Below are 72,089 nucleotides of genomic sequence, written 5' to 3'. Positions count from 1 at the left end.
TTTTGGGATGTTGGTATCCTTATTATGATTTTAGGCAGCCTTTATGCTAATGGCTGGGGCTGTAGTCCTGTCTTGCTATTTGTTGGGCATAGGATGTCCAGCACTGTACGTTGCTGCTCCTTGAATGACACTGGGTCTTGGTGTTGAGATGGAGATATCTGGGAGATTTTCACCATTTGATATTGCATGGAGCTGGGAGGTCTTTTGTGGATTTGTGTCCTGAGGTTGGTTCTCCTACCTGAGAGACACAGCCCTGATGCCTGGCTGGAGCACCAAGAGCCTCTAATCCTAACGGCTCAAAATAAAAGGGAGAAAAATTAGAAAGGAAAGAAAGAATGGAAGGAAGGAATGGAGGAAGGAAGGAAGGAAGAAAGGAAGAAATGAAGGAAGGAAGAATGCAAGAAAGGAAGGAAGGAAGGAAGAGAGGAAGAAAGGGAGGAAGGAAGGGAGGAAGAAAGGATGGAAGGAAGGGAGGAAAGTAGGGAGGAAGGACGGGAGGAAATAAGGGAAGAAAGGAAGGAAGGGAGGCAGAAAGGAAGGAAGAAATGAAAGAAGGAGGAAAGCAAGAAAGGAAGGAAGGAAGAGAGGAAGAAAGGGGGGAATGAAGGGAGGAAGGAAGGGAGGAAGGAAGGAAGGAAGGGAGGAAGGAAGGGAGGAAGGAAGGGAGAAAGACAGGAAGACGACAAAATGAAGTAGGAAAAAATACAGTTAGTAAAATAAAAAATAATTATTAAGAAGAAAAATATTTAAAAAATACAGGTCAATCAGAACCCTAGGGCAAATGGTGAAAGCAAAGCTATACAGACAAAATGTCACATAGCAGCACACACATACGTACTCACAAAAAGTAAAAAAGGGGAAAATAGTAATATATCTTGCTCCCCAAATCCACTTCCTCAACTTGGGATATTTCACTGTCTATTCAGGTTTTCCACAGAATGCAGAGCACTTCAAGTTGATTGTGGAGCTTTAATCCACTGCTTCTGAGTCCGCTGAGAGAGACCTCCCCCTCTCTTCTTTGTTTGCACAGCTCCTGGTTTTCAGCTTTGGGCTTGGCCCCATCTCTGCGCATAAGTCGTCAGAGGGCATCTGCTCTTTGCTCAGACAGGACGGGGTTAAAGGAGCAGCTGATTCAGGGGCTCTGGCTCACTCAGGCCGAGGGGAGGGAAGGGCATGGATACGGGGCGAGACTGCAGTGTCAGAGTCTGGCGTGATGCTGCACCAGCCAGAGGCATGCCGTGCGTTCTCCTGGGGAAGCTGTCCTTGGATCCCCGGACTCCAGCAGTGGCGGGCTGCACAGGCTCCCAGGAAGGGAGGTGTGGAGAGTGACCTGTTCTCGCACACAGGCTTTTTGGTGGCAGCAGCAGCAACCCTAGCATCCCACACCCGTCTCTGGTGTTTGCGCCGACAGCCGCAGCTCACACCCGTTTCTGGAGTTCCTTTATGTGGTGCGCTTAAGCCCCTCTCCTCGCGCACCAGAAAACAAAGAGGCAAGAAAAAGTCTCCTCTCTCTTTGGCAGCTCCACGCCCGTGTCTGGAGCTCCTTTAAGCGGCATGCTTATGCCCCTCTTCTTGTGCCCCGGGAAGCAAAGAGGGAAGAAAAGGTCTCTTGCCTCTTCGGCAGCTCCAGACTTCTCCTGGACTCCCTCCAGGCTAGCCGTGGTGCACTAACCCCTTCAGGCTGTTTTCACTCTGCCAACCCCAGTCCTCTCCCTGCGATCCGACCGAAGACTGAGCCTGAGCTCCCAGCCCCCTCCCTCCCCAGTGGGTGAGCAGACAAGCCTCTCGGGCTGGTGAGTGCTGGTCGGCACTGAACCTCTGTGTGGGAATCTCTCCGCTTTGCCCTCCACACACTGTTGCTGCACTCTCCTTCATGGCTCTGAAGCTTTCCCCCTCCACCACCCACAGTCTCTGCCCACGAAGGGGCTTCTAGTGTGTGCAAACCTTTCCTCCTTCACAGTTCCCTCTCACTGGTGTAGGTCCCGTCCCTATTCTTTTGTCTCTGTTTATTCTTTTTTCTTTTGCTCTACCCAGGTATGTGGGGTGTTTCTTGCCTTTTTGGAGGTCCAAGGTCTTCTGCCAGCATTCAGTAGATGTTCTATAGGAGCAGTTCCACGTGTAGGTGTATTTCTGATGTATCTGTGAGGCAGAAGGTGATCTCTGCATCTTACTCTTCCTCCTTCTTCTCTAGTCCCCCAGGACCATATAATTCTAAGGAATGAGAAATAAGCTCTATTTTCCAGGATTCTGATTGAAATAATATTATTTTTCTGCTTCATATAGAGTATTTACATTGGTGGAATTTGTTGAATCAGCATTAAGATACAGAAAGTTTTTATCTTTACAATCATTTTTGTTCCATGATCCTGACTCAGATAAGATAAAAAAATATGAGTTAAAATATCTTTCACTGAAAGAATTCTCAGAGATATTAAACATCATCTTAGTTTTTACTGTTTTCTCACAGGAAAGCCTAAAGAGATAACAAAGAATGATGATCGCGATTTCCATGAGGCATATCTTTATTTCCCTATACTTATGGTGGAGGAACCACACAAAATAGAGATGTCTCCTTAAAGGAATTTGTATTAGGTTCTTCTTGTCTCAAAGTATATTTTTAACTGTGAGCACTAATTCAGAGCCTATTTATTTTCTCCACCCAGTGAAATTATCTAATTAAGCCATCTCCTTAATAATGAGTAGTATTATTTTTCCCTCAAGGATCAGTATAAAGAACCCTGGACTTCCAAGTTCAGATGTTTCTTAATAAAGTCTCTTAGAAATGGTAGAAGGGGGATGTGATGGGAATAGCTTTTGCTTTTTTTTTTAGCCTGTGATTGAGACTAGTCATTTGCTCTGTGTATCTTTGTCTTCAATTCAGTTATGTGGAAGCCAACAATAAGACTTTAAGTCCAAGCTACATTGTCCAATCCAAGTTTACCACAGAGTTTTGGGACACTTACTTTAATCACCCTTTTATTAATTTGTGCATATTTTCTTCATTATATAGAACCTGTAAGTAAGAAGTATTAAAGATACTCCAAACTCCAAGAGAATCATTAGATTTTTGTAAGTAGCTATTTCCTTTTCCTCAAATCCTAATATAAAATTCCTGAAGTTACCAGATTCTTGATAATCTTTTGGATCTTAAAAGAGGAAAGACTTTCAGTGAGTGAAATCTATATTCAGATTCATAATCATTGAATATATACTGAGTTCTTGTTGCTATATAAAAGAGATCCATATAATGCTAGGGAAGGAAGAAACCTAAAAGCCTATACAGTGCTACCTGATCATCTCACAGATGGGAAGAAGCTTTCATATATTTGATTGAAACTTCAGCCATGGGCAATCTCCTTGTGAGCATGATGACAGATTAAATGTCCTCGCTATTGCATCAGTTAGCTATAAAAGAATGATAAGAAACACCTGGATATCTAGCCAGGAAAGCCAAATGCTTGGAAAAACATTTTCCTTCCCACTGCCAACTTCATAGCAAAGCATGCAATCAACTGAAACTTAAAATGGATGAAAACTTAGATCATGTTTAAATCTGAAATAGAGTATCTTTACCTAAGAATAGATTCACAGAGGAGTTATTTGTATGATACTTTAAGTTGCTTGAGAGGATGAAATATACAATCTATGGCAGGCTTCAGAAATTAAGAAAAATAGTGGGAATATTCATGAAGTACCAAAAGAAAGAAATATATACCACTGTTACTATTTAATTCTGTAAAACATGTAAGAAACAAAGGAATTCTGAAGGAAGAATAAAAAAGAAGTGATAAAGACAGGCAGTGGAGAGGGTTGTGATAATATAGATAATATTGAGAGTGGTAGCTGGTAAGGATAGTGTAGTGTTATGTTGGGGATTAATATAGCAATTGTAGAATCAAGTGTTAACAGAGTCATTTATGGGAGGGTAGCAAAAAGAGTTTAATAGGAGGTGACTCAACCCTAGAGTCTCTACGGGTACATATGAGTTTAGAACCCATCATGTTTCAAAAAGAAAGCCTTATAAACATTACATTCAATCATTTCTGTAAACTAATTGCTATTGCTTTTGGACTATATCTTAGATAGAATCTTGTTATAGGGGTTGGTGTTAAATGAAAGTGTCAAATTGCTGTATACAGTATGATATAAATTAATGATATAGAAGATGATCTGTACAATGTCTAGTTGAAGATTTGTTGTTTTATGGCAAGACGTACTATTGCTCCACATTTGAAATTGAGTTCCTTTCAGAAATTCTTGTTTCTTAAATAAGTAATGTGAAAAAGTATCAGTGCCACTTTGATAATGTATGAAATGCCTGTTTCCATTCTTCAAATGGCACATAAAAAATAAAAGTAAACAATGAACTATTTCTGACATGTTTGACTTAATTTTTGACCCTTGGATTCAAATTACCAAAGGAAAATTATTTTAAACTAGTACTTAGCCTCCTTGTAGGGGAAAAAGAAATATATTTGACTGCCATTGATGCTCTATTTCTTTGGACTATGGTCAACATAAACAAAAATCCAAAGTCATTCTGTTGTAAATACATATGGACATAAACCTCTAAAGCCCTTTATCTTCCCAATGTGTGTTTTAAAAAGGACAATAGTTAACATTTACTCTTGTATATATGAGTTTTAACTGGGTTGTTTGTTTTTTTTTACACTTAACTTTTAGAAAAAGCTTGTAATATAGAAATTAAAATAATGCTAACATTACTTTTGAGGAGGCAGATTTAAAATAGCTTGTCAAGATCATAGACTCAGGATTTGCTTTCTGTTCTATCTAAAAGTAAGCTCCATATTCCTCCTTTGCATTCTTAATGAGTTTAAAAATAATGATGCACAGATGTAAGCACTGGGAAAATTTTATAGTGTATATCTCAAACTCATTTGAACTATATCTCTATCTCATTTATGTTTGTTAATGAGTTAATTAAGCATTTACCATGATCCTGCTCACCTTTTTATATAGATAGGTTAATTTTGGATTCTTATTATTTATTCTGAGGTCATAGTCAACATATTTAACAATATGTACAGCTGTACAAACCAATCTCTCAGAGTGGAAGCCAGCTTCACACAGTCATTAAGGGTCTGTCACTATTTACAGGGTGAATGTCAGCCATGAATTTATGTTCTATTAGTGGCTGTTAGACAATGGAGAGGCCAACACATGGTGACTTATATTTCAAGAATGTCTGCATCCAGGTAAACCTTCTTTTCCCCCTCAATGTTAGTGAGTGTCTAATTTTTTTCACAAAAAATATGAAGTGCTTGTAAGAAAAATAAATTAAACGAGATCAGTGAATGTGGCCCTTGATGACAAGACTTTTCAACTTGAGGTCAGTATTCCCATACATAATCTTGTTTTTCCTATCTCTCCTGAAATGGTCTTACTTTTTAATTATAGTGTGTACTTTTCACAATAACTAGAAGGCAGGTAGACATAACTGTAGATTATATTATGAAAGGAGGAAGACAGTCTTAACATTTATGTAAATTTTGTGTATGCTTGCATCTTTGAATTGACTTTAAACATCACATTCCCTGTTTTCTTTATACCAGCAGGCATCATGAAGCTGATTTATTTTCTTAAGATTCTGCAAATCAACCTGGTCTCCATCTTCACATGTTACTCGGATTACAGTAAGACTCCAAGGAGGTTGCACATATTTGGTGATTGACAATAAGATGAAGTGGAATTACCAGTTAGAGAAACATGTGACAAAGAAGGAATAAGGAGATTGGTGATGCCAGAGAAAAAAGCAAAGGGGAAATTGCAGAAGAGGGCACAGGTTAATAGAGACCAACACATATAACAAAATAGGTAATTGTGTTGTAGCAAAAAAAAAAAAAGCACTAAATTTTTTGTATGGGGTCCAAGTGTGGTCCTTTGTTCCTTTTTAGCCGTGTGTCTTTGAGTAAGTAACTTAACACCACAGATTCTCCATTCAATCATATGTAAAATGGAGATGACACTTAACTCACAGGGGTTTTATAAGGGTTGGATGAAATAACATGTAGGAAATATCAAACAGTTCTTAGTGCATAGTGACAACAAATTCTAGTTGAATAATATGGTCTCAGACACCCTCACTGGATTATTTCTTCCTAGTGTTACATTTTATATGATTTCCAAGTGCAAACTGAATCACAAAACGTAACCAGTGCTTTTGACTTTTTTTATTTTTTTGGTCTCTGGTAAATGAAAATGCTTAAGTTTTCTCTTCTTCATGTTGTCAAAATAATTGCCTAGATGATTGAATACATTGTAGACATTCCCAATTTCTTTTCTTTTCAAGTTTCTTTTTATTTTGTTTTCTTTCTTTCTGTAAGTAAATGTCCTACTCCTTTATGAATAACAAGTTGTCTCTCTCTTTTGATGGAAGCTGTCATCTGGTTTTGTCACTCTGCTAAAAGCAGATGTTAAAGAGTATCCCAAATGATTATGCCTTTTAAAAAAGATAAAATAAAATTCACTGGGCCTGAAATGCTCTTATGATATGTGTTTCCAAAGAGGTTAACATAAGTTTAAATTTGTTAATTATATTCATGTTCAGCGAATCTGGAGACAAACTACTGCTTTTGACCTTCAAGTTTAGCTGCTATGCCTTATTGATTGTGCAAAATTTGAATTAACTTGAAAGCCTTAGGTTGGTCTTTGAAGTTTTTGATAGATTCTGATTCTACAATTTAGGGCAGCGGTTCTCAAAATAGGCTAGCTATCAGAATCCCCTTAGTAGTTTCTTAAACTATTTTGCTAGAGACATGTCCCTGGTGATTTTTATCCATTGCGCTTGGGGGAAAACTCAGGCATATATATTTTTAATAAGTAATTTTTATACAGTTAGGCTGGTGTTAGCAATCAATGATGGATTTAAAAAACAAAGGGAGGGACGAGGGAATAAAAATCAGAATAACAATCCATTTTTTTTTCACTTATAAATAACAGAAATTTATTTCTCATTGTTCTGGAGGCTGGAAGTCCAAGACTAGGGTGCCAGCATGAGGCCTTCTTCCATGTGAGGACACTGTTCCACATTTCCATCTTCTGGTTTTATTTTCACATGGCTGAAGGGAAAGCCAATGAATTTTATTAACACAAACTTTTGTGTGTACTGGACCCTGTGGAACATTTATTGGACAGGAAAAAATAGTATGTTTAAGATGACAAAATAAACCTGACAAGGCTAGAGATATATTCACAGCAATCCAAATCTCTTCCTATTTTATGACAGTCATGTTCTACCAACTCTAAAGAAAAAATAAATAGATCTAGAACACTTTTCTAACCCTAACTACTCACACAATAAATTTACTTTTATTCCTTGATGTGCTTATAAGGCAAATACCTTACACTCTTGAAAGTTAAGAAAACTTGGGTTAATAAGATTGAAGAGTAAAGTGGTGCTGGTGCATTGTCCTCTCAGAAATATTGGATAATATTCTCAATAAAACTAGGAGACACCAGAAGAGATGCCTACAGTTGGCTCTCAACAAGCCTTGCACAGCTCTCTGTTATAAATGACTTATCCTGTGAGCTAAAATTAACAGCTCCTTCTTTGGAACAAAAGATACAAGTAGTGAGCTTGTCATTGAACATTTTTCTGAATATCATTGGCTAACAGAATAGCAGGGGAAGAAGTGCTGAATGAGGAAACATGCAGACATGCCATATTTGTGGGAAGTGGTCTGTAGTTGAGGCAAGGTGAAGGAGAAAAATTACCTTCCATTGGCTGGGGAGAAGTAGAGGCTAAAATAGATCACACACATAATATACAACCCTGTGCCTCAAGGAGCTTCACTCAGAACTAGGGAAAATTATTCAGAACTTGATATATTGTTCCTTCCCCCAACACAATATTCCTGAAAATATCTTGATGGCAAGTATCTCACTTCAGTCATAGATTAAAAAACGTTGAGAAGGATATCATACCAGGATCTATAAGGATACTATATAAGTTAAAAATGAAAGCCATTCCACTGAGGGATCACTAACACTGTAATTATTTTCTGCAGAGATATATTGGATCTGGAAGAGGTATTGGCCAAAAGAGGACTCTGTTTCTTGCCTCTAAAGAATATGACTGGTTTCTGGGAACTTTTCTAAGAATGCCATAGAAAATTTCAATATCTCCATAACCATACTTGACAGCAGTAAAAGCAGAAGCAGAAATAGAAGAAATATGACCTCTATCTAATTTCTGTCTTCAAGCAATGATATCCAAGTTCATTTGGCTGGCCAAATCTAAATTTCACCCAAGACCCAAGGTGAAATTGAAACTAGAAAACATAATTTTGAAAACAAAAATTATAAATAAATAATTAAAGCATAATGTACAGCTAAATGAATTACTATATAAAGTAAACTTTAATTTATTTATCACCCAGAAACTTTATTTTTTGAAAATATGAAAATATGCTTGTTCCTACATTGAGAGAAATACAAGTTAAATGCTATGGCATTTTTGCATATCAGATTGCCAAAAAAGTTTGAATAACCTTCTATTATTGGCAAAGATATGGCTAAACAGGTGATCAAAATTACAGGCAGGAGTGTAAAATAGTACAAGTCATAAGGGAAATATTGCAATATCTATTAAAACTAAATATGCACATATTCATTGACACAGAATTTCACTTCTAGGAACTTATACTACATAAATACAAATATCTATTATTATATTCATTTTGGTACTGTTTCAATAACAAAATATTGAAACAAAATATTAAATAATAATCTAAAAATTCTGGATAAAGATTTTTTTTAGCATATTGTTAAAATGGAATAGCCATTAAAAAGAATGACTCAGACCTATATGTAATGATATGGAGTGACCTCCAAAATATATTAAGTACAAAAATCAAGGTGTAAACTGTGCTCTAATTACGGTGCATATGCAACACACATACAAGTGTTCATGCATGGAACATATATACAGTTCTATATATAAGGAATACTTTCTCTAAAAGAATATTCATGAAACTAGAGGGGCAATTGTCTCCAGGATAGAAATACGGTGGGTGGAGAAAGAAGTTGGGACAGAGATTTTATCATATACTTTTTCACACCATTTGAATTTTGATTCATGAACATGTATAACCTATTCAAAATTGATTTTTAAATGTTACTTAAAAACTAAAATTTTTGTTTACTATATACTTATTTAAAGTTCTGAGTATTTTTTTAAAAGTCTAGCTTATTGAGGTAAAATATACATACATTATAAAATCCACACTTTCTGGATTTTCAATGAGTTTTGACAAATAGAGATGTATAAGTATTATCATAATCAAAATGCAAAAACTATTTCTAATACCCATATACTTTCAAGAAAAAATAAATTTATATGTACATTTACAAGATGGTGAGAGAAGGACAGTCACTAATTATAAGTCATTAAGCATTCAATCATTGTGAATACTCTATTAGTTTCATTTTTGTGGGTGCAAAGATGACTTTTATTGTGTTTTAAACTTTCTGAGTTATTCTCTGTACTAGCCTGGTATGAAGGCAAGTAACAAATTGGGAGATGGTTAAAAGATATTAATGCATAGGAAGTCCCAAATGTTATGCTTTAATGTACTAATGCTTCTACAAATATTAACCTTATTCCAAAAAGAAGTACGTTTCAGATGATGAAAGAAACCTGGTCATGGGAAGTGAAATGACTGTTAATTGCATTTCAATTAGTTTAGCTAAATTTTCAGTAATATTATACATCTTTTCAAAGTTGTCTCTGTTTTACCCCATTAGCTCAAGTATACATAATTAGTTTCTGCATTAGTGTACATTAGTCACTTCTTCCCCTCCCCCTCCCCCCAGGCTCTCACTCTATTTCTCTTTCCTACACATGCTTTATTCCAGCCCCTGGATATGGCCTGAAATGTAAACTATTTTTTTCAGGGCTAGAGTACTAGTCATGGAATCTGTGTTCCTAACTCAGAAGTATGACTACGGATTTAAGGATAACACAGGAATTCTATGAGAAATCTTCCTTCCTCCTCCACTTCTTTTCTCCTCAGCTCAGTTGGCTGCAAAACTATGGAAAAATGATGAGTTAAATTTTGTCTTGGGGGCTTCCCTGGTGACGCAGTGGTTGAGAGTCCGCCTGCCGATGCAGGGGACGGGGGTTTGTGCCCCAGTCCAGGAGGATCCCATATGTCGTGGAGCGGCTGGGCCCATGACCCATGGCTGCTGAGTCTGTGCATCCGGGGCCTGTGTTCTGCAATGGGAGAGGCCACAGCAGTGAGAGGCCTGTGTACTGCAAAAAAAAATCAAAAACAAAATCAAAATTTGTCTTGGTAAGAAATCCCTTGTAATTTAGAGGCTAGTTGTAATATACAGACATTATCCCCTCCTTTTAATTGTTGCTACAGACAAATGTACTTTTCCCTCCTTCCCTTAAAACGTAAAGTAAAATGGAAACTGGTCAAGAAGGACCCTGAAGCATCTAATATCTTAAGGGATTTTTTTCTGTGGCATCTCTAATGTTTGATAGGTTTAAATCTTTTCATTCCTCAAAATTATTTCCTCTAGTGGACCTCCTGGGTTTTCTTCTGTGTTGACCTTCCTAATTATTTTGTCTTCTGCCATCAACTTGAAAGAATTTATTAAACATTAAACAATGACATTTTGTGAGACATTTAGGAGGGATGGGGAAGGGGAAGGTTGATTTCTCTTCCTATCATTTCATATAAGATGCATATGGAAATCCTTCCTTAGGAAGAAATTAATGAATTTTAGTCTTTGGATCATTACTTTCATTTCCTTTTCAGTGTTGTGGTTAACATCCAAACACAGGCTTATTTTATTTTTTAAATTATTTTTTAAAATTAATTTTTATTGGAGTATAGACACTTTACAATGTTGTGTTAGTTTCTACTGTAAGCATATGAATCAGCTATACACATGCTGATTTTAATTTAAATAACATTGCTATCATCAGAGTGTTTTCATAATTCTCTATGCAGGCTTTGAATACCCTTGAAGGTAAGTTTTGACATATCTTCAGATATCAAAATGATGATCAATGATTTAAGTATTTCCAAAGCACACTAAGGATCATGGATATGAGAAAACTTTTATGAGTCTTACTGCATATCAGAATCCTAAAGTTTAAAAGTTCTGTTTGAGGTCATATAGTACAATTTTCTCACTTTATAGATGAGTCAATTGGACCCAGAAATATGCAACAAACTAGAGAGTGGAGCCAATAATAAAACTAAGTCTCCATATTCCCAGTCTAAGTAAGTTTCTTTCCACAGTATCATATTCCTAAATCCAACTAATAGTCATCAAAATGAGATATTTAGAACGTGTTGAAAATATTTTTTATTTTTTAAAAGTACATTATATAGCTCTTTATGGTTTTCACTCCAAGTGTTGCTGAGAGCTAGGGAAGGTCAGTTGTATTTTTGATTTCTGCTGAAATAGCAATCAGACATAAACAAGCTGATGAAGATCACTACAGAATTTTCCTATGTGTGTCTAGGTATGTCCTTTCATTTATATAATCACTTTCTCATCTACAGTCCCAGTCATTCTACATTGATAATGAGAAATAGCCTTTCCTAAAGTTGTTTTTTTCCCTCCAAAAAGATCTTCATGACGAATTATTCAAGACAACTTGTACTGCACATCAAGGTAAGTAAAACGTGTCTTTCAGTGTACTAATGCTTTTGAGGAAGTTGAGGGGTTGTTGATAAAATGTAACAGGGGCACTGTTTTACTCTGAATTGCAGTGTTTATTCAGATACAATATTCTGGAAATGGAGAGAGAACCAAGGCTTTTCATAATTCTTTACTAATAACAGGTGATAATGGTGATGCTCTGACTACTGAAATATTAAATGAACAAAGAGAATTCATCATTATTTCAATTTTTAAACACCTGTCTCTTCTTCAGACCAGTGTGAAATAACAATCAGGAAAGTAACAGAAAATAGAATCAGTCCTTAGGACAAAAGTTGATGAAAATAATTGATTAGAAATGTGATTTAAAATGTTTCTATTTTCTAAGTTTTGCTTTCACAAATCAGCTGGAATACCTCTAAATAAAACATCACCTACAAATTTACTTAAATGTAGGTATGAATATCTTCAGGGGAAAATAGGGAAGAGAAATATATGCTAGGTATTCTACAAGGCAATTTATGTGTGTGACTTTATTTAAGCTCCAAAGCAAGAAAAAAGTCTCAGAGGAATCACTTAACCTACCCAAAGTCACATGGAAAAGCAAAAACAAAGAGAGAAATAGAATCTGATACCCAATTAGCCTGACTTCAATGTTTCAATTGATGAAGATTATATGTATACACACACATATATATGTATGAAACATATATTATTACAATATTATATATATTACAATATTACATATATATGCACCTTGTTTTTTGCCTGTAAATATATATATATATAATATTTATATATATATGCCTTGTTTTTTGTAAATAGTTGGTAAAGAACTCTCAGACACGACTTTTTTAGCATAAATAATAGGGAGATTGCACCAATTATAATCCTTTCCTCCTTCCCCTTTTTCCATCTCTTCCTTTTTCTCCTTTTATTCCTCATTATCTTTATTTATTTGAGTTGCATGCAACAAGTGTTATATTTTCAAAATAGTTTTTTAATGTTTTCCTAAGAAATCTTCTATTCTTCCAATTATCATTATCACTATTAATATCATGTCATCAACTTTTATAAATGCTTGATTATTAATTTTCTCTCTTAGGTGTTATGATTTATACATTATCTTATGCTTATTTCACTGTAACTCAGTTATTAAAGTCAAGTTTTCAAAATTCTTATTTTTGTTGACTTTAATTTCACAATTAAATAAATCAATGAAATATGTAATTAAAAAGAAACTAACTGAGCTCTGAACACCCCTGGGCTTTTTGAGGTGTTGAGACTACACTGGAAAATAAACAAATTCCCTGTCTTCTAGGAACTTACATTCCAGTTAACAATAATGATACCTTACCTTAATACAGTCCTTTACAGCTAATGAAAATACTTTAACATGTATTATCTCTAATGAGATAATTTACAAAGATATACTAAATTTGCTGGGACATGTTTTATGCAGGAGGAATTTAGAAGCAAGATTTTATTAGTTATAGTCAGTTTCATATTTGAAAAATAAGCCTACTGATGAGGCTGGATTTTATAGTAGAGAGTAGAAAATAAATGTTTTTCCTGACTTTTTATGACTATGCCTTTATAGGTTTGTTTGTTTTTTTTAAATTTGGCTGGAGAAATTGGGTTATAATTTGTGAGTTATTGGAGGAAGATTGCAAGAGAAGGATAAAACAAGTATCAGGAAGAATGAGGTTTGGGGAAGGTGATTGAGGAAAGCAGAATCAGGAGAGCAATTGACAATACAGTAGTGAATATAGATATCTTCACAGACACACACACACTCACACACACGCACACACACAGAGTTTGGGATTAGAATGGGGGTTTGCTGCTTTGGCAGCAAATAAGAATTATCTTGAAGCTTGTAAAAATATCAGTGCCCAAGATCCACTCATAGATATTTTGAATTTATTGTTGTTGGGTGAACCCCAGTTATTGATATGTTTTAAAAAATCCTTAGGTAGTTCTAATGGGTAACTAGGGTTGAACACCACTCCCTTAACATTGGCTGTCACATTTTTCTGTGCATCAGAATTACTGGAGGGCTTATTAAACCCGGTGTTTCTGGCTTGTTACATTTAGGTTGGTGCCTGTTATGAACTGAATGTTTGTATCCCCTTGAAATTCATCTGTTGAAGCCCTCACTCCCAATGTGACTGCATTTGGTAGTAGGCTCTGTGAGGAGGTGATAAAACCCTAATCCAGCAAGCCTGCTGACATTAAAATAAGGGGAAGAGACACCAGAGCTTACTCTCTGGACTGTGTGAGAACACAGCAAGAAGATGGCAGTCTGGAAGTCAGGAAGAGAAACTTCCAGAGACTGAATTTGCTGGCACAATGGTCTTGGACTTTCTAGTCCCTGGAACTGTTAGGAAATAAATTACTGTAGTTTAAACCAACAAGTGTTTTGTTATGGCATCCTTAGAAACTAATACAAGGTCCAAGAATTGGCATGTCTAAGAAATTCCAAGGTCTTGATGATGCTGCTGGCTTTGGGATCACATTTTAAAAATGACTATTAAAGAAATAAAATCTGTCTTTTTAACCATGAGTCATTATTAATTGATTGTCTTAATGCAAAAATAACATTGTCCACAGTAGTGTTCCACAGTTCCACAGTACTGTTCTTATCCTCATGGTTTTGGAGTGAATTTCTATATCTCCCTGAAGACATAGGTTTAGCAAATCATCTTGATGATAGTTATTCTGTTTCATCTTTAATGTGTTAACAGACTTTATCATACCTAAAATCCCCACAGAGAAGTGTGCTCATTTATAGTACCTGGTCTACATGTAACTTAGTCCTTTTGTTTTATCCTTAAATAGTGTTGTATTTGTTCATTTATTTATTTATTCAAGCCTGAAATGATGTGGGATTAGTATATTGTGGATTTTTGGGGTCTGCTTGTTTAGTTTGTTTTAGATAAATATAAAAAATACTACCCAACTATGGTAAGCATTTCTTATTTATAAAAGATACTTAGCTACAATTTTAAATAATAAAATTAGTAAATTCATACAGTGAATAAAAACCAGCATATTTTCAAATCATATGACACTTCAAGAAGATTAGTGAAAAATAAACAAACAAAAAACCTATTGTATACTTCTGGGGGTATTCACTATCATAAAGTGACAACATTGAACACCCTGAAATAGCAATCCAAACTTCCAAAAATTCTATACATTTTATCAAAAACAGGTACTCATAAAGGGGTACAAAATGTAGTTACATAATAAAGGAAAAGAAATTCTATCATGAGAAGATAAAATCTTGAGAATGTCTACATACACTAAGTGGATGAAAAATTTAATCAATCATTTTGGTGTCTTATCCCACAGCATTGGTATTAATGAAAAATGTGGGGTTTTCTGAGAACTGAGTTAGCTGATTCTGTGGCTTTATCAGTCTGATAAATGGTAATTTATTTCACAGTTCTCTTTGAATTTAATTCACAGTGGCAGGTAAAATTCTCCTTTGTAAAGTGTTCAGCTAGGGAATTCACTTTAGAAGGAGAGGGAACAGAAAACTCCTTAGAGAAGCAAAGAAAAATGAATCTGGGGAGGATATTGAAGACTTTGAAAAATGGATAAATTTTTGGTTCAAGAACATTGAAAATGTTATTCATGGACTCTGAAAAAATTGGATTTATACATGGAGATTACTGTCTGCCAACACATTGTCTCCACCTACCACAAAATAGCTGTATCTGTTTAAGCGTAAACACTAGAGTGTCCTCATTTTACAGACATACTGTCCAAGAGGAGATTAAATGCTTTATATACATGGTACTTACAGTTATTTTCTCTTTCCTAACAAATAAGCAAGAGTTTGCTTTGTTGTTTATTTCTTATCAGAAAGTCATCTGGAAAAATTCAGAAACAATTCTGTAAGGAAATAAGAGAATTAATGTGTGGAATAACCCAATCTCTGGGATTTGTGGACTAAAAAGAGTGGACTGAAGAAAATAATAAGTATGCTTCTTAGCTTTCAATGAATTGTGGAAAGTGGTAAGTACATGTATTTCAGATTTATAATCAAGAAAATGTGCCCAGAACTTTATTGGTACCCAAGCTTCTTTTTGATTTGATATGAGTAATAATACCACAATTGATTATAAATCTCAACTTTAAAAAATTGTTCAGTGAAGATTTTTTTGTCACCCAGATTGATCATTGTCTACTTATGTTAAAAGGTTTAAACCCTACCAATTATCTTAATTGATAAAGCAGGTAAGAGGCTATAATTTTTAAAAGGAACATCTTTCTTATTTCTCCTATATTATGGATTTTGCAGTTATTTGGACATATCTTCTAAATTTTATTATGGTTTCCTCTTCAGAAAACAATTACTAATATATGTTTCTCAGGACAGTACACTACTAAAAAGGAAGGAGAATTTAAGCAGATAGACCAACATTGACTATTGTTAATGTCACATGGAGAAATCTATTAGGAACAAAATGAGATTGTTTTCAGCTTGAATTGGTGTTTCTGCTGGATTTTTTGGACTCTGGACAGCAAACAATGATTAAACAAGCAGTATAACCTCAAAATGAGCTATAAGGCAATGATTCTTATGCAGAATATAAACTTTACTAAAACTATAAGGGCCAGAATTGTTACTGATAGACGATTTGAAAGCTGAGGTTGTTATAAGGCACTGGTTTTTAAAGGTTTTATTTTTATCCCATCTTCACTTTTAAAAAAATCATGTATTCTAGTGACATGAAATCATACTTGGTGGATGAAGATTGAAGATCTACTGATATATTGACAGAAAAATAAGTGTTATCCTCCAAAGTGATGATTATTTTACTACCTTAAACTATAAATAGCCACTATAGATAACTTATCATCCTATCCATTAAAATTAAGAAACAGTGGCTCAGACCAACTCTTCTAAAACAAACCAACTTTGGGGTAAGCTGAATTCTAATATATATATGGCATATCAACTAATTTAGTTACTAAGATCAAAGTTTCCTGTAAAATTTGCCAGGAGTGCAACATCTGTCAAAATACCAATGGCATTTCTTCATGGTGCTAGAAAAAATAATTCTAAAATTTTTATGAAAATTCAAAAGACCCCAAATAGATAAAACAATCTTGAGAAAGAAGAACAAAGCTGGAGGTATTTTACTCCTTGACTTCAAACTATACTACAAAGCTACAATAATTAAAACAGTATGATACCGGCACAAAAACAGATACATAGATCAACAAATCAGAATTGAGAGTTTAGAAGTGAGCCCACACTTATATGATCAATTAATCTACCACAAAGGAAGCAAGAATATACAATGGAGAAAAGACAGTCTCTTCAATAAGTTGTGTCGGGAAAGCTGGATAGTCACTTGCTAAAGAATCAAAATAGGATACTTTCTCACACCACATACAAAAATAAATTCAAAATGGATTAGAGATTTAAATGTAAGACCCAAAACCAAAAAACTCCTAGAAGAAAACATAGGCAGTACATTCTATGACATCATCAGTCTTAGCAATAAATATTTGGATACATCGCTGCAGGCAAGGGAAACAAAAGCAGAAAATAAACAAATGGGACTACATCAAACTAAAAGGCTTTTGCCACAGAAGGAAACTATCAACAAAACTAAAAGGCTGCCTACTGAATGGGAGAAGATATTTGCAAACAGTATACTTGATAAGGGGTTAATATCAAAAATATACAAATAACCCATACAACTCAACATCTAAAACACAATAAACTCAATTAAAATATGAGCAGATGACTTGAATAGACATTTTTTCCAAGAAGACATACAAATGGCCAACAAGTATATGAAACAGTGCTTAACATCACTAATCATCAGGGAAATCAAATCAACACCACAATGAGATACCACTTCACACATTTCAGAATGGCTATCTTCACAAAAAGCAAGAAATAATAAATGTTATTTAGGATGTGGAGAAAAGGGGACTCTTGTGCATTGTTGGTTGGAAGTCTTGTGCACTGTTCCATGGTGTAGACACCATGGAAAACAGTATGGAGGTTACTCAAGAAATTAAATAAAAATCTATAATATGATCTAGCAATTCTACTTCTGGGTATTTATCTGAAGAAAATGAAAACACTAATTGGAAAAGATATATGCACTCCTATGTTCACTGCAGTATTATCTACCATAATCAGACTATGGAAGAAACCTAAGTGCCCATCTACAGATGGGTGTGGTATGTATATAAAATGGTATATATATAAACCATAGAAAATAATTAAACCTTGCCATTTGTGAGAACATGGATGGGCCTAGAGTGTATTATGCTAAGTGAAATAAGTCAGGTGGAGAAAATAAATACTGTAAGATTTCACTGATAAATGGAATTTAAAAAACAAAAGAAATGAATAAACATAACAAAACATAAACAGATTCAGAGATCCAGAGGACAAACAAGTGGTTGCCAGAAGGGAGGGAGTTGGGGGAGGATAGAAATAAGTGAGGGAAATTAAGAGGTTAAAAAAAAATTTTGACCAGGAGTTTGCATTGCAAAACAACTCTATATTTTCTGTATGTGATATTGAGATATTTTTATAGTGTGAAACAATTAAAGCAATGGCATTTTGATGCAGCTACTTCGATGTGATTTTCAACATACAAACATTTTTACTACGAGCAAAAGCAAGCCATTCCATTTTGGGTAGTGTACAAGGGGAAAAACAAAGAATACTGTTTAAGCAAGAGTCAAAGACTGAGGAAGACCCCAGGAATACATTTATTATTTAATTTTCTTACTTATTTTATTAATTTGATCAATTTATTGATTTTTATTTATTTTCACTGTGATGCAGGCTATGTGTGGAAATTATAGGAATACCTGGTCTCTCTTGGGAATCAAGGAAATGTTTATTGAGGAACTAATGCTCATTATGAGCTCACAAGAATTAGGAGGACTTAACTGGGTCAAGGGTAGGCAAGAGCTTTCCAAATATGGAACAGAATGTGTAAGGATCTTAAGGCAAGAAGAATAATAAATTATTTAATGGATTGAAATAAAATATTAGGCAAGAGCAGGGATAAATGGGTCTCATGAAGAGGGCAGGCCTGAATGATATAGAGGTGTGAATCTACATTGAGGATTTTGATCCCTATCCTAGAAATGATGGGCAACCACTGACCACTTTAGTAGGATAGTTAGATGATTTGACTTGTGCTTTCAGTGGAGGAAGAATAGAGTATATTAATGAATTTGGAAAAGCTAATTGGAACACCTTAACAATCATTCAGGTCAGAGACTAAAGGAGAGTCTAATGGTGTTGGCAAAGGAATCAAAGAAGTGACTTATTTGGGCAGTAACCATCTACAGAAATTGGGTATCAGTTTATATGAGAAAGGCAGAAGTCTTGGAGGATTGTTAGGTTTCTTTCAAGAGCTATTATATGAATAAGAGAGTAATATAGTCTCCTATGGAACTAGTACTATTTTAAAATAAATTTATTTATTTCTTAATTTTTTATTTATTTTTGGCTGTGTTGGATCTTTTTTGCTGCATGTGGGCTTCCTCTAGCTGCGGCGAATGGGGGCTACTCTGTGGTGCACAGGCTTCTCACAGCAGTGGCTTCTCTTGTTGCAGAGCATGAGCTCTAGGCACACGGGCTTCAGTAGTTGTGGCCCATGGGCTCTAGAGAACAGACTCAGTAGTTGTGGTGCACGGTCTTAGTTGCTCTGCGGCATGGGGGACCTTCCCGGACCAGGGCTTGAATCCATGTCCCCTGCACTGACAGGCAGATTCTTAACCACTGCACCACCAGGGAAGCCCCTAGAACTAGTATTTTTTTAAAGGTAGAATCTGTGGTGGGCTTGGGGGCTGAGGGAAGAAATTATGAACTCAGTTTATACCTGAATTTGAAATCCCTATGAAATATCCAAGTGAAATTGTCAAGCAGGCTGTTGAATATGTGGGGCTGAAACCAAGAAAGATTTAAACTGGAGCTATACTGATATCTATTATTATAAGGCAATCACGAAATACCAAGCATTCTTCTAAAACCTTACATGTATTATTTAATCATTACAACTGCATTATGAGGAAATTATTATTATTACCTCTACTTTGCAGAAGAGGAAACTGAGGCATGGAGAGCTGGATCAACTTGCTCACCATTACAGCAAGAGTAAGTAGTTACGGAGAAGGGGGTTAACAGCAGGCCTGCAATCTATTCCCTCCCTTTACTGGGGAACACAAGAAAAAAAGAAAGGTAACCTAATCAAATTTCACTGTAAATATGCTAATGATAGACTTCCTGGCAAGCACACTAGTAGTGTTTACCAACTGGAAAGTCCTTATCTATGTAATGCTTTTAGGGGATTTACCTGGTCTTCCTAAGTAAATGGTCTTCCTGGGATGGTTTAAGATAAACAAACCTGATATCTATGGTTCTGTGAGCATGGCTCCTTGGATAATGTCCCATAAGCTATGTCACTACTAGAGTATAAAATAAGGAAGTGTTGTCATTCTTATTTGAGTAAGTAATACACACATGCACATCACTTAGATTTCTCAGAGATTTTACATGTGCGTGTATATGGCTCATATATCCTAATGTGATGAAAGGATGTGAGAGCTGGCTATGGCAGTCTAAATTTATCCTTGCTTGTTTTATGCCTTGTGAATACTTGTATACTTGAACCTAGCACCTGGGACTATCTTTTTTTAAAACACCAAAAGTTGAAAATTAGGTCAAGGAGGATGAGCTGGCCAAGGAATCTGAACGGTAGTTATCAAAGAAATATAAGAAAACAACAGCAAAATGTGATGCCACAGAAACCAGAACATAAAACTGATATTTTAACCAATCCCTTAGCCTCATCCCATTGTTGAAACTCTCTCCTGACCCTGGCATAGTCTTGAAGATGATGTTGGGTTACAGATGATTAGGGACAAAGAATAGTGTGGGTTAGGAATAAGTGTGAGGATGAATTTCAGGGAAGTGGGTAGGGATCAAGGTGGAGGAGTGGTCAGAGTTGGGTAAAGGGAGGACGTAGTAGTTTGACACTGCCCAAGTCAAATTATGTATAAGCAGAAGATAGGTGTGCTACAACAACTTAATTCAGAAAAGCTCTTCAACCATTTTAAGTAAAACATTTGCTCATTTTCTGATATCCTGAGTGATTTGCCTATCACATTCACTAATTACTTTATAAACATTATAATGGTCATACTTATTTATTTTCCAATAATAATTTCAGAATACTAATGGATTTTATTTTGCTTTCTTTTTGAAAATCTAGACGGCATATTACTCTCCTTTTTGTAAGCTTCCTAATTGTGGTAATTTTGTTTGATTGAATCTATATTAGGAACTGAAGTAGAAAGGAGAAAAAAATGTGGGTTCATAAAAAGATCCATTAAACCCAACTGTCAAATCTATAGTCAATCCTCAATTAAATATTTTTCTGTTGTTTCAGCAAAATCGAGTGCTATAAATAAACTTAAAAATAATGGTTTTAGGATAAATATCTAAGGTCACATAACCCAATCAAATATAGACAACATATTTTTCTGGTTTATAAATTTAACATAGACATAAAAATTTCTAAAATGACATGGAAATAAAGAGAATAAAAAGGAGACATTGTAATGGGTGAGGGTCAGAGATATATTTTGTGCATATTATCAGGTAATTAAGAAAAAATGGAGCCATTTTGATGTAATTATGTCAATATATTATATTAAAATATAATTTTCTTAAAAATGACTATATTAAAACTGCTAAATCAAAATATCTATCCCCATAAAGATCTATGGCAAACTCCTGTAACATGTAATAGTAAGTATTAAAGAAGGTTCTTAATCTACACTTGTCCTTTTGGGATATTCTGAGAAATAAGGGATCTATGTTCAAATTATTTTGAGAAATACTACATACTACCACTGTCTTGCAAGTCTTCAGAGTGCACTAATTAAGGTTATAAAAAACATTTTTTTGAAGTCTACTTAAATTAATTTACAACTGTGTTTCCAAAACTACTTTGAGCACAGAACTCTTAATAAGGGTATTTGTAAAATGTTACTGATTTTTAAAATTTATTATTTTGCTTTTATGTTTTCTTGCTTTACTTATTTTTATTGAAGTACAGTTGATTTACAATTTTGTGTTAATTACTGCTGCACAGCAAAATGATTCAGTTATACATATATATACATTCTTTTTGTAAATATTCTTTTCCATTATGGCCTATCATAGTATATTGAATATGGTTCTCTGTGCTATACAGTAGGACCTTGTTGCTTATCAATTATATATATAAAAGCTTACATTTGCTAACCCCAACCTCCTCCCACTCCATCCCTCCCCTATTACCCTCTCCCTTGGCAACTGCCAGTCTGTTCTCTATGTTCATGATTCTGTTTCTGTTCCATAGATGGGTTCATTTGTGTTATATTTTAGACTCCATGTATAAGTGATATCATATGGTATTTGTCTTTCTCTTTCTGACTTACTTCACTAGTATGATAATCTCTAGTTGCATCCATGTTGCTGTTCTCTCTTACGGCTGAGTAGTATTCCATTGTATATATGTACCACATCTTTATCTGTCCATCTGTCAATGGACTTTTAAGTTCTTTCCATGTCTTTGCTATTGTGAATAGTGCTGCTATGAACAGAGGGGTGCTTGTATCTTTTTGAATTATAGTTTTGTCTCTATATATGCCCAGGAGTGGGATTGCTGGATCATATGGTAATTCTATTTTTAGTTTTTTGAGGAACCTCCATACTATTTTCCACAGTGGCTGCACCAACTTATATTCCCACCAACAGTGTAGGAGGGCTCCCTTTTCTCACACTCTCTCCAGCATTTATTATTTGTAGACTTTTAAAAATGTTACTGGGCTTTCTCTTGTGGCACAGTGGTTGAGAGTCCTCCTGCCGATGCAGGGGATACGGGTTCATGCCCCAGTCTGGGAAGATACCATGTGCCGTGGAGCATCTAGGCCCGTGAGCCATGGCTGCTGAGCCTGTGCGTCCGGAGCCTGTGTTCCACAACGGGAGAGGCCACAACAGTGAGAGGCCTGAGTACCGCAAAAAAAAAAAAAAAAAAGTTACTGATATTTATTCATATTTATTTATCATTTATTTCATCCAAAGCATTATGCTGGCTGAGTTCCAACACAGGTCTGACTGGATTAACAGCTTGATTTCTTAATCCTTATGCTGTACTAATCTCTAATATTCTATGGAAATTTTTATTAATTCTAACAAAATTTTGGGAGTTTAGCAGTTAATTTTCTAAAAAGAAGCATGAATCTCTCCTTCATATCTTTTTTTAATCCATCTTATTGAGATGGAATTGCTACAGTTTTGTTTGGTTTATTTCCCAAAGCACACAGCTGCTTCTGTAAGTGGCACTATAGTCAATCTACACTCCATATCCTCTCCAGAACATATGATTTCAAATTACCCACTGCCAATGCCATTGTGTTTCAGTGTTAGGTACATTTTCTCTTTGCAGTGAGGGATGTTATTAAAAGCAACTATACAAAACTTACTATTGCATTTGTAGTGGAATTGCTGACATGCCTCATTTCAAGCAATGATTTATAGCCATTGATGTACACAGTACCTGAGGAGCCTTTGAAGGAAAAGGAAAGAGGTCTTTGATCAGGATTAATGCCTGCCCATAAGCAATCATATTTAGTGGAATTATGATAGGGGTGCAGAAGACAATAGAAACCATAATGCAGGGGAATTACAGGTCCCCTGAATAATTGTGGGAAGGAAGGAGTCAGTCAAATCTTCAGTGTTTCAGGGGCTTCACCTGCTGATGGATTCTGCTATGATCCAGCTACTTGATAGAAAGACATTGAATAAAACACCATTGACAATTGCAATCAGGCTAGTGAATGCACCTCACCTTTGTGTAGCCCGTGATAGAACCCTGCCATACCTCCCACTGACTCTGAGCAACTACTAGAACAGCTTTCTAAATGAAAATGTGGAGGCTTAGAAATGCTTGAGGAAAAAAATACAATCTTTGCAGAGATAGAAATTCCAATAGGATCAGAAGACCTGGAGCTACCAAGATAAATTAACATAAATTTGATTGCATTGTATGCCTGAGTTGGTGAACAATGAGACACCCCAGTCACACAAAAAAGTATTTGCACTTTGTTCAATTTAGCACACAGTGTTCTCTTAAAGCAAATTCATGGGGGAAACTTTCTCTAGGTTTAGTTACAATAAAGTTTTCATTTTTCTAGGATAAATACCTAAAAATCAGGTCGTAAGTGTATGTTTAACTTCATAGTAAACTGACAAAACTGGTAGTGATATATAATAAAAAGAGTATATTTGGTCTTTGACTCTTTTTGACTCTTGTAAACTGACAAAACTGGTAGTGATATATAATAAAAAGTGTATATTTGGTCTTTGACTCTTTTATGGCACAGAGCTCCTAAAGCCCTTGGAATTTCCTAACTGATAAGGGCAAAAAAGATATTTCTTGTTATGATAATGACGTAAACTTTGGAAAGCCTCTAAGGAGGTGGGGGACCTGGTTGCCAGGACAGCCAATCTTGTGATTAGAGGGTTGGAACTTCCAGTTTCACACCCTGATTTCCAGAGATGGGGAGGAGCTAGAGATTGAGTTTAACCACTACTGGCCAATTATTGGTCAATCATACCTTTGTAATGAAGTCTCCAAAAACCCCAAAGGAGGCAATTCAGAGAATTTCCAGGTTGGTGAAATTATGGAGATGTTGGGAGAGTGGTGCTCCTGGACACAGCATGGAAGCACTGCAGTATTTCCCCATTCTTTACCCAATGTATCTCTTCCATCTGGCTATTCCTGAGTTATATTCTTTACTCTTTTTAATGTAAATTTATTTATTGTGGTTTTTCTTCTAGTTTTATTGAGATATAACTGACAAACACCACTGTATAAGTTTAAGGTATACAGTATAATGCTTTGATGTATATATCATTTAAAGATTACTGTATAATTTTAGTGAACATCCATAATCTCACATAGATTAAAAATAAAAGGAAAATTTCCCTGTGATGAGAACTATTAGATTTACTCTCTTAATAAATTCCATGTATAACACACCAGTGTTAATTATATATATCATGTTGTACATTACATCCCTAGTGCTTATTTATCTTATAACTAGAAGTTTGTATCAAAAGTTTGTACTAAATATACCACCTTCATCAAATTCCCCCACCCCAACTCCCCACTTCAGGTAACCACAAACCTGATCTCTTTTTTATGAGTTTGTTTTAGTTTGTTTTTGACGTATAATTGACTGACAACACCATGTTAGTTTCTGTGGCATAACACAGTGATTCCATAGCTCTATACTTTGCAATATGATCACTATGATAAATCTAGTTATGACTTGTCACTATACAAAGATATTAAATTAGAATTGACAATGCTTTCTACTCTATACATTTTATCCCCATGACTCATTCATTTTGTAACTGTAAGTTTGTACCTCTTAATTTTCCTTACATATTTCTCTCCTTCCCCAGCATCATCCCATCTGACAACCACTTGTTTGTCCTCTGGATTTATGACTCTTTCTGTTTTGTTATGTTTATTCATTCCTTTTGTTTTATAGATTCCACAAATAAGTGAAATCATACAGTATTTGTCTTTCTCTGATTTATTTCACTCAGCATAATACAGTATATGCCCATCCATGTTTTGACAAGTGGCAAGATTTCATTCTTTTTATGGCTAAGTAATATTTTACTATATACATACTGATATCATTATATATATATATATATATATATATATATATATATATATATATATATATATAAACGTCTTCTTTATCCATTCATCATTTAGTTTGCTTCCATATCCTGGCTATTGTAAATAATGCTGCAATGAATATAGGAGCATATATATTTTTTCCAATTAGTTTTTCTCACTTTCTTCAAATAAATACCCAGAAGTAGAATTGCTGGATCATATTTTAAATTTTTTTTTTTTTTTGAGTAATCTCCATACTGTTTTCCAATAGTAGCTGCATGGTTTTATGTTTCCATCAACAGTACACAAGAGTTCCCTTTTTTCCACATCCTCAACAACATTTATTATTTGTTGCTTTTTGTGAAGACAGCCATTCTGAAATGTATGAGGTGATATCTCATTGTGGTTTTGATTTGATTCTCCTGATGATTAGTGATATTGAGCCTTGTTTCATATACTTGTTGGCCATGTGTATGTCTTCTTGGAAAAAAAAATGTCTATTCAGGTCCTCTTCTCATTTTTTTAATTGAGTTTATTTTGTGTTTGATGTTGAGTTGTATGAGTTCTTTGTATATTTTGGATATTAACCCCTATCAGATATACTGTTTGCAAATATCTTCTCCCATTCAGTAGGCAGCCTTTTAGTTTTGTTGATAGTTTCCTTCTGTGGCAAAAGCCTTTTAGTTTGATGTAGTCCCATTTGTTTAGTTTTTGCTTTTGTTTCCCTTGCCTGGGGAGACATATCCAAAAATTTATTGCTAATATTGATGATGTCATAGAGCGTACTGCCTATGTTTTCTTCTAGGAGATTTTTGGTTTCAGGTCTTACATTTAAATCTCTAATCCATTTTGAATTTATTTTTGTATGTTGTGTGGGAAAGTAGTTTATTTTGATTCTTTTACAAGTGACTGTCCAGCTTTCTCAACACCATTTATTGAAGAGTCTGTCTTTTCCCCCATTGTATATCCTTGCTTCATTTGTGTTAGATTATATAACCATATAAGTGTGGGATCATTTTGGGTTCTCAATTCTGTTCCATTGATCTATGTGTCTGTTTTTGTGCTGGTACTGCCTTGTTTGATTATTGTAGGTTTGTAGTATAGTTTGATATCAGGAAGAGTGACACCTCCAGCTTTGTTCTTTCTCAAGATTATTTTGGTTAGTTGGGTTTGTGCATGTGTGTGTGTTTGTGTGTGCATGTGTGTGTGTTTCCATACAAATATTAAGATTCTTTGTTCTAGTTCTATGAAAAATACCATTGGTATTTTGATAGTGATTGCATTGAATCTGTAGATTGCCTTGGGTAGTATGGTCCTTTTAACAATGTTAATTCTTCTAATTCCTGATTATGGTATATTTTTCCATTTGTTTGTGTCATCTTCAATTTCTTTCAACAGTGCCTTATAAATTCCTGAGTACACGTCTTTTATCTCCTTAGTTAAATTTATTCCTAGTTATGTTATTCTTTGCATCTTACAAGGGATGCAATTGTAAATGGGATTGTTTTATTAATTTCTCTTTTGTTGTTAGTGTATAGAAATGCAACTTTATATATTTTGTATCCTACAATTTTACTGAATGTATTGAAAATTTCTAATAGTTTTTTGGTGACATCTTAAGGGCATATTGATGTAATTGGGGTGTTAATATCCCTTACTATTACTGTGCAATGGTCCATGTTATTCTTTATGTTTCTCCATATTTGCTTTCTGTATTTAGGGGTTCCTATGTTGGGTATATATATATTACAATGGTTATATATTCTTGTTAGATTGATTCCTTTAACATTATGTACTGTCCATTTTTGTCTCTTGTTACAGTTTTTTTTTGTTTGTTTGTTTGTTTGTTTTTTTGTGGTACGCGGGTCTCTCACTGTTGTGGCCTCTCCCATTGCGGAGCACAGGCTCCGGACGCACAGGCTCAGCGGCCATGGCTCATGGGCCCAGCCTCTCCACGGCACGTGGGATCCTCCCGGACCAGGGCACGAACCCGTGTCCCCCGCATCAGCAGGCAGATTCTCAACCACTGCGCCACCAGGGAAGCCCAACAGTTTTTGTTTTAATGTCTATTTTGTCTGATATAAATTTTGTTACCCAGCTTTATTTTCCTTTCCATTCGCATGGAATAACTCTTTCTATTGCATCACTTTCAGTCTCTGTGTGTCTTTAGATCTGATGTGAGTCTCTTGTAGGTAGCATATACTTTTAACACTTGACTATGTAGGGGTTAAGGACACTGACACCCTGTATAGTCAAAAATCAATGTACAACTTTATTTTTGGCCCCTCACACCCATGGTTTCACATCTGTGGATTTTAAGAATTGCAAATCATATAGTATTGTAGTGCTCATTGAAAAAAATCTGCATATACATTGATCCATGCAGCCATGTTGTTCAAGGGTTAACTGTATACGGCCCCTGCTTTTTATCCATTCAACCACTCATGTCTTTTGATTAGTCCATTTACACTTAAAGTTATTATTTATTCATATGTACTTATTGCCATTTTGTTAATATTTTCTGGTTGTTTTTTGGTTCTTTTTGTTCCTTCTTCCTTGCTCTCTTCCCTTGTGATTGGATGGTTATCTTTAGTATTATGTTTGGATTCCTTTCTCTTTGTTGTGTGTGCATTTATTATAGGTTTTTGGTATATATATATATATATATATATATATATATATATATATATAATTATTTAGGTTGATGATTGCTTAAGTAGAATACATTCTAACAATACATTCTAACAATCCTGCATCCCCTACAATCCTACAATGTTTCATCATTTTTTTTGAGGTAGTATCTTACATCTTCTTGTTTTGTGTGTCTCTTAACTACTTAATGTGGATATAGATGATTTTTCTACTTTTGTATTTTAACCGCCTACTAGCTTTATAAGTGGTTGTTCAACTGTCTTTACTATATTTTTTGCCTCTTCCTATGAGATTTTTCCTTTTGTAATTTTTTATATTTCTAGTTATTTTCTTTTCTTTTCTGCTTAGAGAAGTCCCTTTAACATTTCATGTAAAGCCAGTAGAATGATTTCTTTTAACTCTTGTTTGTCTATAAATCTCTTTCTCTCTTTCTAATCTGAATGATAACTTTATCAGGTACAGGATTCTTGGTTGTAGGTTTTGTCCTTTCATCATTTTGAGTAAATTGTGGTCTGCAATGTTCCCTCTGAAAAGTCAGCTTACAGTCTTATGGGAATCCTCTTGTATGTAACTAGTTTGTTTGTTTATTTTGGTGTGTGTGTGTGTTTTAAAATTCTCTGTTTATCTTTAATTCTGCCATATTAATTACAACATGTCTTGGTGTGGACCTCTTTTGGTTGATCTTGTTTGGGACTCTGTGCTTCCTGGACCTGAATGTTGGTTTCCTTTCCCAGGTTAGGGAAGTTTTCAGCTATAATGTCTTCAAAGAAGTTCTCTGTCCTTTTCTCTATCTCTTCTTCTTCTGAGGCCCCTATAATGCAAATGGTAATGTACCTGATGTTGTCCCAGAAGTCTCTTAAACTATCTTCATTTTTATTTTATTTTTATTTATTTTTGGCTGTGTTGGGTCTTAGTTGTGGCACATGGGCTCTTTGTTGTGAGACACAGGCTTCTCTCTAGTTGTGGCATGCATATTTTCTCTCTCTAGTTGTGGTGCACAGGATTCAGGGTGTGTGGGCTCTGTAGTTTGTGGCACATGAGCTTAGTTGCCCTGTGACAAGTGGGATCTTAGTTCCCTGACCAGGGATCAAACCAGTGTCCCCTGAATTGTAAGGCAGATTCTTTACCACTGGATCACCAGGGAAGTCCCTGTCTTCATTTTTTTAATTTCATTTTTTTTCCTTTCAGCTTGAGTGATTTCCACTACTCTGTCTTCCAGTTTGCTGATACATTTGTCTGAATCATGTAATCACTGTTGATTGCTTCTAGTGTATTTTTAATTTTTGTTATTGCATCCTCAGCTCTCTCTGCTACCTTTTATGTTTTCTAACTCTTTGTTAAGCATTTCACTGTGTTTGTCCATTCTTATCCCAAGTTTCTTGAGCATCTTTATGATCATTACCTTGAGATCTTTATCAAGTAGATTGTTTGTCTCTACTTTGCTTAGGTTTTTGTTTGTTTGTTTTTGTTTTTCCCCACTGAGGCTTTGTCCTGTTTCTTTAGAATGTATTCCTCTGTCTCCTAATTTTTCCCAATTCTTTGTTTGTTTCTATGTATTAGGTAGGTCAGTTATGTTTCCTGATCTTATAGAAATAACCTTATGTAGGAGACATCCAATGGGACCCAGCCACATGTTCCCTTCTTGTTGCCAGAGGTATACATTCTAAGGGTGCCCCCTATGTGTGCTATGTGGTCTCTTTTGTTGTAGTAGGTCTAACTATTGTGGGTACACTAGTAGGACAGGCTTGCTGCATGGCCCATGTGTCCTCAGTTCTGGTGCTGCCCTGCTGGGGAGCAGATGAGCCTCTGGTTTTAATAGGCTACAGGTAGAACTCCAAAATGGCATTTATCTGCACCAGTGTCTTCTCAGTAGCATGACCTCCCAAAGTGGCTACTGTCAGTATCTCTGTTTCTAGGGGGAGTCCAGTTGTCTCCTGCCTCTCTGGGAGGTTCTTCAAGATCAACAAGTGATTCTGACCCAGGATCCTTTCAAATTACTTCTTTTTTCATGGGTCTTAAAACATGTGAGTTTTGTGTGTGTGTGCTCTTGAAGATCAGAATTTTGTTTTTCACAACCCTATGGCTCTCCCACACACAAGCTTTGTTAGCCTTCAAAGTCAGATGCCCTGGGAGCTTCTCATCCCAATGCAGGACACCTGGGATAGGGACCTCAATGTAGGGCTCATGCTCCTAACTCTCTGTGGAGAACCTCTGCAATTGTGATTATTCTCCCATTTTGGGTTGCCTTATTTTGGGTGTGGGTCTTGACTATACCTTTCCTCCACCTCTCATGTTATTTCTTCTTTATATCTTTAATTGTGGAAAATATTTTGTTTATCATCATGTTGTTTACAAATATAGTTGCTCTATAAATAGTTTTAATTTTGCTGTGTCCCTGGGAGGAGGCAAACTCAGGGTCTTCCTACTCTGTTCTCTTGGCCACACCTCTGTTCTTGATACATTTTTTCACAAAGCAGAAGCTTTAATTTTGATAAAGTCAAGTTTATCAATTATTCATTTTATTGACTGTACCCTTGATTCTGGATCTAAAACGTTTTTTACACACTTAAGGTCATCTAGATTTTCTCTTGTATTATCTTCTAAGTGTTTTACAATTTTGCAATTTACATTTAGGAGCATGATTCATTTTCAGTTAATTTTTATGAGTGTGTAAGGTCTGTGTCTAGTTTATTTATTTATTTTTTTTATGTGGATGTTCAGTTTTACCAGCACCATCTGTTGAAGAGACTATCTTTTCTCCATTGTATTGTCTTAGCTCCTTTGTCAAGGATTATTTCACTATATTTATAAGGGTATATTTCTGGGCTCTCTACTCTGTTTTATCAACTGATTTGTCTGTTCTTTTACCAATATTACACTGTCTTTATTACTTCAGCTTTATAGTAAGTCTTGATATCGAGTAGCATCAGTTCTCCAACTTTGCTCTTCTCTGTCAATATTGTGTTGGCCCATATATTTCAATTTAGTTTCTTTGTTTTATTTATGTTCAGTTTTGAGAGTTTTAAAATATTTTTGATACAAGTCTTTTCCCAGCTATGTGATTTGCAAATATTTTCCTCTGGTACAATTTATCATATACAGTTTTTTTTTCTTTTCTAGTCATACTTTTGGTGTCATATTGAAGAACTTTTTGTCTAGCTTATGGTTCTAAAGATGTTTTTTTCTATAAATGTGTCTAAAAGTGCAAAACTAGCCCTATGAGGATGAAATCATTTAGGTGATTTCTCTGGCTGTATATTTTGTAGATAAAAGTAGATGAAAGATGGCACCTCTGAATATAATTAGGTTAATATATCCTGGTTTACTTTTTTTTCTGAATATGTTTAAGTTATTAAAGAAAAAAATAAAATAAGAATATTCAATTCTATTCATGCAATGAGACTGGAAATTAATTTATTGTTTACATGGACAAAATATTATATACATATAGTGTAGAGTTATACTCCTGAATTTATAAATATATGAGTACCCATTATGTGATAGGCATTGTGGAGGACATTAGTCATTAAAGTAAAAAAAAAAAAAAAAAATCCTTCCCTGCATGGAAAACCTTTTACTGAAAAATAATATATAATATATGATCTACATCATATATCATATATATCATAATGTGATATATGATTCAAATCATATACCTTATAAATATATATATATTTAATAACTGATTCAAAGGAAAGTGAAATAACAATTTATTGTTCCACTTGATGAGCCAATACCCTTAAGTCCTCTTGAGATGGGAGCTGTGAATCAGTTATTTCTTCTATAAATCTTAGTTTCCACATGATTCTGCTGATGCAAGCATCCCCTGAAATAACATAAGTCCAAGATTAAAAGCTATATTTTCTCTGTGTAATGGTTCTTTAATACCAGGTAAGGACTTTGGTTGGTCAACTTTCTTAGATTTTTTCACTGATATATTTTCATTATACTGTTGACCCTTGAAAAATGTGAGGGTTAGGAGTGCTGATTCCCCAGGCAGTAAAATGTTAGAGTATAACTTTTTCTGTATCTTTATCTGTGGTTCCATATCCACCAACCATGTATCATGTAGTACTGTAATACACATATAGTGGAAAAAAAATCAAAGTACAAGTGGACTTGTGCAGTTCAAACAAATGTTGCTCAAGGGTCACTGTATTCAATTTTTTACATACTTAGAGTCCAATTCTAATGTATTCTGTAACTCTATGACTTCAAACTGTATATAGAGTAAAATATTACTATTTTAATAAGGATAGGCACACATTACTAAACTATATTTATTATCTTAATATAAACACTACTTTATGACTTTTCATATTATCAAAGTAAATAAACAACCCAATTTTCTCTCCAGAAAGGATCTGTGACTGTGAACACAAATACTTACCACAGAATAGAATATAAATTGGAAAACATTCAAGGCAGTAGAAAATAGTGATGGAATTGGAAAATAATTGTGGGGAAAATAAAGACAAACAGGTATTTAATAGAATATCTTTTACATTTGTGAAAAGTTCTTAGACTCATTTAGAGCTTTCTAGTACTGAAATCAAGTAGGAAAACTATTAGTTATACAACAGAATGCCTAAGAAAAGTGTAATATTTTTCAGTGGGGTGCAAAACAAATCCGAGACATATTTTTCTCTCATGTATTTGCATAAAAGGGTAGTAAGAGCATTGGTATAAATATGCTCACCTAGGTAAATGCAAGACTTCAGATATGGTAACAGAGGTTTTCCTTGTGGAAATCTCATACAAATTATTACTTGTAATTGGAGTAACACACTGATAGCCAAGTTTTGGCTTTCTAGAAGTAGTTATGCTAGTAAATACGTGTTAGAAAACTATTTTTTTCTTTTTAAGAAGTTAACTGTTGCTGTAACACACACAAAAGATTACAATATCATTTGTTTTAAACTATCTTAGATTGTGCAGGTGTAAATTTGAGCTTAGTATATTTCTGAGTTGGCCCACAATCCAAAGTATGTCCATTTACTGAGTTTTTTCTGTGTAAGTACAAGAACACAGAGCTATACAGAGAGAGATGTAGAAAGAAAATATTCGCAGCAACAACTATGTTAGAGAGGACTACATAGCTTGAGAAGCAAGACTTAAGAATAGACACTTGGTATATTTTTTCACTTTCCACTGTTGCTGTTCCCACCAATTTAGTCCATCTTTGTACTGTACAGTTGTTAAGTCATTTGTTATGAATGATAAATCTATTGTCTTCTAAAGGAGAAGAACTCTGCTTATAGATCGATTCTCTGAACATTATCCTTACAAGGATTAGAGTCATTCTTCCTAGATTCCATATATGTGAATTGGCCTACTTGTTAAAATTGATTTGTTACCCTTAAAGCAATACTTGTATCATTTTCACGGTCATTTGAGGATATAGGCAGAGTGTTGAAAATTTGAGTCACCCAACAGGCATGTTTCCCCCTGAGGTCAAATAAGGTAATGCTCTGCCTCCTTGTTTCAACTCTCATATTATAAACAAGTTTCCTGTCTGTGGTCTATTTAGTGCAATATTTTTCTCTTTTTTTTTTCTTTTTAGTATTTTTTCTGTTTAAAATGGCTTTCAAGCATAGTGCTGAAGTGCTGTGTAATGCTTCTAAACACAAGAAGGCTATGGTGTGTCTGATGGAGAAAATGCTTGTGTTAGATCAGCTTCATTCAGGCATGAGTTATAGTACTATTGGTCATGAGTTCAATGTATGAATCAACAATATATATTAAATAACATGTCTTTAAACAGAAGCACACACTGAAGAAAAATGTATATATTAGTAATTTAATAAAAATATTGTGACCAGAGGCCACAGAGAAACCAAAATCAGTATTTCCCCTAGGAGTAATGGTTCTGTATTTTTTAATTCAGTATTTGCAGAAATTTTATAATACGTAACAATCACAAATAACAAGGATGAGCTGTATATTATATCCAAATGTATAATTTTCTAAGATAAAAAGTGTCCTACAATTAATCATCTTTGGTAGTGATTCTATTGATACAATTGTTTGATTTAGTTGATTGATTATGGTTGTGCAAAGCTTAATTTAAATTTTTATACAGGTATCTATTCAATGTATCCAACTAGGAACATGAATATTCATATACCTATAAGAATGATATAGTAACTGAGTAGGACCCTATGAGATCCTCCCAGAACAGATGCCCCCATGTCCCCTGCATGCCTCTTGTTTGTAGACAAACTAGATTTCTAGGACTTCCCTGAGTTCCAAAGAATAAATTTCATCAGAAGTGAGAAAATCCAGAAACAGGAAACAGTCAAGCAAGACAAAATAATAATAGTTTAACCATTAAACAAATTTATAGACATTTTGTTCCTTCTCAAGAACTATAGGTAATATTCTGAGCCATATCTTTGAGGCTGTTTTGCAGATACTGAAACCCCCACCAGGTGGAATAAGTTAATTCTGTATTGACCACAAGCACATAAACCCCAAACAAGTTGGAACCAGAAGGTGTATGATGTTGATTTCTGGTTACCTCAGCACCAATCAATCAGAAGAATGCTCACGAATTGATCACAAAACTCACAACCCTCTCCCTCAAACTGTCTTTAAAAAACCTTTCCCTGAAAACCATTGGGAAGTTAAGATGTTTTGAGCATTAGCTACCTGCATTCCTTGTTTGGCACCTGCAGTAAATGCTGCAATTTCCTTTACCACAACCCTGTGCCAGTAGATTGGCTCTACTGTACACAGGTGGCTGGACCCAAGTTTGGTTCTGTAACAATATTCCCAAACTAAAAAGTTATAGTTAAACAATTGAATAATTTCTGACAAAAGAAAGGCAGATACTAAATTGCTATTGTTATTACTTCTTCCTTTTTCATAAAAACACAAGATATTTTTTATTGAAATTTTGTATAATGGTCATTTAAAAGTTCTTACCCTTTTTTTCCTGTAACCTCCATTCAATCCCACACAATTTGACATTTATTTATTTATTTATTTGTTTGTTTGTTTGTTTAGTATTATTATCTTTTTGCAGTATGTGGGCCTCTCACTGTTGTGGCCTCTCCTGTTGTGTAGCTCAGGCTCTGGATGCGCAGGTTCAGTGGCCATGGCTCATGGGCTTAGCTGCTCCATGGCATGTGGGATCCTCCCGGACAGGGGCACGAACCCATGTCCCCTGAATTGGCAGGTGGACACTCAACCACTGCACCACCAGGGAAGCCCTGACATTTATTATGTTATTCTTTGTACTAGGTTCTATTTAAAAAAAAAAGTTAGGATTGGTACACTCTTAGGACTCCTAATAATGTGAGTATGTGGGGCCAGTAATAAGTACATTTAGAAAAATAATTAAAACAAAGAAAGTAGTTATATACCATGCTTAGGAGGATTAAAGAAGAATTCACAGAGAGCAGATTCTTGAGATAATTTTAAGGGATTCTGTCAGTCAGGTTTAAAGAGTATAACTGAATATGTACAAAGATAAATGAGTATGAGATTTTAAAGTCACTTTGCGTAACTCAACATGGTTGGAATAGGGGGACCTGCAAAGTCTACCCCAAAGAAAAGAAGAATGATTGTGTTTGCTTCAGCCTGCTTCTGTGATAATCTATTGACAACTGCCTGGCAGGTGACATTGTTATAGATAAATTTATTTGTGGAAACACCTTATATTGTAACCTGAATTTTTCAGCAGAATAATGAGGGGGTCCTTGATTCTTATGAAGGAATGAAGAATGGTATGTAAATATTATGCTGTCAGCAATGAGCAAACCACCAAGCAATTTCTAACTGGGTAATATCAGAGAAGAAAATTAGAGGATATGAATAGGAAGATTAGAGATGGCAAAGAGAAGAGAGGGGGAAAAATCCACTGTGCCAAACAGTAGCAAAACGGTCATAAAATTGTAAAAGAAAGAAATTTAACATTTAGTTAAAGTTATTTTGTTAATGAAAACTTTAGTGATTAGCTGATCTGTGGTTAGAATTAGTATCCTTTTATAAAAATTGAAGAAATAAGGACATTTAAGTAAACTAAACGTAAGATCAGTGAACTTCCCCTTGTGGGGAGATGAGCCTCATGAGAATGAATATTCAGGTAGGGCTTTCAGATACTGAGGCATTAAAAAAGATATTATTCTTTCAAATGAACACTGTCATTTGGATCCCAATATGTATTCTACTCCTCTCTCATTAGGAGAGGTCTTAAGAAGAATGTGGTCTTAAGACTTGACCCTATACCAAGGCAAGTGCTCTGATTATTCTAAGCCAATGAACTCAACTTCTTTATTTCCTTTACTTTTGTTAGTGTTTGTTTTAGGAACCCAGGTTTAAATTAATCAGCATAAATTCAATTCCTGGAGAAAGTTATTGGACCAAGGAATACTGAGACTATGAGAGAAACTAAGGGCAGAGCCATACGATTTGCAAAGAGGGCTTCCATGGTGGTCCAGTTGTTAAAACTCTGTGCTTCCAATGCAGGAGGTGCAGATTCAATCCCTGGTTGGGGAACAAAGATCCCACGTGCTGCATGGTGTGGCCAAAAAAAAAATTTTTTTTCCATAAAAATCTGGAAGAGTTTTGCTCAAATCATGCCTGAAGTCCATTCCACTCTGTTCTTGTATGCATACAAGATAATTAAATCTCATTATTTAAGCTAATCCACTTAAGTTTCTACTACCTATAGCTGAAAGCACCCTAACTGATAGAAATAACTCTAAGTCTGCCCTGGCAGCATAATGGGTGTGATCTGAGGAGTAAATATCCTCTTTTATTAACTCCTTTTCTTAAACAAAAATACGTCATGTAGGGGGTAATCAGAATTCTTTTCTGCGTGGCTTCTTACAGGTAAAATGATAGTAGTCAGGATTCCACTTTAAAGATTCAATCAACCCTAAATCGGACCATCTAAAACAGAACTCTGAACAATATATTCTTAAATAGAAAAAGTGTGAGATGTTAACCAACTTCCTAAAATACACCACAAATAGCTTTGTGAGAATACTACAAGTATTTTGTTGGTGTGCTATTCAGGAAAGGAATAAAATAATAATTGTGAAATCACATAGGTTACTATAACAAAATTAAGGGGAAGGGAGTTTCTCTATCACTTTAAATAATTGCAAAAAATTATGGCATTTTAAGTTAGTGTTAATGAGTAAGGATGCCAGCAGATAGTTCATTGTTTCCTCAGTTCATAGCATGCATGATTATCCATTGAAAATTAGCTTTGATAAATGAGTCTGAAATTATATGGATAACCCACAATAAATGGTCACCTTTAATTATGTTCAGATGGATTCTTTGCCTGATAGATTTCTGTCACATTAATAAATATTGCAGAGATAACACATTCATCATACCAAAGAAGGGAAAATATCTTACAATTTCATCAACCAATTTCTAGGTGACAGTGTGGACAAAGGGAAAGAGATTCCAGTAAGAGATAGGCTAGTGATGTGCATTGACAGAAGGGAATATAACCAGAGATTTACTTCCCCTTCATTTTTTAAAATAAATTTATTTATATTATTTATTTTATTTTTGGCTGTGTTGGGTCTTCATTGCTGCACGCAGGCTTTCTCTAGTTGTGGCAAGCAGGGGTTACTCTTTGTTGCGGTGCGTGGGCTTCTCATTGCAGTGGCTTTTCTTGTTGCAGAGCACAGGCTGTAGGTGCACGGGCTTCAGTAGTTGTGACTCGCAGGCTCTAGAACGCAGGATTAGTAGTTGAGGTGCATGGGCTTAGTTATTCCACGGCATGTGGAATCTTCCTGGACCAGGGCTTGAACCCGCGTCCCCTGCATTGGGAAGCATATTCCCAACCACTGAGCCATCAGGGAAGCCCCATTTGTTTTTTTTTTTTTTTTTTTTTCTTTAGATAAACTCTATTCTGGGCCAAAAGAGTAACTCAGTGAATCAAAAGAGGTCAGTGGAAAGGGCTGGACCAATTACATGAGTACTCTGGGGAGAGAAGTTGTTGATACCACCAACCTGTTCTTCCTAATATTTAGAGTTCATGGGAAACTATTAGATAGAATGTTTCTAACCAAGACTTGTGTCAGTGAAGGGCAGTAGAAATATTATCACAGAAGGTAGAGAGAGTATGACACTAAATCAGAAAGAGAGAAGAGTGCTTCCAGTTGGTGAGAATACAGATGTTGAAACCACTCAATACAGCCCTTTAGGCTGACTTTTAACCTGGGAAGGAACTAGAGAGTTGCTTGTAAAAGCCATGAAAATGGTAGCTCAAGTATTGCAGTATATATATCTACTGATTAATTGTAACAAAAACAATTGTTTTTAAGAAACTTCAGCTGGAAATAGTTCTTTGCTTCGAGAACATATGCATTATCTTAAGGGATAGCTTTTCTTGGGCATATATCATATCACTTAGCTGCACTGCATGCTTCTAGTTAGATATTAGCTGTCAACATATTCTTGAGCTATCTCATATTCTGGGCAAGAATTTGGCTCTCAATATTGCTGTTTCACTGTTTGCATAGAATCAGTGAAGTCACCAGAATATGTGGAGCTCAGTATTCTCCACATGGCAACTTTACCAATCATTTGTTACTCCATGTTCATTGCCTTGTTCTGCCTCTTAGAGTAGTGGTTCTCCAAATGTGATACTAAGGCCACCATCAGCAGCAGCAGCACCTAAGGATTTTTTTAGAAAAGTAAATTATTTAGTCCCATTTGGCCAAAATCAGAAACTCTGGGTGTAAGTCCAATAATATGTGTTTAAACAAGCCTTCTGATAGACACTAAAGTTTGAAAACCTCTGTCTTAGAATGTTGTTTGTTACTTATCCTTAACTTTTTGTCTATATTTATATTTTCCTCCAACTCTTGTTGCAAGCTTTATTAGGTATTCATCTGGAATCTATTCTCTGGAAGTCCAATAAAAGCAAGCAAATTCAAATTCAATATTTCTCATGTATGAATGAAAAGGAATAAGCCATATTTTGTTTTAACTGCTACACAGTGTACACCAGAAACTTTTTATTAAAAATCTTGACACATGTCAATTTAAATTATTTTTACCCAAAGAACTGACAAATTTGGTGGGAGCCATCTACTTATAATTTGTAATTATGAGCCAACTACATAACCACTGACCCATAAATGCAAGAAATGAATAGTCAATAATAATACTAGTGGTTATTATAAACCTTTCTCCTTTGTTCTCACCCATGTTCAGTCAAGTTCTCATCTTGTCCTGTTTATTAGCTCTAACCCACTCTCTTTACTAATCACTCTTGACTAGTCTCGGCATTTGAAACTGGTCTCTCTGACACTTCATCTCCTTCACATATTAGGTTCTGGTTGTGTCTGTTTTCCTCATTTTGAGGGACTTCTGGTGGGAAAACCTGAATATCAATTGGAAAGTGTGTGGCTGTAAGAAACATAATACCCCACACAATGGTATCAACAATAAATACATCTTTTTTTTCAACAACCTTATTAGAGTATGATTACTCTACAGTGGTGCCTTAGCTTCTGCTGGATAACAAATGAATCAGCCATAAGTATACACAGATCACCATATCCCCTCCCTCTTTTGTCTCCTTCCCACACACCCTATTACCACCCCTCTAGGTGGTGTCAAAGCACTGAGCTGATCTCCGTGTGTTATGTAGCTGCTTCCCACCAGACATCCATTCTACATTTGGTAGTGTATATTTGCACAAGTTACTCTCTCACCTCGTCCCAACCCACTCCTCCCCTTCCCCATGTCCACAAGTCCACTCTCCATGTCTGTATCTTTATTCCTGTCATGTCCCTAGATTCTTCAGAACATTTTTTTTTTTTTTTTAGATTCCATATATATGTGTTAGCATACCATATTTGTTTTTCCTTTTCTGACTTACTTCACTCTGTATGACAGATGCTAGGTCCATCCAACCCACTACAAATAACTAAATTTCATTTCTTTTTATGGTTAAGTAATACTCCATTGTATGTATGCACCACATCTTCTATATCCATTCATCTGTTGATGGGCACTTAGGGTGCTTCCATGTCCTGGCTACTGTAAATAGTGCTGCAATGAACATTGTGGAACATGACCCTTTCTGAATTATGGTTTTCTCAAGGAATATACTCAGTACTGGGATTGCTGGGTCATATGGTAGTTCTACTTTTACTTTTTTAGGTAACTCCATACTGTTCTCCATAGTGGCTGTATCAATTTATATTCCCACCAGCAGTGCAAGAGTGTTCCCTTTTCTCCACATCCTCTCCAGCATTTATTGTTTGTAGATTTTTGATGATGGCTATTCTGACTTGTGTGAGGTGATACCTCATTGTACTTTTGATTTGCATATCTTTAATGATTAGTTAGATGTTGAGAATCCTTTCATGTGTTTGTTGGTAATCTGTATACTTCTTTGGAGAAATGTCTACTTAGGTCTTCTGCCCATTTTTGGATTGGGTTGTTTGTGTTTTTGATATTGAGCTGTATGAGCTGCTTGTATATTTTGGAGATTAATCCTTTGTCAGTTGCTTTGTTTGCAAATATTTTCTCCCATTCTGAGAGTTATCTTTTTGTCTTGTTTATGGTTTCCTTTGCTGTGCAAAAGCTTTTAAGTTTCATTAGGTCCCATTTTTAAATTTTTGTTTTTATTTCCATTTCTCTAGGAGATGGGCCAAAAAGGATCTTGCTGTGATTTATGTCATAGAGTGCTCTGCCTATGTTTTCCTCTAAGAGTTTGATAGTGTCTGGCCTTACATTTAGGTCTTTAACCCATTTTGAGTTTATTTTTGTGTGTGGTGTTGGGGAGTGTTCTAATTTCATACTTTTACATGTAGCTGTCCAGTTTTCCCAGCACCACTTATTTAAGAGGCTGTCTTTTCTCCATTGTATATTCTTGCTTCCTTTATCAAAGATAATGTGACCATATGTGCATGGGTTTCTCTCTGGGTTTCCTATCCTGTTCCATTGATCTATATTTTTGTTTTTGTGCCAGTACCATACTGTCTTTATAACTGTAGCTTTGTAGTAGGGTCAGAAGTCAGGGAGCCTCATTCCTCTAGCTCCATTTTTCTTTCTCAAGATTGCTTTGGCTATTCAGGGTTTTTTGTGTTTCCATACAAACTGTGAAATTTTTGGTCTAGTTCTGAGGAAAATGCCAGTGATAGTTTGATAGGGATTGCATTGAATCTGTTAATTGCTTTGGGTAGTATATTCATTTTCACAATATTGATTCTTCCCATTCAAGAACATGGTATATATCTCCATCTGTTTGTATCATATTTAATATCTTTCACCAGTGTCTGATAGTTTTCTGCATACAGGGTTTTTGTCTCCTTCGGTAGCTTTATGCCTAAGTACTTTATTCTTTTTGTTGCAGTGCTAAATGGGAGTATTTCTTTAATTTCACTCTCAGATTTTTCATCATGAGTGTATAGGAATGCAAGAGATTTCTGTGCATTAATTTTGTTTCCTGCTACATTACCAAATACATTGATTAGCTCTAACAGTTTTCTGGTAACATCTTTAGGATACTGTATGTACAGTATCATGCCATCTGCAAACAGTGACAGTTTTACTTCTTTTCTGATTTGTATTATATTTATTTCTTTTTCTTCTCTGATTGCTGTGGCTAAAACTTCCAAAGCTATGTTAAATAATAGTGGTGAGAGTGGTCAACCTTGTCTTGCACCTGATCTTACTGGAAATTGTTTCACTTTTTCACCATTGAGAATGATGTTGGCTGTGCATTTGTCATATATGGTCTATATTATGTGGAAGTAAGTTCCCTCTATACCTACTTCCTGGCAAGTTTTTATCAAAAATGGCTGTTGAATATTGTCAGAAGATTTTCTGCATATATTGAGTTGATCATATGGTTTTTCCCCTTCAGTTTGTTAATATTGTGTATCACATTGATTTATTTGTGTATATTGAAGAATCCTTGCATTACTGGGATACACCTCACTTGATCATGCTGTATGATCCTTTTATTGTGCTGTTGGATTCTGTTTGCTAGTACTTTGTTGAGGATTTTCGCATTTATGTTCATCATTGATATTGGCCTATAGTTTTCTCTCTTTGTGACATCTTTGTCTGGTTTTGGTTCCAGGGTGCTGGGGCCTTGTAGAATGAGTTGAGGAGTGTTCCTCCCTCTGCTGTTTTTGGAAGATTTGAGAAGGGTAGGTATTAGCTGTTTTCTAAATGTTTAATAGAATTCACCTGTGAAGCCATCTGGTCCTGGGCTTTTGTTTGTTGGAAGATTTTTAATCACTGTTTCAATTTAAATGCTTGTGTGTGAGATGTTTATATTTTCTATTTCTCCCTGGTTCAGTCTCAGAAGGTTGTGCATTTCTAATAATTTGTCCATTTATTCCAGGTTGTCCATTTTATTGGCATATAGTTGCTTGTAGTAATCTCTCATGATCCTTTGTATTTCTGCAGTGTCTGTTGTTACTTCTCCTTTTTCATTTCTAATTCTATTGGTTTGAGTCTTCTCCCTTTTTTTCTTGATTAGTCTGGCTAATGGTTTTTCAGTTTTGTTTATCTTCTCAAAGAACCAGCTTTTACTTTTATTGATTTTTGCTATTGTTTCCTTCATTTCTTTTTCATTTATTTCTGATCTGATCTTTATTTTTTTCCTTCTGCTAACTTTGGGGGATTTTTGTTCTTCTTTTTCTAATTGCTTTAGGTGTAAGGTTAGGTTGTTTATTTGAGATTTTTCTTGTTTTTTCGAGGTAGGATTATATTGTTATAAGCTTTCCTGTTAGAACTGCTCTTGCTGTATCCCATAGGTTTTGGGTCATCGTGTTTTCATTTTCATTTGTTTCTAGGTACTTTTTGATTTCCTCTTTGATTTCTTCAGTGATCTCTTGGTTATTTAATAGTGTATTGTTTACCCTCCATGTGTTTGTATTTTATAGACTTTTTTCCCTGTATTTGGAATCTAGTCTTATAACCTTGGGGTCAGAAAACATACCTGATATGATTTCAATTTTTTAAAATTTACCAAGGCTTGAATGTGACCCAAGATATGATCTATCCTGGGGAATGTTGCATGCATACTTGAGAAGAAAGTATATTCTGTTGTTTTTGGATGGAATGCACTATAAATAACTAGTAAGTCCATCTTGTTTAATGGGTCATTTAAAGCTTGTGTTTCCTTCTTTATTTTCATTTTGTTTGATCTGTCCATTGGTGAAAGTGGGGTGTTAAAGTGCCCTACTATGATTGTGTTACTGTCAATTTCCCCTTTTGTGGCTGTTAGTATTTGCCTTATGTACTGAGGTGCTCCTATGTTGGATGCATAAATATTTACAATTGTTATATCTTCTTCATGGATCAGTCCCTTGATCATTATGTAGTGTCCTTCTTTGTCTTTTGTAATAGTTTTTATTTTAAAGTCTATTTTGTCTGATATTTGAATTGCTACTCCAGCTTTCTTCTGATTTCCATTTACATGGAATCTTTTTCCTTCCCCTCACTTTCAGTCTGTATGTGTCCCTAGGTCTGAAGTGGTTCTCTTGTAGACAGCATATATATGGGTCTTGTTTTTGTATCCATTCTGCCAGTCTATATCTTTTGGTTGGAGCACTTAATCCATTTATATTTAAGGTAATTATCTATATGTATGTTTGTATGACCATTTTCTCAATTGTTTTGGGTTTGTTATTGTAGGTCTTTTCCTTGTGTTTCTTGCCAAGAGAAGTTCCTTAACATTTGTTGTAAAACTGGTTTGATGGTGCTGAATTCTCTTAGCTTTTGCTTGTTTGTAAAGGTTTTAATTTCTCTGGCAAATCTGAATAAGATCCTTGGGTAGAGTCATCTTGGTTTTAGGTTTTTCCTTTTCATCACTTTAAATATGTCCTGCCAATCTCTTCTATCTTACAGAGTTTCTGCTGAAAGTTTAGCTGTTAACCTTTTGGGGATTCCCTTGTATGTTATTTGTTCCTTTTCCCTTTCTGCTTTTGATATTTTTTCTTTGTATGTAATTTTTTGTAATTTGATTAACATGTGTCTTGGCGTTTTTCTCTATGGATTTATCCTCTATGGGACTCTCTGTGCTTCCTAGACTTTATTGACTATTTCATTTCATATATTCAGGAACTTTTCAACTATAATCTTTTCAAATATGTTCATAGTCCCTTTCTTTTATTGTTCTTCTTCTGGACCCCCTATAATTCGAATGTTGGGTATTTAATATTGTCCCAGTGGTCTCTGAGCCTGTCCTCAATTCTTTTCATTATTTTTTCCTTTATTTTGCTCTGTGGTAGTTATTGCCACTATTTTGTCTTCCAGGGCACTTCTCCGTTCTTCTCCCTAGTTGTTCTGCTATTGATTCCTTCTAGAGAATTTTAAATTTTCATTTATTGTGTTGTTCATCACAGTTTGTTTGCTCTTTAGTTCTTCTAGATTCTTGCTAAACGTTTCTTGTATTTTCTCCTTTCTTTTCCATGATTTGGGTCATCTTTACTGTTACTCTGAATTCTTGTTCAGGTAGGCTGCCTATTCCCTCTGCATTTGTTTGGTCTGGTCGGTTTTTACCTTGCTCCTCTAACTACTGAGTTTTCTCTGTCTTCCAGTTTTGCTTAACTTACTGTTTTTGGAGTCTTCTTTTCACAGGCTGCAGGTTCATTGTTCCCATTGGTTTTGGTGTCTGCCCCCAGTGAGTAAGTTTGGCTCAGTGGATTGTGTAGGCTTCCTAGTGGAGGGGACTGGTGTCTGTGTTCTGTTGGATGAGTCTGGATCTTTTCTCTCTGCTCAGCTGGACTGCATCTGCTGGTGTGTTTTGGAGTGTTTATAAACATAGAATCATTTTAGACAGCTTCTCTGCTAATGGGTGGGATGTGTTCCTTTCTTGCTAGTTGTTTGGTATGGGGTGTCCAGCACTGGAGCTTACTGGTCGATGAATGGAGCTGTGTCTTAGTGTTGAGACAGAGGTCTCTGGGATAGCTCTCGCCGATTGATATTATATGGGGCTGGTAGGTTTCTGGTGGACCAATGTCCTGAATTTGGCTCTCTCACCTCAGAGGCTCAGTCCCAGAAGTTGGCTGGAGTACCAAGACCCTGTCTCACACGGCTGGAGAAGATGGGCTATAAGTTAGTTGTCAGCCACTGCCCTATTGTAGCTCTGTCTCAGCTGTCTCCAAAGGTCACCCAGATACATTGGGTTATTCCACCATTCTTCAGACCTTGCACATTCCAGTCTGGGATTTGTAGATGTCCTCCTCATACTCTTCACTGAAATACCTTGCATTCATGGTGGTGAGAGATATGCTAATAGTGTTGGCTGTCTTCAGTTCAGAGACTGGGACAGTCTGAAACTTCATGTGGCCAAGTCAGGAGCAGCTGACAAATGGTCCCAAAGTGATAACAAGTCAGATTCCAAGAAGGCTTTCCACAGCACCTGAGCAGTAGTCCCAAGCAGCCACTCTGCTCAGCTGCAGCACTCTAACGTGGAACTTGGTGAGACCCTCAAATGAGGATTTCTGCTGGTCTTATAGCATGACTTGCCTACCCAGGCAAGGAGCTGAGGATAGCATCACCTGGCCCCATCTCACCAGAGGAGCCAGAGTTCAATACATCTATTTTTATAAGTATTATCCCAAAGGCAATAAGCCAAAACCTAGACAGTTTCAGGAGATTTATTGAACAGCTCAACAGTGACAGGACACTGTATTTAATCTCTTGTCTTCCTTCACAATAACTAAATGACTGTGTCAACCCAAACAATGTTAATGGACGATATTCCAAGTATTAAGAAATAAGGTGGACAGAAAAGGGGGCTTCCTCACATGCGTCTGTCAAGACGTTTTATCACAGAGAAAATAAATTCCTGAAGTTTGTAAGGAAACATCATCTTATGTCACCTTAGTCAGAACAGAGTTACATAATCGACCCTGGCTCAAGGGAATCTGGAAAATAAATGACAGTGTTGTTGTCTTTGTCTTCACTTTATCTTGTATAATGGAAGGTGCATGTGGTAAAAGGGGGTTAAAAGATGTTTATATCCTGCCTTATTTAGACCTTCAGCAACCCAGGCAGCTTGTGGAAATCTTTAACAGGAGTTGGGCAGAGAATGACATTTCAGTGGAAAAAAAGAAGAAAAAAGGAAAGGGATACAAGTCAAGGAAGGAAGTTAATCTGACATATTCAAAGTGATCGAGACATAAGGAAGACCTGAAACTGCATATTGGGGTTTAAAACTGTAACAGGTATTTTCAATAATCCCCAATGCTTTACAGTTATTAAATCTTTTACAGTTTATAAATCACTCCCATTCCATTAAAAAAATTATTGAAGCATAGTTGATTTACAATATTGTGTTAGTTTCTGAGGTACAGCAAAATGAATCAGTTATACATATATATATACATATATTTTCAGATTATTTTCCATTCTCGCTTATTACAAGATATTGAATATAATTTCCTGTGCTATCCTGCAGGATCTTGCTTTTTATCTACTTCATATATAGTCATGCATATCTGTTAATCCCAAGCTCCTAATTTATCCCCCCACCCCTTTCCCCTTTGGTAATCATAAGTTTGTTTTCTATGTCTGAGTCTATTTGTGTTTTGAAAATAAGTTCATTTGTGTCATTTTTTTTAGATTCCATATATGTGATATCATATGATATTTGTCTTTCTCTGACTTACTTCACTTATTATGATAATCTTTAGATCCATCCATGTTGCTGCAAATGGCATTATTTCACTTTTGTATGGATAATATTTCACTCTCTCTCTCTGTATATATATATGGTGTATATATACCATAACTTCTTTATCCATTCATCTGTCAATGGACACTTAGGTTGCTTCCATGTTTTGGGTATTGTAGATAGTGCTGCTATGAACATTGGGGTACATGTATCTTTTCAAATTAGAGTTTTCTCTGGGTATATGCCCAGGAGTGGAGTTGCTGGATCACATGGTAACTCTATTTTTAGTTATTTAAGGAACCTCCATACCTTTCTCCATAGTGGCTGAACCAATTCCCAACAACAGTGTAGAAATGTTCCTTTTTCTCCACACCCACTCCAGCATTTATTATTTGTAGACTTTTTAATGATGGCATTCTGACCAGAGTGAGGTGATACCTCATTGTAGTATTGATTTACAGTTCTCTAATAATTAATGATGTTAAACATCTTTTCATATGCCTGTTGCTTACCTGTATGTCTTCTTTGGAGTGCTGTCTGTTTAGGTCTTCTGCCCATGTTTTCATTGGGTTGTCTGTTTCTTTGATATTGAGCTGTAAGATATGTGTGTATATTTTGGAAATTAATCCCTTGTTGCATTGTTTGCAAATATTTACTCTCACTCTGTAGATCTTTTTTTTTTTTTTTTTTTTTTACTTTTTCTTTCTCACATTCATTTTTGGTGTAAATAAATGCAACAGATTTCTATATGTTAATCTTGTATCCTGCTACTTTGCTGAATTTATCAGTTCTAGTAGTTTTTGTGTGGAGTCTTTAGAGTTTTCTATATATAGTAGGATGTCATCTGCATATAATGGCAATTTTACCTCTTCCCTTTCAATTTGGATACTTTTTCTTTCTTTTCCTGGCCTGATTGCTGTGGCTAGGACTTCCAATATTATGTTGAATAGAAGCAGTGAGAGTGGGCATCCTTGTTTCAGATTTTAGTGGGAAAACTTTCTGGTTTTCACCCTTGAGTATTTTGTTGGCTATGGGTTATAAATAGTTTTATGATGTTGAGATATGTTCCCACTATACTCTGGTGATAGCTTTTTATCATGAATGGATGTTGAATTTTATCAAATGATTTTTTGGCATCTATTGACATGATCATGTGTTTTTTGTATTTTCTTTTGTTGATATGGTATATCACACTGATTGATGTGCATATGTTGAACCATCCTTGTGATTCTGGGATGAATCCAACTTAATACCAGATTTTGTATGGTTACGTTTTCACTGTAATTTGACTAAATGTATTTTAAAATTTCCTCTTTGATTTCATTGTTGATCCATTGTTGTTTTTAGTAGTATGTTGTTTAGTCTCATGTAATCTTTTTTTTTTCATTTCTATTTCTGTGGTTAATTTCTATTTTCATGTCATTGTGGCAGAAAAGCTGCTTGAAATAATTTCTATGGTCTTTAATTTGTTGAGGCTTGTTTTTTGTGTCCTCATATGTGGTCTATCCTAGAGAATGTTATATGTGCACTTGAGAAGAATGTGTATTCTGGTTTTTTTGGGTTGTAATGTCCTGAAAATATCAATTAAGTCTAATTTTTCTATTGTGTCATTTAGGATCTCTCTTGTCTTATTGATTTTCTGTCTGGAAGGTCTATTCATTGATGTCAGTGGGGTGATAATGTCTCCTACTATTATTGTATTCCTGTTAATTTCTCCTTTTATGTCTGTTAGTATTTGCTTTATGTATTTAGGTGCTCCTATATTGGGTGCATATATGTTAATGAGTGTAATATACTTTTCTTCTATTTATCCTTTTATCATTATATAGTGTCCTTCTTTACCTTTCTTTACGGCCTTCATTTTAAAGTCTATATTGTCTGATATGAGTATTTTTACCCTGCTTTCTTGTCATTTCTATTTGCATGAAATATCTTTTTCCCTCCCCTCACTTTCAATCTATTTGTGTTCTTCACCCTAAAGTGGGTCTCTTATAGGCAGCATATTGTAGGCTTTTGTTTTATTATCCAATCTTCTACTCTTTGTCTTTTGATTGGAGCATTTAGTCCATTGACATTTAAGGTAATTATTGATAGGTGTGTATTTATTGCCATTTTAAACCTTGTTTTCCAGTTGATTTTGTAGTTCTTCTTTGTTTCTTTTTTTCCTTTATGGTTTGTTGGTTTTCTTTTATATAACAAATGAATTATATTTCTTTTAAGGTATCTTCTTTTTGGTTTTTGTAAATCTATTGCATGTTTTTGATTTGTGGTTACCCTTTTGTCAAGTAGGTTAACCCATTACTATATCTACTTCCTTTAGACTGCTAGTCATATAAGATCAAATACATTAAAAAAAACATACATTTTCTTACTCTTTTCTCCTACATTTTATAATTTTGATGTCCTTTTTACATCTTAATGTTTATCTGTTTCCTCCTCATTGTAGTTATAAACAATTTCACAAAATTTTTTGTTGGTTGATTTTTTTTTTAAATCTATGTACTGACTTCTTTAAGTCATCTATAACCCATTTATATATTTTCTTTTCCTATTGTGTTTTTCTGTTTCTTATAGATTCTTGCTTTTTTTTTTTTTTTTCTATTTAGAGAAGACCTTTCAGTATTTCTTTTAAGATAGGTTTAGTATTGTTGTATTCTTTTAGCTTTTGCTTGTCTCAGAAAATTTTTATCTCTCTTTCTATTCTAAATGTTAGCCTGGCTGGGTAGAATGTCTTAGGTTGCAGGATTTTCCCCTTTCAGGAATTTGAATATATCTTGTCACTCCCTTCCGGCCTGCAGCATTTCTGTAGAGAAATCAGTTGATAGCCTTATGGGGGACCCCTTGTTACTAGCTCTGTTTTTCTCTTGCTGCCTTTAAAATCCTCTCTTTAACTTTTGCCATTTTAATTATAATGTGTCTTGGTTTGGGTCTGTTTGGGTTCATCTTGTTTGGACCCTCTGTGTTCTTGTATCTGGATATATGTTTCCATCTTTAGCTTTGGCAAGTTTTTGGTTACAATTTCCTCAAACACATTTTTGACCCCCTCTTCTCTTCTTTTGGAATTATGCATAAATTGGCACACTTTATATTATCCCATAGTTCTAATATATTGCTTTTATTATTATTTTTATTTGTCTTTCTGTATGCTGTTCTGATTGGGTGATTTCTATTATTCTGTCTTTCAGATCACTTATTCATTCTTCTACATTATTTAGTTTGTTATTTATTGCCTTCATCTTGATATCCATCTCAGCAATTGAGTTTTCTAATTTTGTTTGGTCCCTCTTTTTAGTTTCGAATTCCTTGTTACAGTGATCTGCATTTCTATTGATAACCTTTCTTATTTCTTTGAGTATTTTTATTACCTCCTTTTTGAATTCCAGGTCTAGTAGACTGGAGAGGTCTTTTTTGTTGTTTGTTTTTTCAGGGGAATTCTCTTGCTCTTTTAATTGAGAGTGATTCCTCTGTTTATTCATTTTACTTAAACTTTTCTAACTATGAATTTAGGAGAATGAGTTACCTACTATGGTCTCAAAGGGTTGTTTTTATGTGGAAGCTCCCCTTTGTAATCTGTGTTGAGTCTAATGCAAGGGCTGTTTTTGGTATGGATGCCTGTCACGTCTTTCCTCAGTGTGTGCTTGTTGTTATCTCCTTAATAAGGGGTGTGATTTGTGTCTTGGTGACCAGATCTTGCAGTGGATTTTGGGCAGGGCCTCCTCTTTACTCTGTGGTTGTAACAACCCTATCAGGGGCAGGTTATCCTTCTCAATTGTTTGAGTAAAGCCCTTAGATCTAGTTTTAAGATAGCATGAGGTAGGCAGGACTGGAACATTCCTGCTGGGAAAGGTGACACTGAGTATTCCTCTGCAGGAGCAGTCCACTGGGGGGAAGTAAACTCTGTGATGCCATGCATCACCCATTGTGTGTAGTCACAAAGTACACTGTTGTTGGCACTGCCCTCAGTCCTGCCTCTATTGTAGGAACACAGGCAATCAGCCAGGCATTGCACTTAGAAAGCTACCAGTGCAAATCTGCTGGCGTAAATCCACCAGCACCCAATGTAGTATGCACCTGGGCCCTCTGTGAGAGCACTGGAAATAGCCCAGACCCCAGCCCCACCTCTGTATGCACACACCCGCAAAGCCCACTGCTGCTGATGCCAGACTTGTTCCAGCTACAGGAGCATCAGCAATATGCTCAAATGTCCTGCAGGCTCTGCACTCACAAAGCTGTCTGTAAATCTGCAGAATTCCCGCAGTCACCTGGAATTGGCTCAGATTTCAGCCCTGCCTCTACATGTAGGAATTCTATCAGCACTTGTGCACTCCAGAGCTCCAGTTTTAAAGCATCCCAAAACTGTCAGTGGAAATATGGATACTTGTTTTTGTGAGTTACTTTGCAAGCATCTCCTTTTTGTGTCCCAGGAAAATGGCATCCACCATCCACTTAGCTCATTTATCACAATGTCCTAGACCTTTTGAGTAGTGAGAAGATGGAGAGGCTTAAAACTTAGAATCCCACAATACCAACTTTCAGAGACACATTTTGAAAAGAGGAGTAATTTTAATATTCTTTGAAAATGAATTAAATGTTACTCAAGCAAGCAATGGGAATTATATGAGTATGCATATTAGAATTTATGTGAATAAAATGATAATGATGTATTAATTACCTTCTACATTGTAAGCACTATGGTTAAGAACAGAACTGACACTAGAATTCAGAATAGTCTGACTCCAAAGTACATACTCTAAACCACTATGCTATATTAGCATATGCATGTGCTAAATGTATGTTTATATGTATGGATATATGTATATCTCTATACTAATTAGAGTTCTTTCAATTGCAATTGAAATAAACCCAACTCCAATTAGCGGAGGAAAAAAGAAAATTGACTGCTAAATGAAACAGGAAAATGCAGTAATATATTGCCCTCAAGAATCACAGTGTTTAGAAGCACAGTATTTAAAAGCAGTGGATTTTGCACCGTTGTACTCTTTATCTTTTGGTTATGCTTACCCCTGTGTCTTGGTCTCATTCCCTCTTTAATGGTTCCACTTGATTAAATTTCCTATATCTTAGATCAGTCATTGTTACCAGCGAAATAGTATATTAACATTGAGCAGGTTTATACCAGGTACCATAAGGGTCCAGGGACTGATCACCATAACTGACTATACTAAGAAAACTGTCGAGAATGTGCAGAGTCCCCCAAAGGAATGCTGGTAAAGAAATAAATACTGCATCCCCAATATATACCACCATTTGCCCATAAAAATATAGACAGCCTCTTCCTTTTCACATAATTTTAAAATACCTATACTTACTATGAATTTAACCCAAATGTACTCACCTCTTCCCTAAAGTGGACAATTCAAAGTCATATTTTTGTCTCTAGTCCCATGTTTAGAACCTCTGAATCTAGGGTAAATTTCTCTTGGTCAGATTCAACTGTAGATCATCATATTATTCAACCTATGGTCAAATCATAAATTTAACTTTCTTTAACATATCCAAAGTTCAGTAAGTCAAGACAAATACAATGCAGACTCCCTTACAGAAAATGGAAGATATAAAACAATCACACAGCGATTGTTAGTCTACTTAGTCTGCCTTACCATTAGAGAAAGTTCCTTGGTCAGCCAATCTGACAGTCAAAGATCCCATATGCTAGAAGTAACTTCCATATTTCTTGTTGGTCATCATCATGGTTGACAGGAAGTATATGAGGATTACTTTTTGGATAGCTTCACTACTTTCTGATGTCATGGTTATATAGTTTGGAAATTGTCATAGCCTGCTGAACAGTCCTGGGATTTCTCTAACAAAAGGAGCCACTCACAACTCCAGTAAACACCAGTTAGATTGCTTAATGAGAATACTATGAGCTAGTAACAAAGAGTAAAAATATTATTAGTCTTTTTTATCTGGACCCCACATTAAGGATATCTATCTTAACAATAGGTCTTAGTGTTCAACCTGGTCTTCTGCCCAGCCTTCTGTTGAAACCCTTTTATGTTAGTCTCTGTCGTCAGGAAAATTGAACAGTAGACTGGAATAGAATAGCAAATGGACTCTGATTTCCAAAAGAGTCTGCTTTCTAATGAATGGCATTAAAATAGGGGAGATTGATACTTCTCTTTTTCAGTGTATAGCATATTTGAGAAAGTCGTGGTTCATTCAGTCTTCCAAACTTTTCATGACTTTTCCTGGGTCTCAATTTTATATCTCACTATGTTTTGTCCTGTTTTGCTTTTACCAACTTAAAGAAAGGGCAGAACAACAGTAGACTCTATTTCAAAAAGAACTGACTTCTCTGAACCTGAGTAGAGGGGGCAAATTTGGCAGGATTTTCTCTGTTTTAGAACTTTTCAAGATTGTAGAAAGTTACCAATGTACTACCAATATTTTTCTACTATCTTGAAATTACAACCTTGGTAGAAACATGTATGAAGTTTCTTTATGTTGACAAATGACAGAAACCCAAATCAAACTTGCTTCAGGAGATAAGGCAACTTATTTGACTTATGTAACTGAGATACCATGGTGTCTTAAAAACGGCTGGATTCAGGGGCTCAATAAACGTCTTTGGGACATTTATCAATTTGCCAATTTCTCTTTGTACCTCTTTATTCAAATTTCTCCTGTATGTTGGGCTTTTTCTCTCTGACTGTAGATAGAATTTCTCCATGTGTCTGGGAAAGATAGACACTTTGTTGTGTAATTTCATATATATGCAACTTAGCAATTGAGGGGAAATTAATGGTCTTTGTTCCTACATTTGATAGATTATTAGCAATCAGGCTGCTTGACTGATTGGATTATAGTCTCACTTCTTGGACCAATCACTGTAATTCAGGAGATAGGACACTAATGTTGATCAGGTCGGAATCACCCTGCTTCGGCAGAAATTACTATTTTCAACAACTATTTTTCCTTTGGGGAAGGGTGCAGAGATAAATTATATATTCAAGCTTCCCTTCCATTTATGTGTGGACAAGTGACTGAGTTTTGGTCAATGGAAACAAAGTCCCTCTCTTCCAAGACGCACTCACATAAACTTACCAAACACTACTCTACTCTTTTTTTTTTTAATCCACCAGCTGACTAGAGACAGTTTTGAGAAACTAGAAGGAAGCCTTGATTCCTGAATTAAGTGGCCCAGTAGGCCACTCACCAACCATGAATATCTGTATTGGATTTAACATAAATTTGATTCAGAAGTTTGTACACTGTAGCAGTTATCAATGTTTATTGTAATATAACTTTCTGTCTCATGTAATTGATTCTTAAAAACTTCAGCTTCTTAAAAACTTCATGAATTTGGGGAGAGGTGGTTTTCCAGGACAAAATGCTAGGCAGACTTTCAAAAATATGTATAATTCTACCAAATGTTTTGTATGTTTATAACTTATCATATATATATATGTGTGTATATACATATATACACATACATATATATGTATATCCATACATCTACATAGACATTCACAGTGTGTATATGTGTGTGTGTGTGTGTGTGTGTGTATGCATGTGGTGGGGTGTAGACATGTAGACATATAGATGTGTCTCCCAGATTCCTCTTCAAGGAAGAATTTGTAGCCCAGTCATGAGCAATGCATCAGCAGTCTCCAGTTGTCCTGGGTGTACTTCAGTTGCAGAGATTGCTCCACCCAAAATCATGCCTTACCAGGAGCAGGCCAGAACCAGTAACCGAGCAAGGTGGGGGTATAAAGTCCCAGTCATTTTGACCAGATACAGGACATTATTACACTCCAAAGCTCCTTGACAAATTGGCAGAGGTTTTGGGGGGTCTGAATGGCAATTCTTTTTTCTCTGCTTGTTCACACTGACCTTCCTTTCTCTTCAAAGTTATTGATTCCTCATAAATATCTAGAATATTATACTCTATCACTACCTCCTTTAGGAGAATTCCGTCTTCAGCAATATGTGTATTTTTAGTTAAATTCTGTACCTATGTGTACACATATATATATTCTAAAGCAAGTTCATCTAGATAAAACTTCTGTTTCCATCATTTACTAGGTGAAGACAGTAACAACTTATTTCATATGGCTGTATTGAGATTGAAATGGTTTAATTTATGAAAAATCAGAATAGTCTCTGGTACCTAGTAAGTACCCAACAAATGTCAGTGATTTACAATTTAGTTGTATATGTATATCTGTCTGTTCAGGAAGATTTCAGGAACATACGCCTCTTGATTTACACAGAGCAGTTCCCAGAATACAGTAATTATTGCTAAAAGCTGCCTGTTTTCCATGCTTCAAACAGATTACTGACAAAACTGCCTCATTTTCATATTCAATAGAATGTTTATGATTATTTTTCACAAATATAACCATAACAACTCCAAACACAGTATTTAGCTTGAACGAGCTACTCTTTTTGATGGGGTTTTTGCTGAAAATTATTTCTAAAACATCCTGTAGAAGGAAATTCCACATGTTCACACCAACTTCTCTTCCAGCATGTAATGAAGCAGCTTCCATTACCATTCTGACACCTTTAACCTGGGTTCACTGTAAAAGGTAGATACTGATTGAATTTCCTTTTGCCTTCTTTTTGCCTCCATTTCTCTGTTTGGAGAGTTTCCTTTATATCCTTGAAATGTCTGCAAAAATGAAGGTCTAGCAAAATAAGGGTCTGACTTTCAAAGGTCTTTTCTATTTTATCATGTTCCTTTTTCAGCCAAAGTCAGTTGTTCATTTTCCTGGTATTTTCAATGACCTGTGTACTGTGAGCCATTTTTTTTAACCTTTTGAAAGATTCTCAGTCACAGTGACCAATCCTTGATTCCCATTTCTCTTAAAGAGGGAGCAGAGTTATCTTTTGCCTCCTTGTGACTGTGTGCTCCCAGAGGAATGTTTCCTCCATAGGGCTAGTAAAAGTCATATGAGTATTAAGTGGAATGGGCTTGAGGGAGAGGAGGAAAAGAGAGAACAATATACTTTCAATATACTTCTCTGTCCTCAACTTTCAAAGCCCAAGGAGGACTTCTATAAGGCATGTGGTTGTAGGAACCAAGCATTTCAAGAGCTCTCAGAAGAGAATGGGCATAGCATCAGGAGAGGAACCTCATTTTAAACTTTCTGTCCTTTTTGTTATTCAGCATTTGCACCTGGAAATTATTTCAGGAAAAGGTCCCTTCTTCAGGTAATTGTAACTACCTTTAGAGCACAAAACAGTAAACTAGATTCTATATTTTCCTAAAACAGTATGTTGTGAAGGAGAAAACCCCAAATTCTGCATCTTTTTCCCCTCAACCAACATAGATGTCTATTAAATTATTTTAACTTACTACTCATGGAAGATTCTGTTTCATAGAGGAATAACTACCCTTTACAAATGTTTAGGATTTAAAAAATATATTGTGCTAAATTACATTACAATTTTTCAATGATTTTATTCTTTCATATAGAATCAATAATTAGGTTTGCTGGTTGTAATATATATCTGATATATTATAAGTTCTGTGAGATACTTGAGAGCAGAGTTTATATTATATTCATCTTCACTTTCCTAGTATTTAGCATGGAATTCAGAATAGGTCATTTTTGTTGTCCTGAATAAGATTAATTAGGAGTATTAAAATTGTCTTGATTGTGGTTATATCATCAAATGTACCTATATGGAAGTTGGTATTTCTGATAAGCTAATTAAAGGTAACTTTTTAGGATTAACTTGAATATCAGAGTAGTAGTCTTATTTTCTACAGTATACATTACACAAATACATTTTAAAAAGGGGCCATCTACAAAAGGAAGAATAAGGATCTTCACTATTACTATATGCTGTTATTACTAATTGAAATAAGTAACACTAGAATGTAATGGTCTTTTTAGTATATAAACAAGTTATAAGCAGGTGTAGTCACCTTTTTAACAGTCTGTTTTATAAGATTTCTTGTACTAGTAAAATTGTGGCTAAAAAAATCATTTAAAATGACAGTAAAAATGCTTATAGAAAATGTTAAAATATGAATATAGCTTCTATTGAATAATTCATATTGCATAATGTCTCCAGATAAAGTAACATTTCAACTGTGTATATTAGAAATTGACTTGAATGACTATTTCACGTATATAATTGACCAACATCCCTTGTGTGTATAAATATAGTATTTCAAGAAAACTCTGCTGTTTTGATGTATATAGGTGAATAGTTTGGGCCAATTACATTATTCAAACGTTAAAGTTATTTTGCTATGGGATAAGTTACCATACGTAGTTCAAAGGGTTTTGAAAAAAATGTTGTCACCTTCTGATGATTTTTTCTTTATATTAAATCAATGGAAATAGATCACCCAAGACACCCATAGAACCTGGAAAAACAATTAATTTAATTTTTTAACAAAGTGGTGCACCATTTTAACTGAAGTTCATAAAATAATGCTCTCATGTAAAGTTTTTACATGTGGTAAAATGACTCAAATTCCATGAATTTAAACTGCACCTCTAAATCAGAGAATTCTGAAGATAACAATGCCCTTAAACTTTCTTGAACTTCAGGAAGTAGTTTGTTTATTTCCTCATTGTTTTTTCATTCTATAAATATTACTGTTGCCAGACACTTCCAAATCACAGGGATGCTGTTACTGATAGCTGTAATATGAATCAGATACACATATTTTCCTCTAGGCACGAATATAGAAAAAGGGGACAGATTTTAAAAATACCTATTTTAACCAGATATGATGTTTTGTGTTTTCACATATATTGCTTATTCATTTTATTCTCACAACACTGTGATGAGGAAACATTTTTCTTATTTGACAAGTGAACAAACTGAATAACTCATATGAGTTTGTACGTTTGGTATACATGGAGCCAGAACTAACTCCTAAAACTCTTTCTTTTTCCCTTGTGTGTTATATTGTGTTGCTTACATTTAAAGAGGAGGGAAGAAGTAAACATAATATATAAAATACAAAATGTTAACTTCCAGAAGAGGAATACTGATAAAGAAATGTGAAAGTTTTACAGTTTTACATTTCACCCTATAATCTTTGGAGGACCGGAAAGGAACTTGACTTATAGCTTAGCATTTATCATTAGTTTAACCCTCACTGGTTCAAACCCAAGCTGAGTTCATTGGAATGGTGTGGTATTTTTAGAGTTGAAAACATTAGGAATAGCCAGATAATTATGGTATAATTTTTGAGATTAAACAATCAGGCTAATAATGGGCATTTCTATATCCTTTTTAAAAAATCACTTTTTAAAATTAGCATTCTATTTCTTTCCTTTGAATAAGTCTTCTAAAAGTCATTTTAAAACCATTACATCCCATGAAGTATTTATAGTTGCTGGCCTCCTTTTTTTAGGATGATGACAACCATAATTTCAATTGCAGGTCAAAACCTCTCACATAATCCTATAGCTTTAAGACACTTAAAGAAGATATACATTTCTATTTTTATGGTACAAACTAAGCCTTACACAGTGGAAATCTCCAAAAGACCTACAGATAATCAACATTTTTCTCTACAGTGAGTCAGCAATTGGACTTCTAAAAGAATTGAAAAGACTATTCATATCCACCACTGTAACTATTCTAAACATGTCTATATTTCTTATTTTCTATTTTTTCCCTAAACACAGAACATTTATTCACTAAATATTTACTGTGAAGTCTACTCTAGGTCAGTCTTGAACAATATGTGCAAAATAGAGATCAAAGTGCCAAGAATGATGGATAAATAAGGACAAAAGAGGGAGGATATGGCTCTGGATCCTGACCAATTCCATGAAAAAAGGTGTATGTTTACCAAATATGATGAGAACAGAGATTTGTCTCTAGCTCAGTTAAGACCAAAGAAACATATTGTTATTACAGTCAAAAAGTTGTCTGCAGCTTTGAAGGCCCATTGAAGACTATACCCCCATGAGGCTGGTGATCTATGAGAACAGGAGCATCAATGGTTTAGACAATGTCTGGGGGATATGGTGGAGAAATAATGAAAACCTGGTAAGGAAGTGGCAACAACAAACAAATTCATATTGTTCAAGAATATTAGTGAATAACCCTTTGGTATTCGTAGACATGTCAGGGAGAGATAAGGGATTTGTCAGGGACTAAAATCCTGTGTGAGCAGGGAGAATAGATATTCAATGTTAAAATGAGTTTGTTTACATAGTAATGAAGACCTAAGCCAAATTGGTCCTGATTTGTTACTATAAATTTGTTTGTTTTCTTGTAAAGTGTTCATGTTGCCCTCTGCATTATAAACTACATGAGGGGCAAGGAACTTATTTTAGACACAAATTTTCTGGCACAGAGTACAAGTCCCTTAAATGTTTGCTAAGCATCATGGTAACAGGTCCCAAATTTGAGGCATTCTCAAATGTTGCAGTCAATGAATGGTGTAATAACGATGATAATACTACAATTCTGTGAACACAGAGTATGTGTCAGAAAATTTGTGTTTTGGGTGTTTATAAATGTTAACTAATTCAATCCTGATATCTAGCTTGGAAATTAGATACTTTGGTTTTAAGTTCTGTTCCTGATATCTATTTGCTGATGACTTTTGGAAAGTTTTTTCAATTTTTTGTGCTCTGTATCATCATATATTAAAAAGAAAAGGGAGGGATAATACATATGTTCTAGGGTGATTGTGATGAGTATGTGTCCTTTAAATAGTAGAGACCAATGGCAATGCTCATTTCCATCCTTCTTTTACTTCTCTTGTGTTACCTTGGTCTCAGAACATAACGCCTCTTTATATAAAGGACCATCCAAATGGTGTTTACTTAGAAATAACATGTATTATCTTCCCTTTCTTTCTTTCTTTCTTCCTTTCAAGTTTGTTTTCTTAAACGAAAGAGCTTTTAAGTTTTGGGTCAGAATGATTGTGCTTCACTCTTTCTCCAGATTGTTTTATGTGTTATTCCTCATTTTCCATCTCCACACAGCTCAGTACTTTGGAGGCATCAAGGGTCATTGGGGAGAGTCACCCATCATTTTGACAACTTTTATGAGTTTACTGCTTGTAATGGTGATTATAGGAAAAGCTGCTTAAAAGCAATAACTGCCAGAGGCACTTGATGTTCATGGTATTGAATGACAAAAATATGTCCAACTTTGGGGCAACAGAAAAAAAAAATCAAAGAATAAAATGAAGAGATGCTAAAATGCAAACGTGCCTCTAAAAAGCAGATCCCAATGAAGAAATACTGAAATATTGATTTCAGGAATAAATGAACCTAATTATATCCTATTCCAAAGGTGGAGACTCAGGATTGTGTTTCTTCCATGATGTCAAATTATCCACATAACAATACCTCCTCGAGTCCACTGTCTTAATATTTTATCCATAAGACATCGATCATCTGGGATTTGGCTAGTTCAAAATATAGACTGTCATCACAAAATGAAATTAATGTCTTCTTGAGATGGTGTTATTATTGCTAAAATAAATGTAATGCTTCCATGATCATATCAAAACTGTGTTCCAGGGCTTCACTGGTGGCACAGTGGTTGAGAGTCCACCTGCCAATGCAGGGGACATGGGTTCGTGCCCTGGTCAGGGAGGATCCCACATGCCACGAAGTGGCTGGGCCCATGAGCCATGGCTACGGGGCCTGCGCATCCAGAGCCTGTGCTCTGCAACGGGAGAGGCCACAATGGTGAGAGACCCGTGTACTGCAAAAATAAATAAATAAATAAATAAATAAATAAATAAATAATAAAATAAAATAAAAGTGTGTTCCACTGTTAAAAAAATGTAACCCATTAGTGAATGTGGTCCAATTATATTCAATCATAATAACTAACATTAATTGAGCATTTAGGTTGTTCTACACCTCATGCTAGGCATTTAACCACAACCTCACAGGTAATAAGAACTGTAGTTAGCACTACTGGGGTAATTAATAAACAATATCACAATGTTCTTCTCAAGCTCAGAATCAAATGACATATAGTATACAGGACTAGGGCAGATGGAAAACAAACTATCATTTTTAATACTGATAAAGATTATTGAATAACAGTGCTTTAGATTTGCAGCCAAAAGAAATAGTGAATGCTTCACTTCATTGTAAACAACCTTCTCTGCCAGGTACTGGATGTGTTGGACAACACAAACACTCTCCCCAAAGTAGTAATGCTTTCCCCATTATGTTTACAACATAGCAGACAGCAGACTAGATCATGTATTTCCTGGAGAAAAGATGACTCTGAAGAGAAAAGAAGGAACTGAACTGGGCAGATATTTACTTCTTCAAATTTTCTAATCAGATAGACTCTCCTCTTTGAAGAAGAATAAGCAAAGAGGCAGAGAGTAGCTGCATGTGTTTCTCTTGTGATTTCCTTCCTCCCTCCCCCCATTGAAAGTAAAGGTCATGTTTCCTTCCCTCAGTGGAATTATGAGAAGAGAGAAATAGATGGCTATATTCCCAACAAACACCATACTATTTACACAATTAATAACTGAGAAAACAAGCTTAAAATGTTAAATCACTTTCTTAGTTTCACAAAACAAGTAAAAGGCAGAAAACAGACTTATACCAAGTTTTTCACACCCAAAGCTTTAAGTGTGATTGTCTGCAAATAATAAATCATTTAGCATCACAAATTTATAGAACACAGAGGAATTTGTGGTTTATATAATCTGTAACATACAAATAATATTTAGTTGATTAGAATAAGTACCACTGTGCAATTAATACTAAATTCTATTTTTTTTTTTTTTTTTTTGGCCACACTGTATAGCATGTGGGATCTTAGTTTTCATGACCTGGGATGGAACCCCTGCTCCTGCATTGGGAATGGGGTGTCTTAGCCACTGGACTGCTAGGGAGGTCCCTAAATTCTATTCAAGTTTTAACTTTTAACTTATTTTTTTCCAAAGAGAATAAGGTACAGATCAAGTGGAGATGGTTTTCCAAGCAGGCAGGAAATAACTGATAAGTCACAGGAGCATGAATAATTAAGCTATGCTCCAAGAATCACAGATAATTCCATGAGGATGGGTCTAAGGGATGCTTGCATGTAGGATTATGGCAGAAGCTTATGACTGGAAAGCTGGCAGAGTATCAAACTAAGGTGAAGTTTGCAAAATGTCCTAAGAATTTTGGAATTCCTCCTGAAGTTATCGGGAGCCCTCGAGATTTGAAAGAGTATCATATTGTATGCTTTAGAATTTAGAAATATCACTCTGACAGATATATAGAGGGAGCATCACAATGGAATGTGATTGGGGATAAGGAGACCATTCTGGAGACTGCTAAATAGTCCAATAAAAGGAAGAGGATAAGGTCCTGTTTTAGAGAAGTAGAAATAATTACATAAAGAAGTTGATAGATTCATAAGCTCAGTGAATATTCAAAGAATATTCAATTATACTTAGTGAACAATTCAATGTTGGGGGCAGATGAAGTGGGAGATTTGTTCCTACTAACTGAAATATGATGATAACTACTTATTGAAAAGGGGGAAATAGACAATTTCAGGTGGAGGATGACAATATTTTCTGTTTGATCATATTGTGTTTGATAGTCCACTGAGTCGCTCCAAGTGGAGATGTCCACTAGAAAACTGAACATAGAGTCCTGAACTCAGAAACCTCTTGTTAAGTAATACATTTGTAAATCATTGGATTAAAGAGGTAGAATTACAGGTAGATGGGGTCAGTCAGAACATGTATACAAAATGAGAAGAAAAAATGATCAAATAATACATATTTAGGGATATTAACATTTAAGAGATAGGAGATGGAAGAGGAGTATATGATTGAGGAATTAGGAACAGGAGATTAAATTTAAGGATGATCACATATTTTAGTGAAAATGAAGGAAAGAAGTTATGAGAGGAATTGAAAATTTCCCAGTGGATTTGATGATTAAGAAGCCTCATTGTTGACCTTTATTTGTGACATTTTCAGAGTTAAAACAAATTATTGTGAATGGATGAGTCAATGAGAGGTTAGAAAATTCAGAGAATGAGTGTGTTTTGATCTTCCAAGAAGCTGAATTTTAGAATAAAAGACAATCGTAAAAAAGTAGCCTCTAAAGTAGGAGGAAGAATTGGTACAGATAAAATATTTTTATGTGTATGGTTTGGACATTGAAAGATTTTCTGTTGACTCTTATTTTATTTGCAGTAAAAGCCAGGATATGCTGAAACAGTGGATGAAGTTCATGGTATTAAAACGGTGAGGAGGACAGAAAATATCAACTCTTGTCAAGAAAGGCAAAGGGTCCCATGATCCAAGTCATGCTGGCCTCTGCTTCCACAGGCTTGCACCACATTCATACCCCTCCCTCCTGCTGGCCTAAGTGAGCCACAGACCCTGAATCAGCTGCTCCTTTAACCCTGTCCTGTCTTAGCAAAGAGCAGACGCCCTCAGGTGACCTACACGCAGAGGTGGAGCCAAATCCAAAGCTGAATCCCAGGAGCTGTGTGAACAAAGAAGAGAAAGGGAAATATCTCCCAGCAGCCTCAGAGCAGTGGATTAAAGCTCCACAATCAACCTGATGTACCTTGCATCTGTGGTATACCTGAATACACAACAAATAATCCCAAATTGAGGAGGTAGACTTTGGGAGCAAAATATATTATTTTTTCCCCTTTTTCTCTTTTTGTGAGTGTGTATGTGTATGCTTCTGTGTGAGATTTTGTCTGTATAGCTTTGCTTTCACCATTTGTCCTAGGGTTCTGACTGACCCATTTATTTTTTTAATAAAATGTTTCTTCTTAATAATTGTTTTTTATTTTAATAATTATATTTCATCCTACTTTATTTTGTCTTCTTCTTTTCTTTCTTCCTTTCCTCCTTCCTCCCTTCCTTCCTTCCTCCCTTTATTCCTCTCTTCCTTCCTTTCTTGCTTGCTTCCTTCCTTCCTTTATTTCTTTCCTTTCTATTTTTTCTCCCTTTTATTTTCAGCTGTGTGGATTAAAGTCTCTTGTCACTCCAAACAGGCATCAGGGCTGTGTCTCTGAGATGGGATAACCAAATTCAGGACACTGGTCCACAAGAGACCTCCCAGATCCACGCAATATCAAATGATGAAAATGTCCCAGAGATCTCCATCTCAACACCAAGACCCAGTGTCATTCAAGGAGCAGCAGCGTACAGTGCTGGACACCCTATGCCTAACAATTAGCAAGACAAGAGTACAGCCCAAACCATTAGCAGAGAGGCTGCGTAAAATCATAATAAGGCTACCAACATCCCAAAACACCCCACCAGACGTGGACCTGACCACCAGAAAGACAATATCCAGCCTCATCCACCAGAACATAGGCACTAGTCTCCCCAACCAGGAAACATACTCAACCCACTGAACCAACCTTAGTCACTGGGGACAGTCACCAAAAACAACGGGGACTACAAACCTGAAGCCTGCAAAAAGGAGACCCCAAACACAGTAAGATAAGCAAAATGAGAAGACAGAAAAACACACAGCAGTTGAAAGAGCAAGATAAAAACTCACCAGACCTAACTAATGAAGAGGAAATAAGCAGTCTACCTGAAAAAGAATTCAGAATAATGATAATAAAGATGATTCAAAATCTTGGAAAGAGAATAGACAAATTGCAAGAAACATTTCACAAGGACCTAGAAAAAATAAAGAGGAAGCAAGCAATGATGAGCAACACAATAAATGAAATTAAAAATACTCTAGATAGGATCAATAGCAGAATAACTGAGGCAGAAGAACGGATAAGTGACCTGGAAGATAAAATAGTGGAAATAACTACTGCAGAGCAGAATAAACAAAAAAGAATGAAAAGAACTGAGGACAGTCTCAGAGACCTCTCGGACAACATTAAACGCACCAACATTCAAATTATAGGGGTCCCAGAAGAAGAAGAGAAAATGAAAGGAACTGAGAAAATATTTGAAGAGATTATAGTTGAAAACTTCCCTAATATAGGAAAGGAAATAGTCAATCAAGTCCAGGAAGCACAGAGAGTCCCATACAGGATAAACCCAAGGATAAACAAGCCAAGACACATAATAATCAAACTGTCAAAAATTAAATACAAAGAAAACATATTAAAAGCAGCAAGGAAAAAACAACAAGTAACACACAAGGGAATCCCTATAAGGTTAACATCTGATGTTTTAGCAGGAACTCTACAAGCCAGAAGGGAGTGGCAGGACATATTTAAAGTGATGAAGGATAAAAACCTACAACCAAGATTACTCTACCCAGCAAGGATCTCATTCAGATTTGATGGAGAAATTAAAACCTTTACAGACAAGCAAAAGCTGAGAGAGTTCAGCACCACCAAACCAGCTCTACAACAAATGCTAAAGGAACTTCTCTAGGCAAGAAACAAAAGAGAAGGAAAAGACCTACAATAACAACCCAAAACAACTAAGTAAATAGTAATAGGAACATACATGTTGATAATCACCTTAAATGTAAATGGATAAAATGCTCCCACCAAAAGACATGGGCTGGCTAAATAGATACAAAAAACAAGACACCCACTTCAGACCTAGGGACACCTACAGACTGAAAGTGAGGGGATGGAAAAAGATATTCCATGCAAATGGAAATCAGAAGAAAGCTGGAGTAGCAATTCTCATATCAGACAAAATAGACTTTAAAATTAAAACGATTACAAGAGACAAAGAAGGACACTACATAATGATCAAGGGATCGATCCATGAAGAAGATATAACAATTGTAAATATTTATGCACCCAACATAGGAGCACCTCAATACATAAGGCAAGTACTAACAGCCTTAAAAGGGGAAATTGACAGTAACACAATCATAGTAGGGGATTTAACGCCCCACTTTCACCGATGGACAGATCATCCAAAATGAAAATAAATAAGGAAACACAAGCTTTAAATGATACATCACACAAGATGGACTTAATTGATATTTATAGGACATTCCATCCAAAAACAACAGAACACAGAATTTTCTGAAGTGCTCATGGAACATTCTCGAGGATAGATCACATATTGGGTCACAAAACTAGCCTTGGCAAATTTAAGAAAATTGAAATTGTATCAAGTATCTTTTCCGACCACAACACTATGAGACTAGATGTCAATTTCAGGAAAAGATCTGTAAAAAAATACAAACATATGGTGGCTAAACAATACAATACTAAATAACGAAGTGATCACTGAAGAAATCAAAGAGGAAATCAAAAAATACTTAGAAACAAATGACAATGGAGACACGATGACCCAAAACCTATGGGATACAGCAAAAGCAGTTCTAAGAGGGATGTTTACAGCAATACAATCCTACGTTAAAAACCGGAAACATCTCGAATAAACAACCTAACTTTACACCTAAAGAAATTAGAGAAAGAAGAACAAAAACCCCCAAATTTATCAAAAGGAAAGAAATCATAAAGATCAGAAATATATGAAAAAGAAATGAAGCAAACAATAGCAAAGATCAATAAAACTAAAAGCTGATTCTTTGAGAAGATAGATAAAATTGATAAACCATTAGCCAGACTCATGAAGAAAAAGAGGGAGAAGACTCAAATCAATAGAATTAGAAATAAAAAGGAGATGTAACAACTGACACTGCAGAAATACAAAAGATTATTAGAGATTACTACAAGCAATGGTATGCCAATAAAGTGGACAACCTGGAAGAAATGGACAAATTCTTAGAAATGCACAAGCTGCCGAAACTGAACCAGGAAGAAATAGAAAATATGAACAGACCAATCACAAGCACTGAAATTGAAACTTTCATTAAAAATCTTCCAAAAAACAAAAGCCCAGGACCAGATGTCTTCACAGGCAAATTCTATCAAAAATTTAGAGAAGAGCTAACACCTATCCTTCTCAAACTCTTCCAAAAGATAGCAGAGGGAGGAACACTCTCAAACTCATTCTATGAGGCAACGATAAGCCTGATACCAAAAACAGACAGAGATGTCACAAAGAAAGAAAACTACAGGCCAATATCACTGATGAACATAGATGCAAAAATCCTTAACAAAATACTAGCAAACAGAATCCAACAGCACATTAAAAGGATCATACACCATGATCAAGTGGGGCTTATTCCAGGAATGCAAGGATTCTTCAGTACATGCAAATCAATCAACGTGATACACCATATCAACAAACTGAAGGAGAAACACCATATGATCATCGCAATAGATGCAGAGAAAGCTTTTGACAAAATTCAACACCCTTTTATGATAAAAACCCTGCAGAAAGTAGGCATAGAGGGAACTTTCCTCAACATAATAAAGACCATATATGACAAACCTACTGCCAGCATTGTTCTCAATGGTGAAAAACTGAAACCATTTCCACTAAGATCAGGAACAAGACAAGGTTGCTCACTCTCACCACTCTTATTCATCATAGATTTGGAAGTTCTAGTCACAACAATCAGAGAAGAAAAAGAAATAAAAGGAATCCAAATAGGAAAAGAAGAAGTAAAGCTGTCACTGTTTGCAGATGACATCATACTATACATAGAGAATCCTAAGGATGCTACCAGAAAACTACAAGATCTAATCAATGAATTTTGTAAAGTAGCAGGATACAAAATTATTGCACAGAAAACTCTGGCATTCTTATACACTAATGATGAAAAATATGATAGTGAAATTAAGAAAACTCTCCAATTTACCTTTTCAACAAAAAGAATAAAATATCTAGTAATAAACCTAACTTAGGAGACAAAAGAGCTGTATGTAGAAAAGTATGACACTAACGGAAAAATTAAAGATGATACAAATAGGTGGAGAAATATAACAAATTCTTGGATTGGAAGAATCAACATTGTGAAAATGACTCTACTGCAGAAAGCAATCTACAGATACAATGCAATCCCGATCAAACTACCACTGGCATTTTTTACAGAACTAGAACAAAAAATTTCACAATTTGTATGGAAATACAAAAGACCCCAAATAGCCAAAACAATCTTCAGAAAGAAAAATGGAGCTGGAGGAATCAGGTTCCCTGACTTCAGACTATACTACAAAGCTACAGTAATCAAGACAGTATGGTACTGGCACAAAAACAGAAATATAGATCAATGGAACAGGATAGAAAGCCCAGAGATAAACCCACACACATATGGTTACCTTATCTTTGATAAAGGAAGGGAGGATATACAGTGGAGAAAAGACAGCTTCTTCAATAAGTGGTGCTGGGAAAACTCTACAGGTACATGTAAATGTATGAAATTAGAACACTCCCTAACACCATACACAAAAATAAACTCAAAATGGGTTAAAGACCTAAATGTAAGGCCAGACACTATCAAACTCTTAGAGGAAAACATAAGCAGAACACTCTATGACATAAATCACAGCAAGATCCTATTTGACCCACCTCCTAGAGAAACGGAAATAAAAACATAAATAAGCAAATGGGACCTAATGAAACTTAAAAGGTTTGGCACAGCACAGGATTCCATAAACAAGACCAAAAGACAACCCTCAGAATGGGAGAAAATATTTGCAAATGAAGCAACTGACAAAGGATTAATATCCAAAGTTTATAAGCAACTCATGCAGCTCAATAACAAAAAAACAAGCAATCCAATCCAAAAATGGGCAGAAGACGTATATAGACATTTCTCCAAAGAAGATATACAGATTGCCAACAAGCACATGAAAGAATGCTCAACATCATTAGTCATTAGAGAAATGCAAATCAAAACTACAATGAGATCTCATCTCACACTGGTCAGAATGGCCATCACCAAAACCTCTAGAAACAATAAATGCTGGAGAGAGTGTGGAGCACAGGGAACACTCTTGCACTTCTGGTGGGAATGTAAATTGATACAGTCACTATGGAGAACAGTATGGATGTTCCTTAAAAAACTAGAAATAAAACTACCATAAGACCCCGCAATTCCACTACTGGGCATATACCATGAGAATACCATAATTCAAAAAGAGTCATGTACCAAAATGTTCATTGCAACTCTATTTACAATAGCCCACATGGAAGCAACCTAAGTGCCCATCAAGAGATGAATGGATAAAGAAGATGTGGCACATATATACAATGAAATATTACTCAGCCATAAAAAGAAATGAAACTGAGTTATTTGTAGTTAGGTGGATGGACCTGGAGTCTGTCATACAGAGTAAAGTACGTCAGAGGAGAAAAACAAATACCATATGCTAACACATATATATGGAATCTAAGGGGAAAAAATGTCATGAAGAAGTTAGTGGTAGGACGGGAATAAAACACAGACCTACTAGAGCATGGACTTGAGGATATGGGGAGGGTGAAGGGTAAGCTGTGATGAAGTGAGAAAGTGTCATGGACATCTATACATAACCAAATATAAAATAGATAGCTAGTGGAAAGCAGCCGCATAGCACAGGGGGATCAGCTCTGTGCTTTGTGACCACCTAGACGGTTGGGATAGGGAGAGTGGGAGGGAGGGAGACACAAGAGGGAAGTGATATCAGAACATATGTATATGTATAACTGATTCACTTTGTTGTAAAGCAGAAACTAACACACCATTGTAAAACAGTTATACTCCAATAAAGATGTTAAAAATAATAATAATAGTCTTCACACAAACTAAAGCCCAGGACCTGATGGCTTCACAGGTGAATTCTATCAACCTTTTAGAGAAGAGGTAACACCTACCTTTCTCAAATTCTTCCAAAATATAGCAGAAGGAGGAACACTCCCAAACTCATTCTATGAGGCCACCATCATCCTGATACCAAAACTAGACAAAGATGTCACACAGAAATAAAACTACAGGTCAATATAACTGATGAACATAAATGCAAAATTCCTCAACAAAATACTAGCAAACAGAATCCAACAGCACATTAAAAGGATCATACATCATGATCAAGTGGGGTTTATTCCAGTAATACAAGGATTCTTCAATAAATGCAAATCAATCAATGTGATACACCATATTAACAATTTGAAGGAGAAAAACCATATGATCATTTCAATAGATGCAGATAAAGCTTTCAACAAAATTCAACACCCATTTATGATAAAAGCCCTGCAGAAAGTAGGATTAGGGTGAACTTTCCTCAACATATTAAAGGCCATATATGACAAACCCACAGGCAACATCATCCTCAATGGTGAAAAATTGAACTCTGGCATTCTTATACACTAATGCTGAAAAATATGAGAGCGAAATTAAGAAAACACTCCAATTTACCATTGCAGCCCCAAAAATAAAATATCTAAGAATAAACCTACCTAAGGAGACAAAAGACCTGTTTGCAGAAAATTATAAGTCACTGATGAAAGAAATTTAAAATGATGTAAATAGATGGAGAGATATACCATGTTCTTGGACTGTAAGAATCAACATTGTGAAAATGAATCTACTGCAGAAAGCAACCTACAGATTCAATGCAATCCCTATCAAACTACCACTGGCATTTTTCCCAGAAGTAGAACAAAAAAAAATTCACTATTTGAATGGAAACACAAAAGACCCCAAACAGCCAAAGCAATCTTAAGAAAGAAAAATGGAGCTGGAGGAATCAGGCTCCCTGACTTCAGACTACACTGCAAAGCTACAGTAATCAAGACAGCATGGTACTGGCAAAAAAACAGAAATATAGATCAATGGAACAGGATAGAAAGCCCAGAGATAAACTCACACACATATGGTTACCTTATCTTTGATAAAGGAAGGAAGAGTATACAGTGGAGAAAAGACAGCCTCTTCAGTAAGTGGTGCTGGGAAAACTCTACAGGTACATGTAAATGTATGAAATTAGAACACTCCCTAACACCATACACAAAAATAAACTCAAAATGGGTTAAAGACCTAAATGTAAGGCCAGACACTATCAAACTCTTAGAGGAAAACAGGCAGAACACTCTATGACATAAATCACAGCAAGATCCTTTTTGACCCACCTCCTAAAGAAAGGGAAATAAAAACAAAAACAAGCAAATGGGACCTAATGAAACTTAAAATCTTTGGCACAGCAAAGGTTACCATAGACAAGACCAAAAGACAACCCTCAGAATATTAACCATTAAAGAAATGCAAATCAAGACTACAATGAGATATCATCTCACACCCGTCAGAATGGCCATCATCAAAAAATCTAGAAACAATAAATGCTGGAGAGGATGTGGAGAAAAGGGAACACTCTTGCACTGATGGTGGGAATGTAAATTGATACAGCCACTATGGAGAACAGTATGGAGGTTCCTTAAAAAACTACCAATAGAACTACCATACGACCTCGCAAGCCCACTACTGGGCATATACCCTGAGAAAACCGTAATTCAAAAAGAGTCATGTACCAAAATATTCATTGCAGCTCTATTTACAATAGCCAGAACATGGAAACAACCTAAGTGTCCATTGACAGATGAATCGATAAAGAAGATGTGGCACATATTTACAATGGAATATTACTCAGCCATAAAAAGACATGAAATTGAGTTATTTGTAGTGAGGTGGATGGACCTGGAGTCTGTCATACAGAGTAATCAGAAGGAGAAAAACAAATACCGTATGCTAACACATATATATAGAATCTAAGAAAAAAAAATGTCACGAAGTACCTAGGGGTAAGATGGGAATAAAACAGAGACCTACTAGACCATGGACTTGAGGATATGGGGAGGGGGAAGGGTAAACTGTGACAAAGTGAGAGAGTGGCATGGACATCTATACACGACCAAATATAAAATAGATAGCTAGTGGAAAGCAGCTGCATAGCACAGGGAGATCAGCTGGGTGGTTTGTGACCACCTAGAGGGGTGGGATAGGAAGGCTGTGAGGGAGGGAGATGCATGCTGTAAGAGATATGGGAACATATGTGTATGTATAACTGATCCACTTTTTTGTAAAGCAGAAACTAACACACCATTATAAGGCAATTATATTCCAATAAAGATGTTTTTTTAAAAAGGGAAGAGACACAGGAAGTTTATGGAACAGCATTAAGATGAGGAAATATAAATATGACTCTCACTGAGAAAAAAGGAATTAATAATATTAAAAAGAATTTGAGTGATAAATGAAACGCCTCCCAAAACACTGGGTACATTCCTGTGTCATAGAAAGCATTTATCACACTTTTTAGAAATTACCTTTTATATTACTCTTTTACAGACCATAAATTAACTTGAGAACAAGGGTTAAGTACTTTATTTTTGCATTAAGCACAGAGATTTTCCACTTAATAGATGTTATGCAAAGACTTTTGGTTGCTTAAACAATGGCTTTTTTCTTTAATTTATAGAATCTCAAATCTGTTCAGTAAGCAATATACCCAAGGCTAGGAGATGAATCATGAATTTTCTACACCCATCATGGTAATCCCATAGATTTTTCATGGTATTTTACATGATCAGTGCTCAGAAAACATTTTCTCTACAGGGCCAGAGAGTAAATAATTTTTGGCTTTGAAGACCATAAAATCTCTATCACAACTACTCAACTCTGCTATTGTAGTGGGAA

The sequence above is a fragment of the Kogia breviceps genome, chromosome 19, assembly GCF_026419965.1.
Source record: "Kogia breviceps isolate mKogBre1 chromosome 19, mKogBre1 haplotype 1, whole genome shotgun sequence".
In the NCBI taxonomy this organism is placed as follows: Eukaryota; Metazoa; Chordata; class Mammalia; order Artiodactyla; family Physeteridae; genus Kogia; species Kogia breviceps.
Note: the sequence above shows the minus strand (reverse complement) of the source record.